General features: G+C 45.3%; 4 protein-coding genes and 1 long non-coding RNA gene across 11 annotated transcripts; 2 read left to right on the top strand and 3 right to left on the bottom strand.

The window, feature by feature from the left end:
- Window positions 1-4,687: 4,687 nt before the first annotated feature.
- LOC108933967 (carbohydrate sulfotransferase 6-like) lies at window positions 4,688-8,628 on the top strand. Its single transcript, XM_018751415.2, has 2 exons — window positions 4,688-5,106; window positions 6,171-8,628. The coding sequence occupies exon 2, from the start codon at window positions 6,210-6,212 to the stop codon at window positions 7,434-7,436; it is 1,227 nt and encodes a 408-aa protein (XP_018606931.1). The 5' UTR covers window positions 4,688-5,106; window positions 6,171-6,209; the 3' UTR covers window positions 7,437-8,628.
- Window positions 8,629-21,772: 13,144 nt separating this feature from the next.
- cdk10 (cyclin dependent kinase 10) lies at window positions 21,773-30,701 on the bottom strand. Of its 4 annotated transcripts, XM_018751468.2 has the most exons (15): window positions 30,633-30,701; window positions 30,235-30,358; window positions 29,682-29,754; window positions 29,481-29,552; window positions 29,026-29,128; window positions 28,830-28,911; window positions 28,670-28,737; window positions 28,504-28,556; window positions 28,334-28,403; window positions 28,201-28,260; window positions 27,894-28,017; window positions 27,594-27,733; window positions 27,441-27,493; window positions 27,261-27,349; window positions 21,776-22,056 (listed from the first exon to the last, which is right to left on the bottom strand). In XM_018751468.2, the coding sequence occupies exons 2-15, from the start codon at window positions 30,322-30,324 to the stop codon at window positions 21,829-21,831; spliced, it is 1,305 nt and encodes a 434-aa protein (XP_018606984.1). In that variant the 5' UTR covers window positions 30,325-30,358; window positions 30,633-30,701; the 3' UTR covers window positions 21,776-21,828. The 4 variants fall into 4 exon arrangements, with proteins under 4 accessions (XP_018606988.1, XP_018606986.1, XP_018606984.1 ...); XM_018751472.1 differs by lacking the exons at window positions 30,235-30,358; window positions 30,633-30,701 and adding an exon at window positions 29,919-29,948 and having other exon boundaries at window positions 21,773-22,056; XM_018751470.1 differs by having other exon boundaries at window positions 21,775-22,056; window positions 30,235-30,693.
- A 2,865-nt stretch (window positions 30,702-33,566) lies between these two features.
- On the bottom strand, window positions 33,567-34,891 carry LOC108933987 (uncharacterized). Its single transcript, XR_001966102.1, has 3 exons — window positions 34,757-34,891; window positions 34,181-34,362; window positions 33,567-33,717 (listed from the first exon to the last, which is right to left on the bottom strand). It is a non-coding gene; the product is annotated as an uncharacterized LOC108933987 (long non-coding RNA).
- Window positions 34,892-35,022: 131 nt separating this feature from the next.
- Window positions 35,023-37,944, top strand: spata2l (spermatogenesis associated 2-like). Of its 3 annotated transcripts, none has more exons than XM_018751438.1 (3): window positions 35,023-35,060; window positions 35,758-36,100; window positions 36,226-37,944. In XM_018751438.1, the coding sequence occupies exons 2-3, from the start codon at window positions 35,789-35,791 to the stop codon at window positions 37,600-37,602; spliced, it is 1,689 nt and encodes a 562-aa protein (XP_018606954.1). In that variant the 5' UTR covers window positions 35,023-35,060; window positions 35,758-35,788; the 3' UTR covers window positions 37,603-37,944. The 3 variants fall into 3 exon arrangements, with proteins under 3 accessions (XP_018606954.1, XP_018606953.1, XP_018606952.1); XM_018751437.1 differs by having other exon boundaries at window positions 35,023-35,232; window positions 35,761-36,100; XM_018751436.1 differs by having other exon boundaries at window positions 35,023-35,232.
- A 1,910-nt stretch (window positions 37,945-39,854) lies between these two features.
- Window positions 39,855-44,133, bottom strand: nqo1 (NAD(P)H dehydrogenase, quinone 1). Of its 2 annotated transcripts, XM_018751385.2 has the most exons (6): window positions 43,937-44,133; window positions 42,443-42,613; window positions 42,226-42,356; window positions 41,653-41,766; window positions 41,016-41,117; window positions 39,855-40,788 (listed from the first exon to the last, which is right to left on the bottom strand). In XM_018751385.2, exons 1-6 carry the CDS (start codon window positions 43,938-43,940, stop codon window positions 40,474-40,476), a joined length of 837 nt encoding a protein of 278 aa, XP_018606901.1. In that variant the 5' UTR covers window positions 43,941-44,133; the 3' UTR covers window positions 39,855-40,473. The 2 variants fall into 2 exon arrangements, with proteins under 2 accessions (XP_018606901.1, XP_018606902.1); XM_018751386.2 differs by lacking the exon at window positions 41,653-41,766 and having other exon boundaries at window positions 43,937-44,130.
- Window positions 44,134-57,974: the final 13,841 nt, after the last annotated feature.

The raw sequence follows: 57,974 nt of genomic DNA, 5'->3' as shown, positions 1-57,974 counted from the left end.
GGTGAATGAGAGGGTTATCTCCCTGCGCCTTCGGGTCAGGGAACGGTCTCTCACTGTCGTTTGTGCTTATGCGCCTAGCGGCAGTGTAGAGTACCCGGCCTTTTTAGAGTCCCTGGGGGGCGTGCTGGAAAGCACTCCCACTGGGGACTCTGTCGTTCTACTGGGGGACTTTAACGCCCACGTGGGCAGCGACAGTGATACCTGGAGGGACGTGATTGGGAGGAACGACCTCCCTGATCTGAACCCGAGTGGTGAGTTGTTATTGGATTTCTGTGCTAGTCACGGTTTGTCCATAACGAACACCATGTTCATGCATAAGGGTGTCCATCAGTGCACTTGGCACCAGGACACCCTAGGTCGGAGGTCGATAGTCGACTTTGTAGTCGTTTCTTCTGATCTTTGGCCATATGTCTTGGACACTCGGATGAAGAGAGGGGCTGAGCTGTCAACTGATCACCACCTGGTGGCGAGTTGGATTCGATGGCGGGGGAAAAAGCTGGACAGACCTGGCAGGCCCAAACGCATAGTGAGGGTCTGTTGGGAACGTTTGGCGGAGGCCCCTGTCAGAGAGGTCTTCAACTCCCACCTCCGACAGAGCTTCAACCAGGTCCCCAGGGAGACTGGGGACATTGAGTCCGAACGGACTATGTTCCACACCTCCGTTGGTCGGGGCGGCGGTTCGGAGCTGCGGCCATAAAGTCTCCGGTGCCTGTCGCGGCAGCAATCCCCGAACACGGTGGTGGACACCGGAGGTAAGGGATGCCGTTAAGCTGAAGAAGGAGTTCTATCGGGCCTGGCTGGCTCATGGGACTCCTGAAGCAGTTGACGGGTACCAGTGGGCCAGACGGAACGTGGCTCTGGCAGTCGCCGCGGCAAAAACTCAGGCCTGGGAGGAGTTCGGTGAGGCTATGGAGGAAGACTTTCGGTTGGCCTTAAAGAGATTCTGGCAAACCGTCCGGTGACTCAGAAGGGGAAAGCGGTGTTCCGCCAACATTGTTTACAGTGGAAGTGGTGCGCTGCTGACCTCAACTGAGGATGTCCTCGGGCAGTGGAAGAAGTACTTTGAGGATCTCCTCAATCCCTCCGACGCGCCTTCCGTAGAGGAAGCTGAGGCCGGGGACTCGGAGGGGGACTCGTCCATTACCCTGGCTGAAGTTGCTGAGGTAGTCAAAAAACTCCTCGGTGGCAAGGCTCCGGGGCTGGATGAGATCCGCTCCGAGTTTCTCAAGTTGTGGGGTTGTCTTGGCTGACACGCCTCTGCAGTGTTGCGTGGAGCTTGGGAACGGTGCCTCTGGACTGGCAGACCGGGGTGGTGGTCCCTCTTTTTAAGAAGGGGGACCGGAGATTGTGTTCCAACTATAGGGGGATCACACTCCTTAGCCTCCCTGGGAAAGTCTATGCCGGGGTACTGGAGAGGAGAATCCGACCGATAGTCGAACCTCAGATCCAGGAGGAGCAATGCGTTTTTCGCCCTGGCCGTGGAACACTGGACCAGCTCTATACCCTCACTAGGGTGTTGGAGGGTTCATGGGAGTTTGCCCAACCAGTCCATATGTGTTTTGTGGACCTGGAGAAGGCATTCAACCGTGTCCCTCGTGGCATCCTGTGGGGGGTACTTCGGGATTATGGGGTTTAGGGCTCGCTGCTACGGGCTGTTCGTTCCCTGTATGACCGGAGCAGGAGCTTGGTTCGCATTGCCGGCAGTAAGTCAGACCTGTTCCCGGTGCATGTTGGACTCCGCCAGGGCTGCCCTTTGTCACTGATTCTGTTCATTATCTTCATGGACAGAATTTCTAGGCGCAGCCAGGGAACGGAGGGTGTCTGTTTTGGTGGCCGCAGGATCTCGTCTCTGCTTTTTTGCGGACGATGTGGTCCTGTTGGCTTCATCGAATCAAGACTTACAGCGTGCACTGGAGATGTTTGCAGCCGAGTGCGAAACTGCGGGGATGAGAATCAGCACCTCCAAATCCGAGGCCATGGTTCTCAGTCGGAAAAAGGTGGATTGCCCCCTCCGGGTTAGGGGGGAGTTGCTCCCTCAAGTGGAGGAGTTTAAGTATCTCAGGGTCTTGTTCACGAGTGAGGGAAAAATGGAGCGGCAGGTTGACAGATGGATCGGTGCGGCGTCCGCAGTAATGCGGTCATTGTACCGGTCTGTTGTGGTGAAGAAGGAGCTGAGTCGTAAGGCGAAGCTCTCAATTTACCGGTCGATCTATGTTCCTACCCTCACCTATGGTCATGAACTTTGGATCATGACCGAAAGAATGAGATCGCGGATACAAGCGGCAGAAATGAGTTTCCTCCGTGGAGTGGCTGGGCGCACCCTTAGGGATAGGGTGAGGAGCTCAGTCACCCAGGAGGAGCTCGGAGTAGAGCCGCTGCTCTTCCACATTAAGAGGAGCCAGTTGAGGTGGCTCGAGCACCTGTTCTGGACGCCTCCCTGGTGAGGTGTTCTGGGCATGTTCCACTGGGAGGAGGCCTCGGGGCAGACCCAGGACACGTTGGAGAGACTACATTGAGAGGGAAGTCTGGGGGGCTCTGCTTGGACTACTTCCCCCGCGGCCCAGTCCCGGATAAGTGGAGAAAGATGGATGGATGGATGTTTGTTTGTGTACCTTATTATCAAAAGAAAAATTGTAGGAAGGTTATCAAGATTCTGTCCTATTAGGATCTATCCTGCGTTTTATGCACCTGCTTGAGCGATGAACATCGATGCATTAAGTGGAAAGTAACAAACTAGGTTTACTTAATCGCATGTCTGCAGCCATGTCTCTATCTCTTAATGTAATGCACAAGTTGTATTTTTGCTGACATGTACGTTGCTTTAGAGAAAAGTGTCTGCTAAATGAATAAATGTAAATGTAAATTTGCTTGGTCACATCTAAGTGACTTCTGGGTGCCAGGGTGATTTCAGGTTTCTTTACTAATAACATTTTATTTGATGCTATTGACACTGTGTCTGTGACTGTATGAGTCTGTGGCTGTGCTCCCACAGACTGCTGTCTCACGCCCTCAGTCTTCGGACTGTCAACCCCAACTTGGACAAGCGATTATTGAAAATGGAAAATTATACTATACTGACTTAATGTTTGACTCAAGTTACACTTTATTGTATTTCAGTATTAGGTTGATGTTTAATATTTTAGAGTATTGTAGTTTATTGATAATTGTTTATAATTGTATTTAATTTTGCTTTTTATAATTGGATTTTAAAATATGACATGAATTTCAGATACTGAAAGTCATGATTACTTTTGTGTAGACTGATGATTTTCAGTGACCCTGTGCATCCGAGTTTTCAAACGTGTGATCTGTGAAGTTTTTGACTATCAGACTGTGACTGTGTTAAAGTAAAGTGGTTACAATTTGTATCTGTTGTTTTAACTGGTGTAGGCTATAATGTTTGTTATTGATTATTTATTAAACTTTGTTGATTTGGTTTTGTTGTTTGAGTATATTTAGTTATATGTTGGTATTCTGGTTGTTTTTTTTTGCAAATGCTGAGTTGTATATTTGTAAAGTTTTTTTTCTTTTTAACTGGAGTTAATAAAGGAAAATGTAAAATTTGTTGACTGATAAAAATATTGATTATTTTATGCCCACGTCCTCACGCCAAGCACCTGCTCCAGATCAGAGCTGCGGGATATAAAGAAGCCATTCTTGCACACCTAGTAGTGGAACCTCATCGGGAAACACTGCTTTCCATGTACTTCGGAAAGAACCTGGTTCCCCGCCTTGTCTCCAGTCTCCAGTCCCGGCCCTTGAACCACGTTTGCTCCTCAAGTGACCCACGCCTGTTTCCAACAACGCCTCTAGCTTGCTCCTTTGTTTTCTCAATAAAAGGAACCCGTAACTGGGTTCACGCCCTCATCATTGACGAGTTAATCCGGCAACTTCACTACTTTTAAACTTGTTTTTTTTTTGCTGAAACAGTTTGTCTGAATTTTCTGACACTAATGTAGCACACAGTGCCGTGGGTTTTGATGGGGTAAAGAAGGATGCAGAAGCAGCGTTCATCTCAAACGTTTATTTGAACACCGGCACACAGGAAAAATAATGCTCTCGGTCCAAGGACTCTGTTTCCTCCAGGACCTGCGCTTCTTCCCAGCCTTCCTATTTCTCCAGATTCCATCTTTTCACAGTTACATGAATATTATGTATTGTAGATGGTGAAAGACCTGAATTCTTTGGATTCCTGCATTGAGAAATGTTCTGTTTGAACTGATTGACAATTCTCTCACGAAGTTTGGTACAAAGTGGTGAGCCACGACCCATCATTGTCTGCAAAGGTTGTGTCTTTGGTGGATGCTCCTTTTAGACCCAATCATGATACCCTCACCAGTTATCAATTCACCTGCTTATTTTGGAATCTTCCAAAATGACGTTACATGAATATTCTATAAACTTTCACTCTTAAGTTATGTTGCCTCTGTCCCAACTTTTTTTGAGTGTGTTGAAGCCATCAAATTCTAAATTTGCTTATATTCACAAAATACAATCAAATTCGTCAGCCAAAACATTAAAAGTCATTTCTTTGTACTTTTGTCAGTTAAATAAAGGTTGAAGAGCATTTACAAATTGCAAATTCTTGTTTTTATTGCATTTTAGAAAATATCCCAACTTTCCTGGAAATGGGGTTTGTAGAAGTTTCATAACTTCTCAAGTATTGAGGGACAAAATATCAGACAGAGTGACGTACAAGTACTGGAAGGGCATGATGAGGCCATGCAAAGAAAAGGAAACGGATGACTTTCCTTGCAGAGGTTTTCGGGGCAGCAGGTAGCCCTAGTGGTTAGCGCGTCCACCGACCTGGGCTGAAACTGCTGCTTAAGCTGTTCGCTCAAGGTAGAAGACTTAGCCTGAATGGATACGGTAAAAATATCCCGCTATATAAATGGGTAAACATTTGTAACGTTGATTACGGTAGATGTGGACGAAGGTGTGAGTTGAGCACGAGCGCTCATGTTCTCTGGGGCGGTCCCCGCGCTGAAACTGGCAACTGCAGCTTACCGAGGAGCTGTTGGTGACTTCGCAGCGTTTTCAGGGGATCTTAAACATTTATTTTTTTTAATGTTGTCCAACCCTCGGTTTTAGCGTTATACAGAAAAGGTAAGAGTCTTTACATTTTATTATAAACCTAAAATATATGAACATCATGGTTACAAACTATGTTCACACTACATTTACATACTACAGTATTTTAAGTTTTAAACTAAAGTTACTCCGTTGTTACACAGGTAAAATGGCACCCTCTGTGTGCTTATGTCGTCTGGTGTTTGTCACTGTTAATAAAAAAAAATAACTTTTTGTAATGTAAAAATGTGCAAAAGACTCTAACTTAGCCTCACTAAGCGCTGTTGTTTGAACTCAAGTGTTTTTGATCCTTCCCTCACGGGTCTTTGCGTACTGTCTTTTTAAAGATGAGGAGCCGTGAAGAACAACCAGAGAAATATCCCTATCACTTTATGAAGCTTAAGACATAACTCTAAGATAATCATCCGGGATAATGTGACCATTTCTCACATTTCATTACATGCTTATTGTACTAAACATAAATTCAAACATGATAAAACCACGTTTTGCACATTTAGTGTGTCAAATTATTTTTTCAGGAGTACTGTATTAGTTTCTCTCAGTAAGGAACATATTTGTTAAGCACTTTATAACAATACATAAAATACATCATACCAAATAGTGGTGTTAATGCTCTGTAGAACACCCATGGCTCTGGGATGCCTTTGACACTCCTTGGTGTCAGGTACAGGTTTTACCGGACTGGTTTAACTATGCATGTCTGGAAACAATAGCTTTCAAGATCAATTCTATTGATATGATACAAAACCTGATTTACTGCAGATTCCTGATCTGTGTCTATGCGAGTGTTTGAAAAGGGCATCATGTCAAATCGACAGCCTCTGCACTTGACTAGACTTGGAAAATATATATATATATATATATGCTTATTGTATATAATGTCTTTAAAAAGCAATTTCTCACTGCATATTTCATTTATATTTCTTGCTAACTATAAAATCACAATTAATTGAAGAGCTGAACATTTTTTTCAGGATTCTGACATTTTTACAGTATTCTGTTCTTTTATTGATGTAATAATTAATCCCCCTCTCAACCCCTCTCTTCCTTGTCACCCTTATTTCCATTGCATGTCTTAGGACACCTCTTATTTGACCCAGTTTATTGGAGTTCCCAATATGCCTCGTTGTGGACTGAAATGGTCAGCGATGGCAACTGTAGTGTCACTACAAGGCGTTATTATGGTCCTGCTCATAGGATGGAAAGGGTGGCTGACTCCGCCCACTGCTGTACCCCGCATTCCACAAAGTCTCTCAACCCCTCAGGGCAAGGTACACGTGCTGCTGCTGTCATCATGGCGATCAGGATCCTCCTTCATGGGACAAGTATTTAGCCAGCACCCAGATGTATTCTACCTGATGGAGCCAGGCTGGCATGTGTGGACTACAATGAGGCAGCCGGGAGCTGTTGCTCTCCAGACCCTAGTGCGTGACCTGCTACGCAATGTGTTCCACTGTGACATGTCCTCACTAGAGGCCTACACCCCCTCAAAGCGCAATGTTTCTCATCTTTTCATGTGGAGCCAGAGCCGTGCCTTGTGCTCCCCCCCAGCCTGCCCCCTCACCCCAAGAAATGCTCTCAGCAATGACCGAGAGTGTGCAAAGCACTGTGACCAACGTGGTCTGCAGGGAGCCCAGGAAGCCTGCCACAACTACAGCCATGTAGCTCTGAAGGAGGTGCGTCTTTTCTCCCTGGAGCCATTATACCCACTGCTGCGTGATCCCACCATCAACCTCCGAATCATCCACCTGGTCCGGGACCCCCGTGCTGTGGCCCAGTCCCGAGACCAGGCTGCAGTGTGGCTTAGGCGGGATGACACACTGCTACTGGAGATGGGTGATCCCCGGTCTCCTGACAACCTCTTTCGCATCATGAAGGAGATATGTAAGAGCCATTTGCGGATTCATGAAACAGCCATGCGCCAGCCACCGAGCTTTTTACGTGGCCGCTACCGGCTGGTGCGCTATGAGGACATGGTTCGAGACCCGGTGGGGGTGGTGGAAGACCTATACAAATTTTCTGGACTAAAGATGACCCCTGAAATGAAGAACTGGATTCACCAAGTAACTCATGGAAAGAGCCGAAAGAACCCTGCCTTCAAGGTTAGCTCGAGGGATGCTGCCACAGTGTCTGAAGCCTGGCGGACCAAGCTGGCCTACAGTAAAGTGCGCCGTGTCCAGAATGTTTGCAGCGCTGCCATGTCCCTGCTGGGTTACCTGCCTGTGGCCAATGAGCGAGAGCAGAAACAGCTTGGACTTGACTTGCTGGTTCCACACAAACCCAGCCACTTCAGCTGGAGCTCCTCAAAAAACAAAAGTGAACATGTCAACTATGGCCAGATGTGACCCTCAACTGGAGGGAGTGTGGTTTCTAACCCATACACATCTCTGGCTTCTTCTGCAAGTTTTTCAGTTTGAAGAGCTAGTGAAGTTGGAGGCAAAGGTTCAAATAATAAATGTATGTTTAATTACAGCACAGCGTTCACGTTGACTTTTTAACTTATTTAAAGTATTGTGATTACTGTAAGATTGTTAATCAAAATCTCCTGAAGGAACTGGCATTAATTGGGTATGTGATATTAGCTTAAGTGCTGATATGTTCATGATGTATTCTCATAACGTTTATTTGTGAAACACAGCAGATTTGCAGTGTTTCATGCTACTTGGTCAAGTTGTATTTTTAACTGTGATGCTTGTAATTGAAAGTTTAGTTTTTTAGCTGGGAATTTTTTTTTTAATATAAAAAAAGGTTTTCACTCATTCTGTAGATATTTCCCAGGCAGCTACATTTGTCCCAGCAGACACAAATTTTATTTCTGCAATTATGAATATACTACATACTGTAATTGTAAATGTAAGAAAGACAAACGTGAAATTCCCTTTGTGCAGGAGTTGGTCATTCAGTGTCCTTTCGCTTGCTTTTTTTTTGTTATTAAGTAAAAGTATGTAGTAAATTTTATCCTTATATATACTCAAGACAGTATCAAGATTTGCCCACACACTGTTCTTCACACAAATGATTAGCTCTCTGTTATTGATTATGTATCATATCTGCTGAAATTCGTTGTAATTTGAAGCTTCCCAATCATGTAATACCTTGCACTTTCATTATGTTTTGTATTTTGTTCTATCAAACTGGACAACCCACTGATTTTGCCTGCCTCCTCAGCTTAGAGTCCAGAAGTAAACTCAAGTCTGTCTTTCTCTCAGCACATCGAAGCCGCAACTTGGACCTGCAAATACATTCTGTGTAACATCTGTTAGATCCACCCCTATCTATTTAGACTCTCTGCAACTACTTGTCCAGGCCTTGGTGATATCCCGCCAGGACTACTGCACTCTCACCTGTATCTCGCTTCCAGCTACTGCCATCAAATCTGTAAAGCTGATACAGAATGCTGCTGCACGAGTTGTTTGAGCTGCCAAAGCATTCCCACGCATCTCCCCTCCTTGTCTTTTTGCATTGGCTTCTTATAGGTGTCCAGATCAAATTCAAGACTGTGGTTACAGTCTACACAAGCATCAGTGGAACTGCTCCCATATATCTACAAGACCTGATCATCCACTACACCCCAACCACACTGCTACGCTCCTCCACCTCTGCCTGCTTGGTGGTTCCATGCACAAAAGGTCCAAAATCAAGGTTTTCGGTTCTGGCTCTGATGTGGTGGAATGAACTCCCCTCCCACTAAGAACTAGTGAACCCCTCCCTACATTTAAGAAGGGTCTTAAAATCGCCTCTCCCATGATCTCTTAAGTACATGTTAATGTGTAAATGTTCACTCTCTATAATTGAGGTCATAACTGTTGAAAAACAGATAAATGTTCATGCAACTACTTGTGATGTAAATGTTTTTTTCTTTTTTTTTTAAAGTGATTAGGAATTGTCAATTATTTCGATAAACCTTTATGCAGCTGCTCATATGATGTACAGAACTGTGCAACTGTCTTTGGCACTTAGAAGTTTCACAAAAATATTTGTTTTAGATGGTTATTTAAAGTCTTCTGCATTAGTGTCAATGGGAAAGAGCATATTTTAGATTTCCAAGGATTTCTTTTGCAAGAAGTTACAGTATTACAGTAAAGGTTTTGAATGTCATTAAAGAAAGAAAGTAGAATAGTAATAAACCACTTTCCAAATAGAGAACTTGAGGTCTTTGTATGGTAAACCAGTTAACTGAAGCAGAAACAGCTGTACAGAGGCAATAAAACTGGGTGAGGGATAACCATACTGAAAATGTGATGTTTTGTCAGATGTGGCAGTTTAACTCTTAGATCTTACACCATGGCAAAAGTGAGTATAGCAATAAGACACAAGGTGGTCATCCTCATGACAAGTGGTTGTGCGGTGGATGAATGGTTACGGAGCTTTGTAGGAAGTTAATTAATAGCATTATTTTTGGAATCATTCTCACTTTACAGTTTTTTCCCCAAGTGCCTAAAACTTTTGCACAGTACTGTATGTAGCCCCCTGCTACTTGTGTTCATGGGTTGTTTTAGTGCTGTGTGGTTGGTTTAATTGTTATTGATGTATAATAGTTTATATTGATATGGAAAGGGTTCTGGGTTTTGTAAGCTGTTGATGCATTTTTGACGTAGAACTATGTTTTTCTCCTCACTACGTGGGGGGGTAACTTGGGAGTTGACCGTCAAATGCAACCTGTCACGTAAAAATGCAACCCCCTCTCGCTGTTACTGCTCGCAAATGAAAAGACACAGAGAGAGGAAGGAACACCGCATCAAACGAGATATGAACGGCTGCTGCCAATTCAACCTGAGCGAGCTGACAACGTTGCGAAAATGTCCCACATTTAGTTTGTTATGGAGTTGCACTAGATGTCACCATATTCGAAGCACATGTCATAGCATTGACCTCAGCACCTCAGTTCATACCTAGAGAGCCGCGTTATCAGACACGTATTGCGCCAGCAGGAAAACCTTCATTTAGACCGAGGTAGGGGGCCCGAAGGTAGATCATCGTATTAAACATTTCAAAGATGCCCAACAAACACAATGCAAAGTACTATCGCGACCGACAAGCTGCACTTAGGGAGTAAGCCAAGGCCTCTGGCATTTGAAAAACACCAGCTAAGACACCGGCTCAGCGAAAGCGTGAGCAGCGTACGGGGGAGGCTGCAAAATCGCCTCAGGCGGCCTCGAAGCCACAACCATCGACTTCTCGCACACTTGACATCGCCGTGCAACACAACCCCATGGACGTGGATGCAGCAGCGACCGACCTGATATCTGGGTCGGGGCTCACCACCCACACGTAGTTCTACGGAAAGATATGCAGCATAGTAAAGCTATACACCTGAAATTTTTTAAAAAACGAATTCTTCTTCATTACTGCAAGAATGTTTCAGAGCTATATTTTATGAAAGCTGTGGTGCACAATAAGGAGTAAACACAAATACATTTTTTGAGCTAGTGATGATGACTGTGATTAATTAGTAGAAATGTCCCAGCACAGCATAATAATTACTTCGTAGTCTGGAGAGATGAGAAAAATAATTAAACTATTTTGTTTGAATAGCTCTTGTTAGTGCCCAAATAATAGGAAAAGAATCTAAGTGTTAATTCAGGATGCTAGTCAGTGCAAACGGAAAATAGGATAAATTTTGTGGGGGGGAATTCCGGGGGAAAGGGGAAAAAAGAAAAAAGGAAGAGGTGGGAGACGGAGAGACGAAGATGAAGCGGTGTGAAAAGTTTGATAATTAGTTAAGTTTTGTGACTTATTGAGTTAATAGACTGCTGTGTTATATTAAAGGGTAACTCCTGGAAAGAAAAGGAATCGAGTTTGGTTTTGTTAACTCTGGTTACCTCGTTGAGAGGGGAAGTTGCGAGTGTGAGGAAGACGCATTCACACTGGGTTGTTTCCTCTGCAACCAAAGCTGAGGCAGCATAAATGTCTGGGAATTGGTACACCGGGAAAGGACCCCAGGGTGAGCTGCATGCGGACAGAGCGCCAGCCCGGGATTTGCAACCGCACTGCCCTCGTTGGAGAGAGAATTGGAGGACTGGTTGTTGACCGTTGGAGAGTTTCGAAGGAGCAGTGAGTGAAAACTCTTTTTTTCCCTTCGTGGGGAACAGCTGAGCTCCAAGAAGCGCACCAACGTCTGAGGTACCATAAACGGGGAAAAACCTGGATACTAAGTTGTGTGTTTTCTTTGTTATCCTTAATATATGTCGTTGTGAGTTATCGGGATCTGTATTAAATATTTCTTCTATTTTTTTTATTACACTCTGATAGTGTAATTTTTCTTATTCGTGTGTTTGTACTGTGGTGTTTTTTTTTTAGAGGGGAAAAGACATAAGGGCTATGGTTGCCAAGTGTGTTGCATGGGAGGCTAAGCTCACACTAACAGGGACAGCTGGTAGTGTAGTGGTTAGAGCTACTGCCTTTGGACCCGAAAGTAACAGGTTTGTGCCTTACTTCTAGCTGTAGTACCATTGAGCAAGGTGCTTACCCTAAATTGCTCCAGTAAAAAATTACCCAGCTGTATAAATGGGTAAATAATTGTACTGTAGCCTCAACCCTGTAAGTTGCCCTGAAGAAAAGTGTCAGCTAAATTTATTTATTTTATTTTTATGGAGCGCTCTTCTCACACAGTGACACAGAGCGCTTTAACACAGGCATGCAGCAAGAAAAATTGATACAAACATCAATGAATAAATGTAACGGTATAACGATACAACGTACTAACTGGGCCTTTCTGCACCCTAGTCAGTGTCATATACCTAGTCTGTAAGCTGCAGGAGATGCATCTCAAAGTTATGTTTTCGTAGACACCACCAGTTCACCTCCCATGTGAAGACCTAAAAACCAGAATTGAGTGGGTGGGCTACATGTGGGGGCACATCTGGGATCTGTTTACTGTTTTTCTGTAATTGTGAGTACATTTTTCTAAGAGGGACATCAAATACCAACAGAGGCATTTATAGCCCTATGGTCACTGAAGTGTGTTTTGGGGTGCATTTTGTAATTTGACATCTGGAAAGTTGTTGCAACATGGAGTCAGAGCAGATATTCCAATGGTGTGATGACAAGGGTATTGGATGTTAGAAAAGCACAATAGTGCTCCACAATAGTGCTTAGTGGGATTTTTCTTGATGATGAGACTATTTACAAGGTACGGGATGGGGGTAAAGGGGGGTGCGGTGGTGCAGTGGGTTGGACTGCAGTCCTGCTCTCCGGTGGGTCTGGGGTTCGAGTCCCGCTTGGGGTGCCTTGCGATGGACTGGCGTCCTGTCCTGGGTGTGTCCCCTCCCCCTCTGGCCCTGCGCCCTGTGTTGCCGGGTAGGCTCTGGTTCCCTGCGACCCTGTATGGGACAAGCGGTTCAGAAAGTGTGTGTCTGTGTGTGTGGATGGGGTAAAATATTTGGTCACTGTAAAGTAAGAGGATGGTGTTTAGGAGATGCTGATAAGAACCAACTTGTTTTAGTTGAAACTACAAATGATATGACTAAGGCTACCATACCTGAACAGTTCTCAGCTAGAGGTAAGTTGGGGCCCTGGGTAGTTAATGTCAGTGATACCCAAGAGTGCCCTATGCTTAGTGAAAAAGGAGGTTTCCAGGCTAAGCTCCTGTCATTCCTGGCCAGTGAAGAGAAGACTTTAGCTGATATGTCAGGTTGGCTTAGTTCTGCTCCAGTGCCATCTATTGCTCTGGACTTGAATACCGAACTCGTGAATGCTGTCTCCTCACTTGTTGAGAAATGCCAAGCCACGCCTGCAGATGGACCAGGCTATCGTAAACTTCACTTGTTCTCCAGTATGAAACCAGCTCCACCTGGAGAGGAAGGGTATGACGCCTGGGCTGAGCAGACCACCTACATGCTGGACGAGTGGCAGTATGTGGATATTGTCAAGAAGCAAAGGATAGCTGAGAGTCTTAAAGGGCCAGCAGCAGACATTGTCCAGTGTTTGAGAGTCAGTAATCCCTCTTTCACTGCTAATGATTACCTCAAAGCCCTGGAAGCAGTTCATCGTAAAGGTGAAGTTGAGGTGGCTGACAATTTAGCATCGAGCAGGTTGCAAGAGGAACTCTGTCTCATGACCTCGTTGCCATTCGCATCAGAACAACGTATAAACTCAAACCTCCTCCAAGTTTTGTTGAGTTTCTTCGTGAGGTGTGAGAAGAGGAGATGATCCTGGCAAGGATAAGTGTGAAGAATGCTGCTATTCCAGCTATGGTTAGGTGTGTGGAGTGTGCTACACCCTCCCCCGTACCAGTGCAGCCAGAAAATGTTGCAGTACCTGTAGTAGTGGGGAATAGTCAGGAAATAGAGAGGCTGAGGGAAGAGTTCAGAGGGCTGAAGACAGAGGTTGCCTGGCTGTTTTCTGCCTCTGTAGCTGTCTCTGATGGTGTATCACAACAGATCACACAGAATCTAAATCCGAAGAGCACAGGAAACTCATATGCCTGCGGAAGGGAGGGCACTTCCAAAGCTCAGTATCGTGTAGACGTCTTTTGCTATAGGTGTGGTGAAGATGGTCACTTCCAAGTGTCCTAATCCAAAGAACCTCCGAAAAGTGACTAAACGTCTGCTGAAACTAAGGTAGCTAAAGGGAAACTTCCCAGGGGCCCAGTGAAAGAACGGTCTGCCGCCCTGAAGAAAACACGTTCCATAAGGTGTGACATTCTACGACCAAGGGAGGTTAAATTGCCAAAGGGTTTAGTTGGACCCAGTGCTATTGTCTCTGTAGAAATTGAGGGCATTTACGCTAAAGCTTTGCTTGATAGCGGGTCCCAGGTTACTCTATTGCTCCCTTTATGCCCAGTATTTGAAGCACTTACCTTTGACCCCTATTGGGTGCCTAGAGATTTGGGGCCTCAGTGTGGATTGATATCCATATGATGGCTATCTGTGCTTGAAACTGGAGTTCATTGGAGACGTAGTTGGAGTAGTGGAGACCATAGAAATGCTTGGGTGTCCAGACCTGGCTGTAAAAGGGGAGGTTTCTGTGGTGGTTGGTACAAACACCTCCATAGTTAGGAGGCTCTTTCAATCCTGCATAATACAAAAGGGGGGAAATTTCTTAGCTACCCTCGCTGTCCACCCAGTAATAAAAGAAGCGTATGAGAAGTTCTCGGAAGCTTCCGACGGCATAGCTGAGGCAAGGTGAGGGACCGTCTGGTTCATGAGGGGCAAGCCTTTCACTCTGACCCCAGGGGACATTGCTACAGTGGTTGGAACTCCAAAGTTCTCTGGGTGCCTGAATAGTTAGGCTGTGGTTATAGATCACCCAGAGGAGGGCTACTTCCCGGAAAGGCTTCTGGTAATGCCTGCTGTAGAGAAACCAGCAACTGTCCATTGCCGTCACCTTGCAGTCACTTTGAGGAATATGTCTTGTCAGCCAATGACATTAAAACGTGGAATGCCTATTGCATACCTTTTCCCAGTGGATATGATGACACCGCACCAATCCGTCTGTCAACCTACTGCTCCATTTTTCCCTCACTCGTGAACAAGACCCCGAGATACTTAAACTCCTCCACTTGAGGAAGGAGCTCCCCCCTAACCCGGAGGGGGCAATCCACCTTTTTCCGACTGAGGACCATGGTCTCGGATTTGGAGGTGCTGATTCTCATCCCCGCAGTTTCGCACTCGGCTGCAAACATCTCCAGTGCACGCTGTAAGTCTTGATTCGATGAAGCCAACAGGACCACATCGTCCGCAAAAAAGCAGAGACGAGATCCTGCGGCCACCAAAACAGACACCCTCCGTTCCCTGGCTGCGCCTAGAAATTCTGTCCATAAAGATAATGAACAGAATCGGTGACAAAGGGCAGCCCTGGCGGAGTCAAACATGCACCGGGAACAGGTCTGACTTACTGCCGGCAATGCGAACCAAGCTCCTGCTCCGGTCATACAGGGAACGAACAGCCCGTAGCAGCGAGCCCTAAACCCCATAATCCCGAAGTACCCCCCACAGGATGCCACGAGGGACACGGTCGAATGCCTTCTCCAGGTCCACAAAACACATATGGACTGGTTGGGCAAACTCCCATGAACCCTCCAACACCCTAGTGAGGGTATAGAGCTGGTCCAGTGTTCCACGGCCAGGGCGAAAAACGCATTGCTCCTCCTGGATCTGAGGTTCGACTATCGGTCGGATTCTCCTCTCCAGTACCCCGGCATAGACTTTCCCGGGGAGGCTAAGGAGTGTGATCCCCCTATAGTTGGAACACAATCTCCGGTCCCCCTTCTTAAAAAGAGGGACCACCACCCCGGTCTGCCAGTCCAGAGGCACCGTTCCCAAGCTCCACGCAACACTGCAGAGGCGTGTCAGCCAAGACAACCCCACAACTTGAGAAACTCGGGGCGGATCTCATCCAGCCCCGGAGCCTTGCCACCGAGGAGTTTTTTGACTACCTCAGCAACTTCAGCCAGGGTAATGGACGAGTCCCCCTCCGAGTCCCCGGCCTCAGCTTCCTCTACGGAAGGCGCGTCAGAGGGATTGAGGAGATCCTCAAAGTACTTCTTCCACTGCCCGAGGACATCCTCAGTTGAGGTCAGCAGCGCACCACTTCCACTGTAAACAGTGTTGGTGGAACACCGCTTTCCCCTTCTGAGTCACCGGACGGTTTGCCAGAATCTCTTTAAGGCCAACCGAAAGTCTTCCTCCATAGCCTCACCGAACTCCTCCCAGGCCTGAGTTTTTGCCGCGGCGACTGCTAGAGCCACGTTCCGTCTGGCCCACTGGTACCCGTCAACTGCTTCAGGAGTCCCATGAGCCAGCCAGGCCTGATAGAACTCCTTCTTTAGCTTAACGGCATCCCTTACCTCCGGTGTCCACCACCGTGTTCGGGGATTGCTGCCGCGACAGGCACCGGAGACTTTATGGCCGCAGCTCCGAACCGCCGCCCCGACCAACGGAGGTGTGGAACATAGTCCGTTCGGACTCAATGTCCCCAGTCTCCCTGGGGACCTGGTTGAAGCTCTGTCGGAGGTGGGAGTTGAAGACCTCTCTGACAGGGGCCTCCGCCAAACGTTCCCAACAGACCCTCACTATGCGTTTGGGCCTGCCAGGTCTGTCCAGCTTTTTCCCCCGCCATCGAATCCAACTCGCCACCAGGTGGTGATCAGTTGACAGCTCAGCCCCTCTCTTCATCCGAGTGTCCAAGACATATGGCCAAAGATCAGAAGAAACGACTACAAAGTCGACTATCGACCTCCGACCTAGGGTGTCCTGGTGCCAAGTGCACTGATGGACACCCTTATGCATGAACATGGTGTTCGTTATGGACAAACCGTGACTAGCACAGAAATCCAGTAACAACTCACCACTCGGGTTCAGATCAGGGAGGCCGTTCCTCCCAATCACGCCCCTCCAGGTGTCACTGTCGCTGCCCACGTGGGCGTTAAAGTCCCCCAGTAGAACGACAGAGTCCCTAGTGGGAGTGCTTTCCAGCACGCCCCCCAGGGACTCTAAAAAGGCCGGGTACTCTACACTGCCGCTAGGCGCATAAGCACAAACGACAGTGAGAGACCGTTCCCTGACCCGAAGGCACAGGGAGACGACCATCTCATTCACCGGAGTAGACTCCAACACATGGCGGCTGAACTGGGGGGCTATTAATAAGCCCACACCCGCCCGTTGCCTCTCACCCTTGGCAACGCCAGAATAGTGGAGAGCCCACCCTTGGTTGAGAAGAGTGGTTCCAGAACCCAAGCTGTGAGTGGAAGTGAGCCCGACTATATCTAGACGGTATCTCTCAACCTCCTGCACTAGCTCAGGCTCCTTCCTCGCCAATGAGGTGACATTCCAAGTCCCAAGAGCCAGAGTTGGCGTCCGAGGTTTGGGTCGGGCGGGCACTCAGCCCCGACCACCGCCCAAATCACAACTCACCGGCCCCTTATGTCCTCTCCGGCAGGTGGTGAGCCCACCGAAGAGCGGCTCCACCTCTTGGCTTCGGGCTAAGCCCGGCCAGGCCCCGTGGGCATAGACCTGGCCACCAGGCACTCACATGCGAGCCCCCCCCCCCAGGCCTGGCTCCAGGGTGGGGCCCCCGTGACCCCATACCGGGCGGGGTGAACGAGAGCCTTGATTTAATAGTCATAAGGGGATTTTGAACCGCGCTTTGTCTCGTCTGTCACCCAGGACCTGTTTGCCTTGGGAGACCCTACCAGGGGCATATAGCCCCAGGCAACATAGCTCCTGAGATCATTCAGGCACTCAAACCCCTCCACCTTGGTAAGGTGGCGGTTCGCGGAGGGGTATTGTTAATACGTCGTTACTAAATGGCTGTGTTCCAAAAGCCCTTAAAATCGCCGTTATTAGACCCCTACTAAAGAAATCAGATCTGGACTGTAATAACCCATGTAATTATAGACCGATCTCCAATCTACTGTTTTTATTGAAAATTCTAGAAAAAATCATAGCTTCCCAAATTGTAAAATATCTTAATCACCATAATATATTTGAAAAATTTCAGTCTGGTTTCCGCACTGGTCACAGCACTGAAACGGCACTTACACGTATTGTTAATGATATTCTCATTTCTTCTGATGCTGGTCAGACCTCTATTCTTATGTTACTAGATTTGAGTGCTGCATTTGATACTGTAGATCATAGTATCCTACTGAGTAGACTTGGAAACCTGGTTGGACTAAGAGGTACTGTTCTGAAGTGGTTTGAATCGTATTTAGCTAACCGTGAACAATTTGTATTGAAATCTGATGACAGCACCCGTTCCATCTCTACTACAGTTCAGTATGGTGTGCCACAGGGCTCTGTGTTGGGTCCATTACTGTTCTCACTTTATAAGTTACCACTGGGTGATATTATTTGCAAGCACAATGCTAATTTCCATTCGTATGCCAATGACACACAGCTTTATGTATTGTTCAAGCCTGATGATCCATCACATGTGGTGTCGTTATTGTTTTACCAGTATAAAATTATGGATGAGTAATAATTTTTTATCTCTAAATGCCAGTAAAACAGAGGTACTTGTGGTGGGTGGTGATGCTAAAACTCTCGACATAATCACACCAATCTTTACAACAAATGGTATTACCTTCAAGCGTCCGGATTGTGTCAAGGATTTGGGTGGCCTGCTGGATGGAAAGCTGTCATTTGTATCGCATGTAAATGCTTTGACTAAGTTGTGCTTCCTTCAATTAAGAAGCATAGCTAAAATGCGGTGATTGCTTTGTAGACGGGATTCTGAGAAACTGGTTCATGCTTTTGTTTCCAGCAGGCTGGATTACTGTAATGCTTTATTGTCGGGTTGTACGTACCAGACTGTATCCAGGCTACAGTTGGTACAAAATGCTGCTGCGAGAATTGTTACTAGAACTAGGAAGTACGACCATATAACACCGGTACTTAAATCCTTGCATTGGCTCCCGGTTTCTTATAGAGTTGATTATAAAATCCTACTTTTGACCTGTAAGGCAATACATGGCATTGCTCCAGCTTACCTTTGTGAGATCATTAATTTTTATATCCCAGGACGATATCTCCGTTCATTAGATTACCTTAAAGTACCTGTGATCAATAAGACCTCAGTAGGAGGTCGCGCCTTTAGTTATAGAGCACCTAAACTGTGGAATAGTCTACCAGTTACTGTTAGAATGCCCCGTCTGTTTCTGTTTTCAAATCGCGACTTAAGACTTATATGTTCACTCAGGCATTCCACCTCATAATGTAATTTAACCTGCCTTGGTTGTTTATTTTATCACCCTTACAAAAATGCATTCTAAATTTACTTAAGTAACAAATTACTAACTCTGTCCTATCTTCTCGTTGAGCACTACCTCGTTACATAAGACCTGAGGAGGCCAGTTAATGGTGACAGACGAATCCCATGCTGACAGAGGATGATGTCCATCTGCCATGACGATCGAGACGTTCCATGCCGAGCTGGGGATCCAAGATGCCATTTACCAACGTTATAATTACTTGTTAAACACTGGCTTACAAATTGTTACTTTCTAGAATGCCCAGGAGGGGTGGGCAACCACTGGCCCGTGGACCCCCAGAGGTTTTTTTTTCTCCCTCAACCTTCAGTTGGGAGTTTTTGTTCCTTTCCCCGGTGGCCAGTAGGTATACTTGTAGCTCTATAATTTCTTCATTATGGTAGCCATTAGTTGACTGTCTTCTTTGTTTGTATCAGTTTTTCTTGCTGTATGCCTGTGTTAAAGTGCTCTATAAAAAATAAAAATAAATAAATAAATAAGTGTTGGGTGTACACAACACCACACTTGAGTGATAAGTGAAACACCTTTCAGAGGACGTTCCAGACGTTTACCACCAAGGGATCTAGAGGATGTGAGGAAACATCTGAATGATCTGAAAGAGGCTCGAATCATCTCAAAATCTCTGAGTCTTTATGCTTCTCCAATCATTGTAGTTCTTAAGAAAAACTGAGCCATATGCATGTGTGTGGACTACAGGACCTTCAATAGGAGAACGGTTCCTGATCAGTACACAGTCCCTCATGTGGAAGATGCTCTGTCCTGCCTGAGTGGTAGCCAATGGTTCAGTGTGCTTGGCCTCAGAAGCGGTTATTATCAGATCCCTCTGAGTGCTGCAGGCAAAAGACTGCATTCATCTGCCCAGCAGGATTTTATCAGTTTGAGCGAATACCACAAGAGACATGTGGGGCCCTAGCAACCTTCCACCAGGTCATGGAGCGGACTATCAGAGATATGAATCTCCTGGAATGCCTGGTGTATCTCGATGACATCATTGTATTTGGTCGAACGTTGGAGAAACATGAGCAGCGCCTTCTTAAGGTGTTGGATAGATTAAAGGAGGATGGACTGAAGTTGTCATGATTCAAGTGCTAGTTTTGCTCCCCCTCAGTGACTTACCTTGGGCACGTTGTGTCTAGAGATAGCATCGCCACAGATCCTTCGAAGATTGAAGCTGTGAAGTCGTGGCCACACCCAGAGGTCATTACTGCTCTTCGCTCCTTCCTCGGTTTTTGTGGGTGCTACAGACAGTTTGTGAAAGATTTCTCCAAAGTCTGTCATCCCCTCAATCAGCTGCTGCAGGGCTGCATCGTAGCTAGAGGGCCAAGAAGAGGGGCGCGGGCTAAGGCTGCCCTCCAAGATGGAAGGAAACCAAAACCAGGTCTGGAAACAAAAGAGTGGCACCACCCTTCAGAGCCATTTGGGCCTAGGTGGGATGAGGAGTGCAAGAAAGCTTTTGAAACACTAAAACGGCGTGTCACAAAGGTGCCTGTTCTGGCCATCGCCAACCCAGGACTGCCTTATGTGCTGCATGTTGATGCTAGTAAAGAAGGTTTGGGGGATGTCCTCTATCAGGATCAGGGAGAGGGCCTGCATCTTGCGGCTTTTGTCAGTAGAAGCCTCTCCCCAGCAGAGAAAAATTACCCCACACATAAACTGGAGTTTTTGGCACTGAAGTGGGCAGTCACCAACAAGCTGCATGATTACCTCTACGGAGTCAAGTTTGAGGTGCACACAGACTCATTATGTCCTAACCACAGCTAAGTTGGACACAGCAGGGCATCGATGGCTGGTGGAACTTGTTACATATGATTTCAACCTGAAGTATCGGAAGCAGAACGTTGAGGCAGATGCCTTGTCACAGTGCTGACATGTCTATCACGAGGCTTCTTAGGGGGGAGGGGGCCATGCTGGCTGACACGGTCCAAGCTGTCTGCTAGATGTCCTCAGTCAGACCACCTCGCTATTGTCACTGCAGAGTTGTTGACCTCATGAGCTCATCAAAAAGGGCGGTACCTAAAGCCTATTGCAACTTGTCTTTCTTGAACATTCAGCAGCTGCCCAAATTGACTTTGACAGACCTATCATATTCACAGCAGAAAGACTAATGCATTGGCGAAGTGCGACATGCAGTTAATCAGAAGAATGCCGGATGTGCCAACAAAGGGAAACATCCTGATATGTCCTTTCTGCTAAAAGAGTGGGATAAGTTACAGGTTGTAGATTATGTATTGTAGAGGATGAATAAGCCACCGAACAAGACGCCTCACCAGCAACTGTTGCTTCCCCAAGAGTTCGGAGAGACAATGGTCCGGTCTTTGCATGACCATTCAGGCTATCTCGGGTTTGCCAAGACTTATGGGCTGCTACGAAAAAGGTTTTATTGGCCTCGTGTGAAAGCACAGGTTGAAAGGTACTGTAAAAGCTGTCTCAAATGTATTCAGAGGAAGACACTGCCCAAGAGGGCTGCTGAGTTGTCACATCTTCACAGTAATGAACCGATGGATCTTGTCTGCATGAATTTCCTGACGATTGAGCCTTATTCCAGGAACCTCTGCAATGTGCTTGTGGTTACAGGTCACTGCATGCTCAAGCTTTTGCAACCAGGGATCAGAAGGCAGCAATGGTTGCTAATGTCCTGTGGGAGAAATACTTTGTCTGCTATGGTTGACCCAAGAGGGTGCACTCCGATCAAGGCAGGGATTTGAGAGTTGGCTCATCCATGACTTGTTGAGCATGCTTGGCATAAAGAAATCTAGAACTACACCCTAGCATCCTCAGGGTGATCCCCAGCCTAAGCAGTTTAACAGAACTCTGCTTGACATGCTTGAGACCCTTGATGCACAAAGACCAAAGGAAATGGAGTAAACACATCAGCCATCTTGTACATGCGTACAATTACACGCTGAATTAGTCAACAGGCTATTCACCATATTTCCTAATGTTTGGAGGAGAAGCCAGGTTGCCAGTAGATGTGGCATTTGGAGTTTCAGGTGACGGTACCTCCGTCAAATCCTTTTCAAGATATGTCAAAAATGTGAAGCGTGAGCTTGAAGCTTCCTGTCAGTTGGCTGAGAGTATAGCAGAGAAGAGAAACAAAGGAAACAAGTGGCACTATGATCAGAGGGTCTGTTACTGCTCTTTAGTCCCTGGTGACTGGGTCTTGATCTGAAATCTTGGACTACAAGGGAGGGCCAAGCTTGCTGACTGCTGGAAAGACACCCCTTATATTGTGGAGAGTCAACTTCCTGGGTTGCCTGTGTTCAAATTGAAGTCAGACAGTGAACTGGGCCCTGAGGAAGTATTGCACCGCAATCATATTCTGCCTACTGGGCAGGAGATACAGTGGTAGTCTGAAAGGAGCACGCACACGCACACACACACACACACACACACACACACACACACACACACACACACACACACACAGCACTGACTGAAGCCTCTTGTCCCAAGTGGGTCACAGCAAGCTGGAGCCTAACCCAGCAACATAGGACACAAGGCTGGAGGGGGAGGAGACACACCCAGGATGGGAAGCCAGTCCGTCATAAGGCACCCCAAGCAGGACTCAAACCCCAAACCCATCAGAGAGCAGGCCCTGGCCAAACCCACTGCACCACCACACCCAGGTACTCAGTTGTGTGTTTTGTTATCCTTAAAATATGTCACTGCGAATTATCGGGTTCTGCATTAAATATTTTTCCTATTTTTTTTATTGCATTCTGATAGCATAATTTTTCTTATTCGTGTGTTTGTACTGTGGTGTTTTTTTATTTAGAGGGGAAAGGACTATGGTTGTGTTGCATGGGAGGGCTAAGCTCACAATAAAGGTATAGCAATACAACACACTAACTAGGCCTTTGTACACCCCCTAGTCAGTTATACAACTAGTCCATAAGATACAAGTTATGTTTTATTTGACACCACCAATTCACCTCCCATGCAAAGACCTAAAAACCAGAATTGAGTGGGTGGGCTACATGTACATTGGTTCATAGGGTGGAAAGTAACACATTAGCAGTGCTTTAAAATCATGCGTCTGTATCCACGTGTCAAAGTCCCATTGGCCAGCCCATCAGGGACACCTGCTGCCCAATAAAGGAACACCGCATAAAAGGCAGCTCCGGAGGCACTTCCATGTGGAACTTCTACAAAGAGCAATTGCTGGGTCCATATGGCTATGTCTGAGGATACATGATTCCTGTCTTTCCCCCCCATGTATGATGTTTGCAGATCGTCTGACCTTCACCTCTCCCTTTTGGAAATTAAACTCGGTCATGAGCACTGCGCTTGAGCCTGGTGGCCATGACACCAGGTCTCTTTTTGTTGATGTAATGCACTTGCTGTATTTTTCTGTGAGATGTACATCACTTTGAGAAAATTGTCTGCTAAATGAATAAATGCAAATATTTCACATAAAATTATATTTGTTTTGAGCAATTTCTCAGCACATCTAGGTATTATCACTTCCGTTTCTGGATGTGGCAGCAGAAATCGTGCCGCTCAGCAACCATGTCTACATGTGAGTTTTGAACAAATTGTCTAAATATTGAGAATTTTGTGCTCAATATTTTTAGTTTTTTTTTTTTTGTTTCAGTAGCATGTTTTCCCTACCATTATCCCAGTTAGAAGGGAAGGACTACTGAGGACATTTAAATGGAATGATGTGTATAGCGCAGGTAGATGGGCGTTTCTAACTCTTTGAACACGATGGTCATTCCTGTGGAAACTGTAGGATATATCTGAACTACTTAACATCTTAACCTGCTTCAGAAATTAAGCAAAAATTTTCAGAACGCATGAAATTGGTCCACTTCAAACAAAATTGTTTTTCTCACCCAGTACCACTGTAGCTCACTGTGTACAGAACTTCCTGGTTTTTGTTTTACATCAGTATACCATCCTTTTGCTGGTGGTCAAATATGTACCTGTTTTCAGGAACTCCAGCTCCCAGTATACACACCATGTGCTCGATGAACAAGTCAATAGCTTTAAACATTTCATAGGTGTCTGATGAGGGGGAGGCAGTGGTGCAGTAGGTTGGACCAGGTCCTGCACTCCAGTAGGTCTGGGGTTCAAGTCCCACTTGGGGTGCCTTGCGACAGACTGGCCCCCTGTCCTGGGTGTGTCCCCTCCCCCTCCAGCCTTGTGCCTTGAGTTGCTGGGTTAGGCTCTGGTTCCCTGCAACCCTGTATGGGACAAGCGGTTCAGAAAGTGTGTGTGTACATGCCTGACCGACCAGGGCACTCCTCACATCCTGCAATCACACACCAAAAAAAAAAAAAAAAAAAAAAAAAAGGAAGGTAGTAGCCAGGTCATTTAAGTCCCCTGCATTCATCCTAAACTCCAAACCCAGCAGCCCTGTGACCAATGCAAGAGGATATGGTGATTAAAATCAGTGTTATTTACCTAGATTTCACTACCATTTTGTTAAAGTTGAGGTACTGCGACGTTTCATCATGAGAAACATTAGCTTACCATTAATCGCATAACTTAGCTAGTGTTAGCTAAAGTCACTGCAAAAAAAGGTTAAGAGGACCGGGATTATATTAAAATGTTATGAGATTTTGGTTTACACCGCAACACAAAACACTGGCCAAAGAGGGCGCAATGAAACAATAGAATCAGACAGAAAAGGGAACTTTTTAATATTGGAGCTGATTGCAAAACATAATCCTAACATTATGAAGAAAATGAATGCAGTTGGCTATGCAAACTATACAAGTGCCAATATCCAGAATGAGATTCTGGTTTGCTTAGCAGAGATGGTGGGCACCTCAATAATAAGAGGTCAAGAAAAGTGAGGTGTTCAGCACAGTAGCAGATGAAACTAAAGACCTTAGCAAAAAAGAGCAGATTTTTTTTGTAGTAAAGTACTATTACAATGGCGTAATAAATGAAAGTTTTTTACAATTTGAACAGACTGAATGCTTAGATGCAGAAGGATTCATACAAAGGAATATTGACACCGGAAAGATATGGTCTGGAATACAGGAGTAATCTGGTAGGTCAGTCTTATGATGGGACTGCAGTCATGAGTGGTAAGCATTGTGGTGTACACATACACACATTTTCAGAACTGCTTGTCCCATACAGGGTCACGGGGAACCAGAGCCTACCCGGTAACACAGGGCGTAAGGCCGGAGGGGGAGGGGACACACCCAGGACGGGACGCCAGTCCGTTGCAAAGTACCCCAAGCAGGACTTGAACCCCAGACCCACCGGGGAGCAGGACTGTGGTCCAACCCACTGCGCCACTGCGCCCCCCCCATCGTGGTGTAGACACGTGTAAAGCAGGTGGCAAAGCAAGCCTTTTATGTGCACGGTAATGCTCACTGCTTCAACCTTGTGCTTGTTGACACAGTAAAAGTAATGCCAGAAGCTAATTGCTTCTTTTTCTTGTTACAAAAGCTCTTCATGTCTGAATGAGTGGTGCACTAAAAATGGCTGCAAATTCAAGGTGAAATGTATTCAGGTGCTCCCAGAGAACTTCAACGGTTGAGTGACACACGGTGGGAATGCAGGTATTTGGCCTGTCACAATTTAGCAGACAGGTTGCCAGCAGTAGTACGAGCCCCAGAAGAAATAGCTGGGAAACAAATTGGGGAAAGGTTAGTAGATACCCAAGACCTTCTATTCGAAATTGGCTTGGAGTTTATTGCGTTTCTAGCAACATTTAAAAAAAACTTTTTGGAGATGCAAAATTCTTTCTGACATGCTCCAGACTTCACCTGGCAAAAGCAGTAGACCTAGTGGAGGCACTCATTTGCACATTTAAAAATTATAGGAATGAGCAGGTATTTGTTTTCTGGACAACCATTTTGGATATAACTGAGCAGTGTAATATCTGTACAGAAACCTTTCTCAAACAAAAGAGGAAACAAAGTTCTAAGCTAGAAGCAACCTGTGTCATGTTCACAGCAGGAAGTCAAGCAGCTCAGAACAGCAAACTGTTTCAGAAGAGGAGTATTTTACCAGCATTTGGACATGATGCTAAATGAGCTGAGGACTAGATTTTCAGAACAAAATTGTGACATTATGAGGGGTATATCCAAGCACTAAATCCATCTAGTCAAACATTCTGTGAAAAGGATGTTCTGTCTCCATTTGGTTGGATGTATGGGTCTGATCTTGAAGACCTTGTACATGAGCTGTACCTAGTAAAGACAATTTTGGATTGAAAGGTAAAACATGATACAGAAATCATCCAGTACATTAGACCTAGCTGTTTTTGTGGAGCCAAATAAGGATGTTTTCCAGAAATTCTTTAGGCTGTGTAAAATTGCAGTTGCAATTCCATTCAGTACTGCTGCCTGAAGCTTATCAAAACTCATCTTAGAAGTAGCATGGCAGAAGAAAGGTTGAGCAATCTGGGGATTTTCAGCATGGAATGTAGAAGAGCAACATTGCTAAATCTGGATGAGTTTCTGGATATCTTTTTTTGTTGATAAATAAAGTGCATTTTTCACCTGTAAGTGTACAGAGATTTAGTACTGTTGAACATTTTGATTTTTCTTTATAGGGGACATAGGATTGAGTTTAATAATTTATCATTTGGATGCAGAAAATGGCTATAGCTTTTTTTCTTTTCTTTTATACACTTCTCTGTTTCAGAAAACTTGTCTAAAGTTCCTAATCTGTAACATTTCCCTTTTTGTAATGTCACTTGACAGCTGTTTTCAGGGCAAAAGCTTGATTGGCCAAACAAACATTAAAAGTTTAAAGAAGGGCTGCTATAATATAGACTGAGTAAGCAGGGTGTAGCATGTCTACACACTTTTGTGTGAAAGACTTGTGTTCATTTTGTTTAATGAGAGCCCCATAAGACTGCTTGCTGACTTTAAGCTTTTTGTCATGTTATTCTGAAATCAGCCTACATTTTTTCCTTTTTTTGTATGACACTGGAAATAAATTTGTAACTTCGAATTTCTCATGTACAGTGGTAATCTATAAATGCTGTAGAATTCACAGAATTTCTCTCTGTAGAAGTTGCTTTTGATACAGCATGTCAGGTTTTTTTTGGGCCACCCCAATGAAATCACTGGGTCTTACCTGGCCACCCCTGAAAAAAAAAAGTTCTGGTTACACCTCTGCTCCCCTCACACCACTAATGGTGACAGACCTTCATGTAATACTTCATTTAGAATATCAAGTCATCCATCCAGACAGGGTGGCGCAGCACCTTTGACCAGGTCCTGCTCTCTGGTGGGTCCGGGGTTTGAATCCCACTGGCGTCCTGTCCTGTCCTGGGTGCCCCCCCCCGCCAGCCTTGCCGGCTTGCTGCGATCCCACTCAGGACAAGCAGCTTCAGCCAATGTGTGTATCGGAGTCTTCCATCCATAAACAGGACAATGAAAATGCACTTGCTGCAGTCACCATGTGGTGCATAAGGAACATGCTGCTTTTTGGATCCACAGAGACAGGTGAGTGTGAATAGGTGAGCTTGATGTGTGGGTCACACCTTAGAACGTTTCAGCTGATTTTCTGCAGCTGGAGCAGCTCTCTTATTACGATGATGGGGAAATGTGGGCATGAGCTCTGGCTCACAGGCTGTTAAGAGATGAGAGGGAGGTCAAAGTTCAGTGGATGGGTAACTAACACACACACACACACACACACACACACACACACACACACTCACGCAATGGTTTCTCCTTGAAGTAGGAGCTCTCCAGGGAGTCCTTTGCCGTGGCCCTGAAAGGAAGCACAAACTATGGTGGGTTAAAGTATTTACATAAGAGTAAATAAAACCGTAAAATGCTAAGCAAACATTAACTAGTGCAGTACGGGATACCTGCGCTGGGGGTTGAACATAAACAGCAGGTTCAGGAGTCGCAGTCCTGCCTCGGACAGCCAAGTGAATTTGTTCTTCAGGTTGTTATATGGTTGTTTCCTCAAACTGTACTGTCCAACCAGTGGCAGACGAGAAAAGCCCTGCAGGCCATGCACATGCACAGAAAAATCCACATGCATACAACAAAAGAAGCATGGTGCAGTTACTTTCTGACCACAGCAAGTGCTGTACTATTAACTTTATCATGCGGGTTTGTTTCTGATCTTGAGCACGGAGTTTTCCCATTTACACACTCCTCACCGGCCAGATGTTCTCGTTTGGTGTCCCTAAGAGCTGCACAATCAGATCAACCTGCTGGATCTCAGAGCTTCCAGGTAGCAGAGGTTTATGAGCCAACAGCTCTGCCAAGATGCAGCCTACTGCCCTAAGACCAGTATGAACACCAACACACAAGAAAGTGTCACCTCCAGACTGCTACTGTGCAAAACAAGAGCTCAAAGCAACTGCATTAATGACCCTACATAGAAAGTGACTTGACTCACTGTCGGCTAGGGGAAATCTGACTAACAATGGTGTCATGTGACAAATGTAGACGGGAGACACTCACCACATGTCCACGGCTGTCGTCTGTGTCTTAGAGCCTAACAATAGCTCTGGTGCTCTGTACCTGTGGAAAGAATACTCATCAGCAAGATACAAGAGGACCAGGAGAAGATGGAGGGTAGTGGCTGAAGGCTCACCACAGTGTCACCACTCTAGGAGTCATGGGCTTCAATGGGATGCCATAGACCCGTGCCAGGCCAAAGTCCGCTGTGATGACAGGAGACATGCTAATTACATTCCAAACTCTATTGCCTACAATGCATTACCATCTGGCTGGACTACAGAGAAGCAAACAATGCCAACTCACCAATCTTTACACAACCTTTATCTGTCATCAACAGATTGGACACCTTCAAGTCCCTACAATAGACCACACAGAGATTAAAATCTGCACTTCAGAACCAATGAGAGAAAACACACCGGCTGGGGTAATGCAGGGTAAGAACCAGAGGGAGGGGGAAAACAGGCCTCACCTGTGCAGAATGAAATTATGATGCAGATATGCAAGGCCCCTCAGCAGCTGCAGGACAATACACTTCACCTGAAGGACAGAGAAAAGTCAGTATGGACCGACAAACACACCCATACACTTCACTGAGAGACTTGCCATCTAACAGCAGCACACAAACACACCTGTGCCTCAGAGAACGGTGCCTGCATGTTCTCCAGAAGGCTTGCCAGGTCCTGTTCACAATAACTCATCACCAGGAAGAGACTGAAAATGGACGTAAATCAAATATCTCTTGCTTCGCATAAGCATGCCAGTGTGAACCACTCCAGGTATGGGTAACCCTGTGAGTGTAACATACCAGGAAAGTGGAATACACACCTTTCCAAGTGATTGCCCACCACCACCTCCTTCAGCTCAACGATGTTGGGATGTCTCAGCCGCAATAGTAGGGTAATCTCCCGCAGACTGCTAATGGGGATCCCTGACAATATCAGAAACCCTTTTAACCAGCTTCAACACACACACACACACACACACACACACACACACACATTTTCAGAACCGCTTGTCCCATACGGGGTCGCGGGAAACCGGAGCCTACCCGGTAACACAGGGCGTAAGGCCGGAGGGGGAGGGGACACACCCAGGAAACCTTAATTTATAATTTTATAGGGGGGTGCAGTGGCGCAGTGGGTTGGGCCGCGGTCCTGCTCTCCTGTGGGTCTGGGATTCGAGTCCAGCTTCAACAAATGGTGAAATAATGCCAACAAATTGTGCTGTGCCAAAGTGCTCCTGCATATCCCCAGATCAATCTGACAGGTACATCTGCTCACCATCCTTCTCCTTATCCATGCGCACCTTCTTCAAAGCCACAATCTCATCACTCCTCATGTCTCTAGCTCTGTCTGCACATAAAACACATTTGGCAGGAGGTTTGTTGCCACAAGAGTGAAAGAATGTGGTAAAACAAAGAGACATGAACAAGTAAGATTCAGGGTTTTTAAAGACAGCAAAGAAGGAGGGGTTGTACTTACACACAATGCCATAAGTTCCCTCTCCAATGCGATTGAGTTTCTCAAAGTCCTTCACACTTCTGCAGTTCCCCAGCTGAGAGAATGACAGTCATCACAACTGTGTCCCACCAAACACAAATCCCATTCCCTCCAGCACATGGTAACAGTGACATTAAGTAATATACTGTGCTCACATGGCCATTCCAAAATCAGAGTGAGAAGGCTAAGGCTTAAAGGAGTGTGTGTAGAAATACTCACGTTACTTTGGGATTTTACGTTTTTTTTTTTTTTTAAAGAAATTCCTCCATAAAGGGGACAGCTTGTAGTGTAGTGGTTAGAGCGGCTGCTGGCTTTGAATCCAAAGGTCACATGCTCAAATCTCACCTCCGGCTGTAGTACCTTCAGCAAGTTACTTATCCTAAATTCAAATTGCTCCAGTAAAAAATTTGCCAGCTATACAAATGGGTAAATAATTGTAGGTATCTTAAGATTAATACTGTATTTACTGCACATCTCCTGTGTGTACTGTGCATGAATCATCATGTTCACGCGTTAAGACACTCGAATCTCTCACCCGGTCCTGCTGCGGTACCGTGAAACTACCATTGTGTCGAAGGGATCTCAGCTTTATCGGACCTGGAACCACGTCCACCGTCGCCTCCATCCCTCTTTAACGCCGCAATATTGGCTACAGCGTTCTGATCCAGAACGAACAAGATGCAGCACAAACTTAACATTTACTGGCTTGTGCTCAGACTGACAATCTAAAACATGATTAACATAAAGGATTTCCGCTTCCGGCCTGCTCGCGGACGACTAGACACACTTTCCCCGGCGCTTACTTTACGTTATGTTTTAATAATATTAATTAAATGTTAATACGTCATCATATATTTGTTAAAACATTTTTCAGTGACAAATTATTATTAAAAAGCTATAAGTGAAAAGCTTAAGTATGAGAAGCACTACAACCTGACAGTCTCTAACAAAGCAGACGGGACTTTTCCCTTGAAACACAACAGTGTCACCCCGAAAGACGGGTAGAGCACCCAAGACAGTGGCGTGTCTAAAGGAGTGGCACCGGCCTCTCTGAAATATGATTGGCCTCGCCAGTGTCCCCACCAACGCCATTGGGTTAGACTACTGTCAATCTGGCAATGCTCAATACCATTGGATTAGCGCGCTGTCAATCGCTGCCTGATTCGCAATGCGGAATCAGAGTACCAGAAGTAGACACAAGACTCGATAGACCGCGTGTCAACAGTATGAACGCGCTCAAGTATACATTTTGAAATATGTGGACTGGGGTGTTGTCGTTCTCTGCTGCAATAATATGCATAGGTGAACTTCAGATAACAGCAGCAGTAGTGAGTGATGTAGTTTGTCGGGGGACTGAAGCCTCGATTACCATAAGAACGACCTTCGGATTCTAAAGCTCCCAAGAGTCCTATTATAATATTACGTAGCTAGATAGTTAACATAGGTAACGTAACTTAGGTAGACCCCCCCCCTCCCGCCACCCCGGGCCAACTCATTTAAAAAAATCTTGGAATCGCCCCTGGCAGAACATTTAGATTTTCAAATGTAATGTAATATACACTATGAGTCAGACTAATCAAATAATATATGAGATATAATTAAACTAATTAAATACACACACACACACACATTTCTGAACCGCTTGTCCCATACAGGGTCGCGGGGAACCAGAGCCTAACCCAGCAACACGGTGCAAGACTGGAGGGGGATGGGACGCCAGGCCATCACAAGGCACCCCAAGCAGGATTCAAACCCCAGACCCACTGGAGAGCAGGACCCGGTCCAACCCACTGCACCACTGCACCCCCCTCCTAATAAAATACAGAACAATTAAAATACATTAATCTCCTTAGTTTTATTATTACAACATTACTTATCATTTTTGAATGTATAACTTTTAGATTATATTGATTTATAGGTTATATATTCTCCAGCTTTACTATAAAATTTGGAAAATATTCACAGTACTGTATTTAAAAGTTAGATTGAACACGATTACAGTAAATGGCAAATACGTTCACAAAATTAGTACTCACTCATCCAAGCTAACATAACAGGTAAACAGTTGTCATAACAGTACTCTGGGTCCAGCCTCTTTAGTATACAGCAGTAGATAATTCAACAAATGAAATAAAGTTAACTTCCAGACAGTATGTATGTACCGCAACTGCTGACCATCACACTCTGTAGTTTAGAAGGCAAGTGACCAAGATAATAATTAATAAATATCTCAGCTCTCAATTCTACTTTTATTTCTAAGCATTTTTTTTATTTAGCTGACACTTTTCTCCAAAGTGACTTACAGCATTAAGCTACCTACCCATTTATATACATACATGCACACACACACACACACTTTCTGAACCGCTTGTCCCATAGAGGGTTGTAGAGAACTGGAACCTAACCTGACCTGACAGTTCAGGGTGTAGAGCTGGAGGGGGAGGGGACACACCCAGGACAGGATGCCAGTCCGTCGCAGGGCACCCCAAGCAGGATTTGAACCCCAGACCTGCCAGAGAACAGGACCTGGTCCAACCCACTGCGCCACCGCACCCCCATTTATACAGCTAGATCAAATAATCAATGGTAAGTACCTTACTCAAGGGTACTACAGCTGGAGATGGTATTCAAAGCTGTTAGCTCTGGGTCCAAAGATTGCAGCTCTAACGACTTAACTACCAGCTGTACCTTATGATTTTTATTTTCATAAGTAATCTCATAGTCTCCTGCCTAAGTATTGTATACTACAGAATCTTCAAACACTAAAAAAAAAACATAGTCCAAGGCTAAAACAATAAATATTATTTATTATTATTATAATTATTATTATTATTATTATTATTTTTTTATAGAGCGCTCTTCTCACGTAGTGACACAGAGCGTTTTAACACAGGCATACAGCATTGATACAAACATCATTGAGATGTTTCCTCACATTCTCTAGATCCCTTGGTGGTAAATGTCTGGAATGTCCTCTGAAAGGTGTCTCACTTATCACTCGAGTGTGGTGTTGTGTACACCCAACATTTATTTATTTATTTATTTTTATTTTTTATAGAGCACTTTAACACAGGCATACAGCAAGAAAAATTGATACAAACAAAGAAGACAGTCAACTAATAGCTACCACAATGAATAACTTATAGTGCTACAAGTATACCTACTGGCCACCGGGGAAAGGAACAAAAACTCCCAACTGAAGGCTGAGGGAGAAAAAAACCTCTGGGGGTCCACGGGCCAGTGGTTGCCCACCCCTCCTGGGCATTCTAGAAAGTAACAATTTGTAAGCCAGTGTTTAACAAGTAATTATAATGTTGGTAAATGGCATCTTGGATCCCCAGCTCGGCATGGAACGTCTCGATTGTCGCGGCAGATGGACATCATCCTCTGTCAGCATGGGATTCGTCTGTCACCACTGGCCGGCCTCCTCAGATCTTATGTAACAAGGTAGTGCTCAACGAGAAGGTAGAACAGAGTTAGTAATTTGTTACTTAAGTAAATTTAAAATGCATTTTTGTAAGGGTGATAAAATAAATAACCAAGGCAGGTCGAATTACATTCGGAGGTGGAATGCCTGAGTGAACATATAAGTCTTAAGTCGGGATTTGAAAACGGAAACAGATGGGGCATTTCTGACAGTAACTGGTAGACTATTCCACAGTTTAGGTGCTCTATAACTAAAGGCGCAACCTCCTACTGAGGTCTTATTGATCACAGGTACTTTAAGGTAACCTGCATCTAATGAACGGCGATATCGTCCTGGGATATAAGAATTAATGATCTCACAAAGGTAAGCTGAAGCAATGCCATGTATTACCTTACAGGTCAAAAGTAGGATTTTATAATCAACTCTATAAGAGACCGGGAGCCAATGCAAGGATTTAAGAATCGGAAAGGAAACTTACCCAGCAACTCCACCACTCAAGAGGGGTGGTCTCCTGGCCTGTTCCCAGGGTGTTGCTGTACACCTTACCTATTGTTTTCTTTGAGTGTTTACCTTTTCACATCACATCTCCACCTATTTACACATTTGATAAAATATATAAACAATACAAATAGAGGTACAATTAACCAAATACACCAAATAAAGGAACAATTAAGAAAATTAATGAAAAACCACCCACATACATAATAAAAACTAAACTACACTAAACCAAACCAAAATTCTTACATTTACATTGATTTATTTACCACATGCTTTTCTCCAAAGCAACTTCCAGTGGATACTATGTAGTGGTATCAAACACAAAAATGAAACAAATTAAAAAAAAAAACAAATAAAATATACAAACACACCATACAGATAGCCATTTTCAAGGACTACTTAAAAGTTCCATGAAGTGCTATATATTATGAAAATGTGCAATTAAATAAAGTGAGTTCAAAGAAATACAAAACCCTATACTTAATTAAAAACATATAACACACCAAAAACAGGGTTTGGGGTGTCTTGTAAGTATTAAATGACTTGTGTTACTTACCCAAGGATGAAGAACCTGCAACAAATCTGTCGGGTGACAGCCAAAACAGGCCTTTCCACCTCTCTTTGGCTTCTAAGCAGCCCCATTGCGTGACATTCTTCTTCATCCTAACGGACTCGGGCCAGGCTTTGTGGTACCCACCCTGGACACTCAAGTATATGCCTGTCTTGACCAGCTCGGTTCTTGCATTTAATGGACACATACATGTCTTTCAATATCAGCATTAACTAAGGCACAACAAATAGTACAAGACAAATTTATGAGCACAGAGTTCCTCCAGGTCACTTTGAACCCCCTCCTCCCGTAAATGGTTAAGGAGTCCCCCTTTGAACCCCCCAGAAGTCCTCAGTGGCAGACTAGATAGCAGCCGATCAGAAAGGAACACAGGACTACGTAATAGACAGTAACACCAACTATTTACATTGTTACACCAAGCCCCCTCAGCATCATTACATAACTAGTCATTCGCCCATTCAGACACTGTAGGTAATAGCATCCCCAATTTAACTGAAGTGTATGTCTGGACCATGAGGAACCTGAAGCACACCCGTACATACTGAACCTACACTCACTCACAGCTTTACGAAGTAGCACCACACACTACTGCCGACTGATAAAAGTAAATACTGATTGTTATTGATGATAGTATTAATTATTAGTTAATGAGACATTTTAACGTGTACAGTTTATTTTAAAAGATGATTTTATGAACAGCACATGTACACGACAGAAAAAAATTGCACTACATTTACGGCTTTTTGCTTTTCTCCAACACTTCTGCTCAGTCAGTGCAAAACTTTTATTTTGACATCTTGACTACCGTTGACGTCACAGAACTGTGACTTTGGTAATATCGTGGGGAAAGTTTTGCTGAGCAGCTGTAAGTTTGTGTTTTTGTTATTATAAGTTTTTTTTAATATCGAAAAGAGTGGGTAAAATCTGAACTCGCTCGCTACGGCGAAAAGGAGCGAATTAAGCGGTGAATTCAGCGGCTGCAGGACAATCAATCCCTTCGCTTCGACAGCGAAGTTCCATGGAGCGAAAATGAAACGGTGGGCTATCTTCTCCGACTAACTAGGCTCCTCGTGTGGCTTCACTGTGTTTTCGTGACTTGTAAAATGTAATAATAATAAATAATAACAATTATTAATTATTATTATTATTGTCGTCATCATCATCATCATGGGAATACCGGCCGTTTCACGTATTTCAGTTCCCTGGTGGTTGTAAGTGACTAAACTTCATGGGAAAGTGATGAAAACTGTTAAAATTAAATAAAATAGTATTTGCATCTAACCGTAGTTAGGTTCTGTTTATCACGTCACTTTCACTTTCAGTGCTGCGCAGTCACACCCGTGGAAAACGAACTAGAAAAGGTTAACTTCTGACACGCTAATGACTTAGATTAAAGGGCCACGTCAACAACAATATTGTCATTGACTTTACTAGTAGCAACAAGGCTAGTCTGTTAATGTTCCAGTTTTGAAGTACACATATGAATATCTGTGAAAGAACTCTGAGTTTGCTTGCAGGATAGGTGCCTGAATAAGAATAATTTGTATTGTGTTGTATTACAGCAGCACCATAAACCAGCAGGTGGCCTCTAGAATGGCCAGTCTGGAGCAGAAGTACCATGCCAGTCTGGAGCGGTGTTTGCAAAAGGGTGAAGATGCACTGATATGCCGAGATGTGGAGCTCTGTGAGCATGTGGAGGTTGTTCTGCGAACAGGTAACACTCAGGTACTGCTTGGCCCCATGACCTTGGATTCTCAGACCTTGGACATGCTTTCTGTCATGGAGACGTCGCTGCAGAACCCTGGTGCCAGCCTTGAAGGAGTTGAAAGGACCTTTGAAGTTCTAGAACTGGCTGCGCTCAACCTGTATCTGTGTCCATGGAGGAAAGAGTACAGAGTGGTCAAGGTGTGCATCCCTGTGATTCTAAAAAACCGGAAAAAAATAAGTTTTTGTTTACCATTGGTGTATAGTACTGTACAAAAAGACTTGTTGACCCCATTTCTTTCTTTCTGTCTGTATGTTTCACCCAGATGTTCTCTGGAACGTTCACACACCAGGTGAGTCCTGTGTTGTCCAAGCAGCAAACCAAGGAGCTTTTTGGATTGCTTGGATACCAGGCAGTGGCAGGGCACAGCCAGTGCGAAGAGCTGGAACTGAAGGGGTCACCCCTTCCTGCTAAGTTCCTGCTCCGCTTTGCATGTCTATTCTTCATTGCACGCTGTGAGTGCCGCCTGCTGTATTCAGTGGCAAAAGTGCTAGGAGGGCGACAAACACTGGAGCTGGCCCTGGTGCAGGAGAGGCAAAGAGGTTGCAGCCTGGAGAGGGCGCAACAGAGCCTACAAAGCAAGATGGAGATGTCACAGCAAGGAGAGAACGCTGAGGATGAGCTGGACCTGTACACTGCTGAAGCATCCAATGGTGAGAGCGGATTAGGGAGTGCGACAAAGACTCAGGCCTCCTTCCTGAGACAGAGTCTGCACCCTTCCTGTGGTGGCAGTGAGCTCTCTGTAGGGAGTAGCAGTTTAGCTTTTGGTAGTAAAGCACTTTCGATTTCCACATTCCAACACCAGGTGACTGGGGATGGGTGGTCAGGATCATCGAAAGCACCCTACTTTACTCACCAGAGGGGTAAAATGAAGTCTACAGCAGCTGATGCACTGCATGGTGTAGCAGAGGTGTTGCCCACTCCTTATTCCACTAAAAATATCAAAGGTGTGTGCCAGAAACAGTGCCTTACCTGCAATTGCAGTGGGAGCAACCTGTACACATTTCTGTGTGAGCAGTGCCATGTGCATCACAACAGTGGATGTCTAAACCTGAGAAGATGTGAAGAGAAGGGGCATGCCACCCAACTTTCCTCCCTTAGTGATACAGCCAAGCTGACGATGACAGGCAGAAAGGTGTCAACACTTCCAAAGGAAAGAGCCAGTGGGGAGGAGGAGCTAGAAGAAAAAGCAAGGGGAGGGCCTGTTGAGTGGCACACCTGCATAGTGAAAGAAGCTCTGTCTCTTTTCTTCTGTCACACCTGCAACCTTGTTCATGATGTTCTCTGTGTGGAAGCCTGCCTGCAGCAGCACCATGAACTTCTGGAATTGTCAGTCCTTGGAGTAAACTTCAGCTCTGTACATGTCATGCTACACCACTGTTTGCTGAAGACCCTTGGGCTCATGTGGATCTGCCAGATTTGTAAGGTCCTCCACACTCCTGCATGTATTGAGATGGAAAGGTGCCAAAGATTTTATCACCATACAAGGATGATTGGTGCCTGTTCTGCGAAGAATGACTGCAGCAGGCCTGCCCATCTACTGTGTAGGTTCTGTTTTTTGGTCTACTGCAAGGAATGCTGGTTCCGGAACCCACTTGTCTGTAGCTGTGGGCAGTCCTTCTGCAACTCTACAGCTGTTTAAATCCACACAGTATGCCAGTGCCACAGCCATATTCACAAATACAACTTTTTTCACAACTAAATCACTCTGTGTACATGAGAGACACACTGATGCTCTAAAACACATAAAACACTACAAACTACATTTTGGAGACCCCCTACCACATGTTTCTCTTCACAACATTTGGCCTTACAAAATCCTTGTACAGATGAAGGGCGTCAAGTATCACCTTCACCTGATCCATTTAACTTTTAAAATGCATTCAGGAATGTGTAAAAGTTTCAGTCAGAGACTAGTTTGCATTGTTTCCACTGCGGCTTACACATAATGTATTTTCATAAGATGTACGTTGCTTTGGAGAAAAGCATCTGCTAAATCAATAAATGTACATGTAAATGATTATTTGTCAAATATTTGTCATCACGGGGGTGTGGTGGCGCAGTGGGTTGGACCGGGTCCTGCTCTCCAGTGGGTCTGGGGTTTGAGTCCCCCTTGGGGTGCCTTGCGACGGACTGGTGTCCCGTCCTGGGTGTGTCCCCTCCCCCTCCGGCCTTACGCCCTGTGTTGCAGGGTAGGCTCTGGTTCCCCGCAACCCCGTATGGGACAAGCGGTTCTGAAAGTGTCTGTGTGTGTGTGTGTGTGTGTGTGTGTGTGTGTGTGTGTGTGTATTTGTCATCACCTTCAAAAATAAAATAAACCTTGATCAAAAGAGTATAACATAAAGAGAAACACTTAAGGTGTTTTGCTGTCATTTAATTATTGCATTTTTCCAAGATGTCTTTTTGGTTAACTAGGTATTGAGAACACTGTGGTGAAATTCTGCAGTTAGTCCAACACTTGTGCTTTTTACAATATAACTGAGGTGTGCTCGGGATCAGTTAATCAACTACACCTCACAAAATTTGAGCAAATTCATTTTTCTTATGAATTTCTTTACTCCTTTGAGACTGAACATTTGTTCTCATGTAGCCCACATTCAGTTTTACATTTACACATTCATTCAGAAGATGCTTCTTTCCATTTAGCAGCATAATCATTATTACTTGTTACACACTGGCTTACAATTGTTACTTTCTAGAATGCCCAGGAGGGGTAGGCAACCAGTGGCCCGTGGACCCCCAGAGGTTTTTTTTCTCCCTCAAACTTCAGTTGGAAGTTTTTGTTCCTTTCCCGGTGGCCAGTAGGCATATGTATAGCTCTATGAAAAGTAATTCATTATGGTAGCCATTAGTTGACTGTCTTCCTTGTTTGTATCTGTTTTTCTTGCCTTATGCCTGTGTTAAAGCGCTCTGTGTCACTGCGTGAGAAGAGCGCTCTATAAAAATGAATTGAATTGAAAGTGGCTTACATCTTTGTGTAGACAAAAAATGTGCATTACACCAACAGAAGGAAAGACAAGTCATATGTCATACCGCAGCATAAACCATTGCATGAGTATGAACTATTACATTGCACAAGTAGCTGCATATAGGTTTAATGTATTTTAATTTTGTTCATACTGAAAATATTCGGTGTATCTGTGCTGCGCATCCTTCCTCCACCAGATTGGCAGCGTGACAAGAGCAGTCTTACATATTATACATCATCTATTACACAGGGGTCTTGCCAAACTAAGGGTTAAAAACATGAAATTTAAACCAAGAACTGTATACTCTTATACCAACGTCTCATGTATATTCATTTTGTAGACGCAGGAACTTTAACTTAACGACTGAAAGTCTCCCAGCATTCAAGGGTCTCAAACCCATCTGTTCCTGATTTCCTGTCAGATAAATCCAGTACCATCTGCTATGATTACGTATTTGCTATTTTAATGTAATCTCTTTTGTCAGGTACTTGAGAGATGTGAACAAGCAACGTGGTATCAGACAAACTGTGCATTACTAGTCCCATGTTGTGTCTGCACTTTTGTTTACTCCGAGTTACACATCTCTGGAGAAAAGTGAGTTGAAAGTATTGCTACCCTCAATTATGTTCTACATGCCAGCTGAGATTAAATACACTCAGCTCATCTCAGCCCTGTTTGCTTGGACAGTAGAACATAATTGAGGGCAGCAATACTTTCAACTGTTTCCAGACCTCACAATATTTTTTCATGTTTATAAAAGTCTTTAATATTCAGGCTTAATATACAGGACAGCAGATTGTTAGAAACAGCTCATCAGCAATATTTGTAATGAGTATAAGACAACTAAATTCTGCCAAAGGGTGTCTAAAACAAGTTTACAGTACAAAAGTTATAAAATTATAATGAAAATGTAACCACTCGTATGTTTCCATACAAAAAAAGTTCTTTATTCAGCTGTTGAATAAAAGGATAGTTCATACTGTTGGTGGACATTTGCATTACTTGTGCTTTGTGAAGAGGGAATAAATGAAGTCACTGCAAACTGGGCTGCATGAGTGATGCTGAATGAGAACGTTATTTGAGCACCTGCTTCAGTCACGGGATTGTACTCAATATGGAGGATATTTTCAATAGTAACAGGTTATTTTAATGACTAATATCAGCTCTAAATGTGAGCAGCTAGTAACGGTGCTGCTGGTGATGGATTCTGGAGCACAATGTTGCTGTGGTCCTTATTCTGGTGCTTCCCTTTATTGTCACCGCATTCCTGTGCTGTGCTGATAAATACATGCAAGTTAGCATTAGTAATGGATGTACTACAATAAAAAAATAGCACTTTGCCTAATCACAATGTTGGTAAATAAGTTTTGATGATTAATAGGGACATGAATGAGTAAAAACATTGTGGACACAAACTGTGATAAAGCAGTCATTTATAACACACAGTTTAAAATGTTTTGCATTCATAGATTAGCTGGTGATGAATTAAACTAACTGAAACAGAGGCAGCAGAGTTTTTAGAAGTGGTGTGCCTCAGTGCTGAGCTAGATTGCTGGGGGTGGTGGCCTCATCTGGTTGTTGGGGGGCAGAGGCTTTCCCAGGTGGTGTCCTGTTGTGATGCCATAGGCGTCAGCCTGGAGCTCCTCCTTCACTTCGGGGCGGAGGCGAAAACCTGTTTGTAAACTCAAATCAAAAAGATCCGTTTTGATGAAGCTGAGAGGGGTCTCCTCCCACAGAGCACCAAGTCGGGTTCGCCACACCTCCAGCATTGCTTCCCTCACACTGGGGGGACTGCGGGCAGGGGCCCAGAAAATCTGAGGGGGCAACACCTGAAAGCCACAGAAGTTCAGCACTCCATACTGCGGGAAGAAGGAGCAGCAAAGAAACAAAAAACAGGTATTTGGATTATTGGCTTGTGATCCACAACTTCCTCTTCAGTCTCAGGTAAAGGTCATGCCCACCTGTGAAACACACTTGATTCTCCACCTTTGAAACATTCCACACTCAACTTGTAACATACTCCCCTTGATACTACCTGTTAGACACTTTCATACTATAGCCACCATGTTGCACCCCGGTCACACACCTGGATGGGCCACAGTGTGACGTTCATATCTCCATTGATTCCATCAGGGAGGAACATTGGCTCTGATGCTCCAGTTGTAAATGACAGAATTGCTTTCTTGTCCTGGAGAAATACAACATGTGAATGAAAGAACAAACAAACCGACAGTCATAGCTGCAGGGTTTACTGTGTGTTTACTCTCTCAAAGCTGCAATCCCAGCACTGTATTTGACTATTTGCTTATCAACACGAGATCTTTTCTCTTATCATAAACAGCTGTCAGTATTCTCCTTAGTGTCAAACCCAAATTATACTCCTGAAAATGTCTGTTCTTTTATTCTTTCCCAGTGTAAATGCTGACAAATTTATTTTCAGCTTATTTAAAATAAGTAAACAAGTAAGCTGAGGTGGACAGTTATTGGACTGGACCCCAAAGTTTCTGTCTGTTAGTGTTATTTTATAGAATTCATCTACTAATTTTTTAAATAATTACATTTATTCTTCTTTGTATGAAATAAACTAAGTGGAAGAAGTTTTGTTACATGTGAAACTTATGGTATATAATCACATTTCACTGATAACACGATTGTGCCCCCCCATGCAGTAATAAAGGACAGACTGAAAGTGGAATCAGAGTCATGAGCTACAGGGTTGAGACCTTGAAGGCCCCATTGTTGTACATCTTCGGCAGAGTGAAGGCGAAGCCCTGGGTGAGGACGCGATCTACCCAGCCTTTGAGAATTGCTGGCATGCTGAACCAGTACATGGGAAACTGTAACCAGTACAACAGAAGGCACACAGACATATCAGTAAATCAGCAGTACATAGGTGGGAAAGAGTAGAAGGAAGCTGGTATCACTAATTGATCAATGCAAGGATCATGAATACATGATACATGAGAACTTTGTTGCATAGAAGTACACAGTGGAGGTGACGATTGGTAAACACAGAGAAGCTCAGCTTCTGAACATGAGAAACATGCACCTAGGAAGAGTGAACTTAGCAATATTTCACATATGGGAAAGGTATTTCTTTTTTCTGCTCCTGCTGAGCAGGAGACCCACTTCTAAGCGTTTTTAATGAAATCTCTCAGATTGTGGGGAACTTCTGTGTCTTTGCAATAAAGTAAAGTAATTCTTGTGACAACATCTTGCAAGGTTGCATGTCTTTCAACAGTCACATGCACTGCTGATGGTGTGAGATGGCGGGCTAGCTGGAGCTGAGCTCTGACCTGGAAGATGATGAGGTTGGCCTCTTCCACTTTGCGCTGCTCTGCAGAAATGTCCTCACTCAGGCGGCCCTCCTGCCATGCGACCATGGCCTCTTCATTGTACCTGAAGTGATCTGGGTTCTGTAGCTCACCTGGGTTGACACACCTGGTTAGCAGGGCACAGTAATGAGGAAAGCTGTGTGTGCGTGCATGTATGCCTGCCTGTAAACCAGAGTACCAATGATGTCCTGAGCCGTGGCAGCGGGTTTGAAGCCCATGGCATATAGGTCTGACACAGTCACTTGGCACCCCTGTCCCTGCAGCACATCAACAGCCACATCTCGGGCTGCTGCATTGAAGGAGTTAGGGCTCTGGTGGGCGTAGACAATGAGTGCACTCCTCTTGGTGGCTATGAACACAAGCATACATGCACACTGAGCTCACAGACCCTCTGAAACTGAACAGTTTATCAAGTAAAAGGGCAACAAACTCACTCCTATATCTGATCAGATGCATTTTGGTGCCAAAAGAACTGTACCTTTTACACTATATACACTCGGAACTTATTTTATATCCATTCATTGTGCACCCCGGTATTATCCCGCTTAACTTGTGTCCTCTGATTTCTGGGACAGGCTCCAGACCGGCGATACCAAGTGAGTACAGGTATCCCCCGCTTTAGAAAGTTTGCTTTACGCCACCTAGTTTTACGAAAGACCTACATTAGTACCTGTTTTCGCTAACCGAACGTAATCCGAAGAGGATATTCCCTTTACGAAAAAAGGCAAAGCGAAAATAGCGTTCAGCCAAGCTCCTTCGGGAACTACACTCAGCATCAAGCCGCCATAGCTTTGAACTGTGTCTGAGCATCGGTGCTGTATCTTTACTTATTTTGTGCATCCCTTAGCAAATGTGTCCTAAGGTATCAGAAAAGCCTAAGACCTCCTAAAGTGTTAAGCTTTGCGTAAAACTGGACGTAATTAAGCGTTTCGATCGTGGTGAAAGAATATAAAATTACCATATTATAACTTTACGGTTAGGTCAAAAAGTCGTAGGTTCGATCCTTGGCTGTAGTACTCTTGAGTAAGCCTTGGTACTTATTCCGAAATTTCTCTGTTGTATGGGTAAGTAACTCTCTAAGGAGCTTTGGAGAAAAGCGTCTGCAAAATATTTAAATAAGATATTGTTTTTTGCCTTGGGGTGCGGTGGCGCAGTGGGTTGGACCACACACAGTCCTGCTCCCCGATGGGTCTGGGGGTCGAGTCCCGCTTGCGGTGCCTTGCGACGGACTGGCATCCCGTCCTGGGTGTGTTCCCCCCCCTCCGGCCTTACGCCCTGTGTTACCGGGTAGGCTCCGGTTCCCCGCGACCCCGTTTGGGACAAGCGGTTCTGAAAATGTGTTTTCTGCCTTGGCTATGTTTTTTAGTGTTTTAAGATACCGTCATGCAATGGTTGGTTTTAATTTTATTTGCTTTTATTGCTGATATTTTAATCTGGATGATGTTTTTTTGGATTTATTTATTTATTTATCGAATAAAGATGTTAAGGGCGGAAACGACTGAATAAATAAATTTTATTTATCGAGTTGGACAGCGTGTGGTACCAAACACTTTTGTTTTGGTAATCCATTCTGATCCGTAGGGAAAAAAAAATCTCAGTACGATTCTGTGCTATGCTTTCCTTGAATATTTCCAGTAAACTGAACTAGAGTAGAAGCTGTTCTGTTGCTTACCCATGGCGGTATCTCTGATCCACGTATCCTCCTGAAACAGCCAGTGTTTCCCGCACCTTTTATAGCGTGCAGGCAGCGGACTCGCGTAACCAAGGCCGTGTTTCGTGGCGACGTCGTTGTCAGGTGATTTTATGTTGCGGGGGGGACATGCCACTATGGAAACGACACGACATGCCACGCAGATAGAATCCCAATAATAATAGCCTACAACAACAACGACGACAACGATAATACAGATCTACAGCTGTATAATGCATTGCAAAAACATTATTGTTTTCACCAACGCACCGTATTATATCTCAGAGAAAAAATACGGAGTGTATTATCAGCAGAGGGAAAGATTTAGATCCAGACACGTGATTCTAGAGTACAGTCAATTTGTCACATTCCATTATATGAACAAGTATACATTGCGAGTTACTGCATAAAGGTTTATCCATTATTAAACAAATTCTTCTTAAAAAAAATTATGTAATGGCACTGAGGCAAACTGATGTAAACTAATGTAAATACACACACACACACACATTTTCAGAACCGCTTGTCCCGTACGGGGTCACGGGGAACCGGAGCCTACCTGGCAACACAGGGCGTAAGGCCTGAGGGGGAAAGGGACACACCCAGGACGGGACGCCAGTCCGTCGCAAGGTACCCCAAGCGGGACTCGAACCCCAGACCCACCGGACAGCAAGACTGCGGTCCAACCCACTGCGCCACCGCACCCCCCTCTAATGTAAATAGTTGGTGTCCCTTCTTGTACTGTTAGGAGTCATTAAGCTGCATGAAGAAACAGTCCATCATTCGGACAATAACACTGGTCGAAGAGAATATCATAAATAAGAGGAATACCATCTCCATTTTACAAAAACAAGAGCAACGTGAAGAGGGACACAGTGGTGCAGCATCGCGGTGGCGCAGCAGGCTTGGTAGGGTCCCACTCTCTGGTGGGTCTGGGGTTCAAGTCCTGCTTGGGGTGCCTTGCAACGGACTGGTGTCCTGTCCTGGGTGTGTCCCCTCCCTCTCCAGCCTTGCGCTTTGTGTTGCCGGGTTAGGCTCCAGTTCGCTGTGACCCTGCTTGGGACAAGTGGTTTCAGACAGTGTGTGTGCAATGTGCACAGTATCCACTGTCAGCAGAGTTCTCAACTCCATTAGAAGTGATTAATAATAGATATTTTCTTTAGGCTGGCCTAGACCAGCTGAGTCTGACCCTAACTTGTCCTAAATCCTGGAATATACCCACTACACAAGACCTTAATAATAAGGTGGTATTATTATTATTACCCCCTCCGCGAACTGCCACCTTAACGTGGTAGAGGGGTTTGAGTGCCTGAATGAACCCAGGAGCTATGTTGCCTGGGGCTATATGCCCCTGGTAGGGTCTCCCATGGCAAACAGGTCCTGGGTGACAGACGAGACAAAGCGCGGTTCAAAACCCCCTTATGACTATTAAATCAAGGATCTCGTTCACCCTGCCCGGTATGGGGTCACCGGGGCCCCACCCTGGAGCCAGGCCTGGGGGGGGGGCTCGCATGTGAGTGCCTGGTGGCCAGGTCTATGCCCACGGGGCCTGGCTGGGCTCAGCCCGAAGCCAAGATGTGGAGCCACTCTTCGGTGGGCTCACCACCTGCCGGAGAGGACATAAGGGGCCGGTGCGTTGTGATTTGGGCAGTGGTCGGGGCCGAGTGCCCGCCCGACCCAAACCTCGGGCGCCAACTCTGGCTTTTGGGACTTGGAATGTCACCTCACTGGTGGGGAAGGAGCCTGAGCTAGTGCAGGAGGTTGAGAGATACTGTCTAGATATAGTCGGGCTCACTTCCACTCACAGCTTGGGTTCTGGAACCACTCTTCTCGACCAGGGGTGGACTCTCCACTATTCTGGCGTTGCCCAGGGTGAGAGGCGGCGGGTGGGTGTGGGCTTATTAATAGCCTCCAGTTCAGCCGCCGTGTGTTGGAGTCTACCCCAGTGAACGAGAGGGTCGTCTCCCTGTGCCTTCGGGTCAGGGAACGGTCTCTCACTGTCGTTTGTGCTTATGCGCCTAGCGGCAGTGTAGAGTACCCGGCCTTTTTAGAGTCCCTGGGGGGCGTGCTGGAAAGCACTCCCACTGGGGACTCTGTCGTTCTACTGGGGGACTTTAACGCCCACGTGGGCAGCGACAGTGACACCTGGAGGGGCGTGATTGGGAGGAACGGCCTCCCTGATCTGAACCCAAGTGGTGAGTTGTTATTGGATTTCTGTGCTAGTCACGGTTTGTCCATAACAAACACCATGTTCATGCATAAGGGTGTCCATCAGTGCACTTGGCACCAGGACACCCTAGGTCGGAGGTTGATAGTCGACTTTGTAGTCGTTTCTTCTGATCTTTGGCCATATGTCTTGGACACTCGGATGAAGAGAGGGGCTGAGCTGTCAACTGATCACCACCTGGTGGCGAGTTGGATTCGATGGCGGGGGAAAAAGCTGGACAGACCTGGCAGGCCCAAACGCATAGTGAGGGTCTGTTGGGAACGTTTGGCGGAGGCCCCTGTCAGAGAGGTCTTCAACTCCCACCTCCGACAGAGCTTCAACCAGGTCCCGAGGGAGACTGGGGACATTGAGTCCGAATGGACTATGTCCCACACCTCCGTTAGTCGGGGCGGTGGTTCGGAGCTGCGGCCATAAAGTCTCCGGTGCCTGTCGCGGCAGCAATCCCCGAACATGGTGGTGGACACCGGGGGTAAGGGATGCCGTTAAGCTGAAGAAGGAGTTCTATCGGGCCTGGCTGGCTCATGGGACTCCTGAAGCAGTTGATGGGTACCGGTGGGCCAGACGGAACGCGGCTCTGGCAGTCGCCACGGCAAAAACTCGGGGCTGGGAGGAGTTCGGTGAGGCCATGGAGGAAGACTTTCCGTCAGCCTCAAAGAGATTCTGGCAAACCGTCCGGCGACTCAGAAGGGGGAAGCGGTGTTCCGCCAACACTGTTTACAGTGGAAGTGGTGCGCTGCTGACCTCAACTGAGGATGTTCTCGGGCGGTGGAAGGAGTACTCTGAGGATCTCCTCAATCCCCCCGACACATCTTCCGTAGAGGAAGCTGAGGCTGGGGACTCGGAGGGGGACTCGTCCATTACCCTGGCTGAAGTTGCTGAGGTAGTCAAAAACTCCTCGGTGGCAAGGCTCCGGGGCTGGATGAGATCCGCCCCGAGTTTCTCAAGTCTCTGGATGTTGTGGGGTTGTCTTGGCTGACACGCCTCTGCAGCATTGCGTGGAGCTTGGGGACGGTGCCTCTGGACTGGCAGACCGGGGTGGTGGTCCCTCTTTTTAAGAAGGTGGACCGGAGATTGTGTTCCAACTATAGGGGGATCACACTCCTTAGCCTCCCTGGGAAAGTCTATGCCGGGGTACTGGAGAGGAGAATCCGACCGATAGTCGAACCTCAGATTCAGGAGGAGCAATGCGATTTTTGCCCTGGCCGTGGAACACTGGACCAGCTCTATACCCTCACTAGGGCGTTGGAGGGTTCATGGGAGTTTGCCCAACCAGTCCATATGTGTTTTGTGGACCTGGAGAAGGCATTCGACCGTGTCCCTCGTGGCATCCTGTGGGGGGTACTTCGGGATTATGGGGTTTAGGGCTCGCTGCTACGGGCTGTTCGTTCCCTGTATGACCGGAGCAGGAGCTTGGTTCGCATTGCCGGCAGTAAGTCAGACCTGTTCCCGGTGCATGTTGGACTCCGCCAGGGCTGCCCTTTGTCACTGATTCTGTTCATTATCTTCATGGACAGAATTTCTAGGCGCAGCCAGGGAACGGAGGGTGTCTGTTTTGGTGGCCGCAGGATCTCGTCTCTGCTTTTTTGCGGACGATGTGGTCCTGTTGGCTTCATCGAATCAAGACTTACAGCGTGCACTGGAGATGTTTGCAGCCGAGTGCGAAGCGGTGGGGATGAGAATCAGCACCTCCAAATCCGAGACCATGGTCCTCAGTCGGAAAAAGGTGGATTGCCCCCTCCGGGTTAGGGGGGAGTTGCTCCCCCAAGTGGAAGAGTTTAAGTATCTCGGGGTCTTGTTCACGAGTGAGGGAAAAATGGAGCGGCAGGTTGACAGACAGATCGGTGCGGCGTCCGCAGTAATGCGGTCACTGTGCTGGTCTGTTGTGGTGAAGAAGGAGCTGAGTCGTAAGGCGAAGCTCTCAATTTACCGGTCGATCTATGTTCCTACCCTCACCTATGGTCATGAACTTTGGATCATGACCGAAAGAATGAGATCATGGATACAAGCGGCAGAAATGAGTTTCCTCCACAGAGTGGCTGGGCGCACCCTTAGGGATAGGGTGAGGAGCTCAGTCACCCGGGAGGAGCTCAGAGTAGAGCCGCTGCTCCTCCAGATCAAAAGGAGCCAGTTGAGGTGGCTCGGGCATCTGTTCCGGATGCCTCCCTGGTGAGGTGTTCTGGGCATGTCCCACTGGGAGGAGGCCTCGGGGCAGACCCAGGACACGTTGGAGAGACTATGTTTCCCAGCTGGCCTGGGAATGCCTTGGGGTTCCCCCAGAGGAGCTGGAGGAGGTGTGCGGGGAGAGGGAAGTCTGGGGGGCTCTGCTTGGACTACTGCCCCCGCGACCCGGTCCTGGATAAGTGGAGGAGGATGGATGGATGGATATTATTATTACTGCAACATCCGATGTTGCCAAAGGATACCTTCACATATAGCTCTCTGCTGAGCCCCACAGTGAGCACTTCCCAGAAAGGGACTCCGGGGCTAGCACTCCTCACTATGTTCAATGATGACCAAACTCTCTGTGGTTCATCATTTGCACTATGTGATGTGCATTATATTCATTTTGGAGGATTGTCGCTGCAGCTCATCGTGTTCCATTTAAGTTTGTTTGCTACTGCTATATCCCAGCACGCATTCTCATTGTTTAATTTTGCATATAAATCAAAGTAGTATGTTCTGCATTTGTGCAGTTGTCGATTATTCTTATCCATTTGTTTGTTTCTTTATGTCATGTACTGTGCACTGTGTGTCACTCAGGCAATCAGATTAATCGTACCGCCCCTTCGTTATGGTTCTAATCACAAAGTAGTTTCAGTTCTGACTCTCTGCTGACACAAATTAGCCAGCTTCAGATTACAACAGGTGACATATAGCAGCAGTAGTAGCAGCAGCCTTGTGATGCAAAGACTTGACATGCAAAGAAAGTGGAAGTGAAAGCCCACAAGTGGAAGCCCTGTGGAAGTCCACAAAGGGAGGCCACTCTTACTGCATGAGTTCTGCCTTCAAAGGGATCATGTGCCAAAAATGTTTGCTGTCAGAGTTGTCTGTAGCAACCAAACTGTGCGATATCACCACCATCGGAAGACTCAGACGCTCCAGCAAGCTGGTTCATCCTCATCTATCAAGCCCTTCATCCTATTTCAACCTCTCCATGGGACTCCGGAATTGCCAGTCTGCTGTGAGGAAGGCTGACTTCACCCCAGCTTATCATTGGACCTCCTGACTCTGAGTATTGTAAGACACTCGGTGGAAGTGAAACAAGAAACACGAGACCAGGAAACACACACGGTGTTGGAACTACGGTGAACAGTGAAACGCTAATCTGTGAGTCTGACCGCAACCCTGAGACGTGATGAAATACCGGACAGGAACGATGGACCAGGACTGAAGAACAAGAGGCAGGAACTGACGGGACGGGCACTCGGGACTGGAACATGCACACCTAGGAAACAGACTGAGGGAACAAGAGACTACCAATCGCCAAGGAAGCACAAGAGAACTGCTGATTAAGAATCCGCGACTAGTTCTGCTCCGCTGGCTCCTTTTATACCTCCATGTCCTACGAGACTGTGAGGTGATAGGTAAGCGTTAACTAGCGGCACTGAGTGGCGCCGCCTCTGACCAGGAGGGGCAGTGACCCCGTGGGATGTGACACAACTAGAGTGGCTTCCCTCTCCTCGGTCATTATTCTCCTTGATCTGTCCGCAATACTCAATGCTGTCAACCACCAGATTCTACTCTCCTTTCTTGGACAGCTGGGCATCAATGGAACTGTACTGAAATTGAGTGAGTTCTATCTATGAAATACAGTTTTGTGGAAAATTCTTAGGCACTTAGATGTTTCACAAAAAATATTTGTTTTAGACGGTAATTTAATGTCTACCGCATTACTGACAATGGGAAAGAGCATATTTTAGATTTCCAAGCATTCCTTTTGCAAAAAGTTGCAGTATTACAGTAAGGGATTTGTATGTCGTTAAAGAAAGAAAATATGCGCACACACACACACAATCTGAAACCGCTTATCCAAGCGGGGTCACGGCGAACCAGAGCCTAACCCAGCAACACAGGGTGCAAGGCTGGAGGGGGAGGGAAGACACCTAGGATGGGACGCCAGTCTGTCGCAAGGCACCCCAAGCAGGATTCAAACCCCAGACCCACCAGAGAGCAGGACCCGACCAAGCCCGCTGATCCTCAGGAATCCCCCAATGAAAAACGTAGCATCAGTAACATGACAACCAATCAGAACGGAACACATGACTAACGTATGTGTCACTGACGACCACGGAGTATTAAAGCAGCTGGTCAGACGCTCTTGGCCGTGGCTCCTCAACCTGAAAAGACGCACTTCTCGCCCATACTCCGAGACCTCTACAATCCTCCGTTCCGTGATTGTAAATAAGACTATAACTATAACATTATGCTTTTATTATTATTATTTTTATTGTGGCAAAATGGGATGTCATTATTATGGTTGCAGCGGGGTGCGGTGGCGCAGTGGGTTGGACCACAGTCCTGCTCTCCAGTGGGTCTGGGGTTCGAATCCCGCTTGGGGTGCCTTGCGGCGGACTGGCGTCCCGTCCTGGGTGTGTCCCCTCCCCCTCCGGCCTTACGCCCTGTGTTGCCGGGTAGGCTCCGGTTCCCCGTGACCCCGTATGGGACACGCGGTTCTGAAAATGTGTGTGTGTGTGTGTGTATTATGGTTGCAGCATTACTGGTACTAAAAAAACAGGCATTGTTTCAAAATATGGTTGGAACTAAAATTTTGTGGTTATTTATTTACTTATTCACCTTACCTTTTTCTCTGTGGTGACTTACAGTGTTAGATTTGTGCTTAGGATGGTTTACTCGTTTATAGAGCTGGATTTTTTTTTTTTTTTACACTGGGGCAATTCAGGGTAAGTATCTCAATCAAGGGTACTACAGCCAAAAATAGGATTTGAATCAGGGTATTTTGAGTCTTTACCACCAATGGTATAAGCTTCAAGTGTACAGATTGCATTCAGGACTTACACCAGTAACACCGGTACTGAAATCACTGTATTGGCTCCCGGTTATGCTTAGAGTTGATTATAAAATCTGACTTCTGACCTATAAGGCAGTAAATGGTATTGGTCTGGTTTATCTTTGTGAGATTATTGATTTTTATGTTCCAAGGTGCTGTCTTTGTTCATTGGATGTGGTACCTTAAAGTACCTGTGATCAGTAAGATCTCAGTAGGACGCCGTGCCTTTAGTTATAGAGCACCTAAACTGTGGAATAGTCTACCAGTTACTGTCAGGAATGCCCTGTCTGTCTCAGTCTTTAAATCCAGACTAAAGATTTACATGTTCACTCAGGCATATCACTAAGCAGTGTAATGGCTGTTTAGCTGTAATCCCCCCCCCCCCCCCCCCCCCCGTATTAACTTCTTTAATCTCTTTAAGTCATTATTTACTATCAGCCTTTCTTGCTGAGCATTGTTTAGCTAAGAAGACACCTGGGGTGGCCGACTGGCTATGATATCAGCACCCCATGCTGACTGAAGCTGATGATCACCTGCTGTGATGGACAAATACGTACCTTTTTGAACTGGGAAATCAAGTTAACACTCAGCTACAATGTTATTATTAGTTGTAAATTTACTTAAAAGTCTTTGTAGAATGCCCGGGAAAGGTGGGAAGCCACTGGCACTTGGACCCCCAGAGGTTTTTTCTCCCCTGACTTTCACTTGGGAGTTTTTTGTTCCTTTCCTCTGTGGCAGATAGGCATAATTATAGCTTTAATAAATACATAAATACTTTGTCTTATGCCTTTGTTCAGTGCTCTGTGTGAGAAGAGCACACTATAAAATTAAATGGAATTAATAAGCATTGCAGTTTGAATGCTTTCACATGAAGGTCTCAGTGTTCATTTACCTTGGTCCAGGCCTCATTATAAGTGTCTGTCACATACTTTAAACTCTTTTTTGACACTTGTGTCCAGCGGAATAAGTATGAAAAAATCCTGAAAATCAAGCTCTCCAGAAAGTTGTTCCAGTTGTGTATTTAACACCTCTGAGTCTGAGATTTTCAGATGGCTTCAATGGCCTGAGAGAGCCTTGCATATTTGCATTTTATGTTGTGGTTTCTGTCATGCATATAATATTAATATTATCTCTAGTTTTAATTAATATATATGAAATTACCATGCTAATGCAATCTATTATCTGACTTTTAGACCCATTCCCTGAGAAATTACCAAAAGCTGCAATTTCTGTCCTTGCCAAACCTATTGTTAACATTAGTGATACTTTGTTACTTAATGGTAATGTATCGAACACTTATAAAGTTGCTGTTATTAGATCATTGCTAAAAAATTGTAACTTGACCATGATGAACCAATTAATTACAGACCTATGTCTAATCTGTCATTTTTGTCCGGCATTTTAGAAAAGATTGGAAATTGTAAACTACCTTAAATATCATAATATATCTGAAGAAAAAAATTCTGGTTTCTGGCCTTATCATAGCATTGAAACAGCTCTAACCTATGTTGTTAATAATATTCATATCTCCTCTGATGCTGGTCATCCATCCATCCATCCATTTTCAATAACCACTTGTGCAGTTCAGTTTCAGTGATCCAGAGCCTATCCTTGAAGCAGCATGTACAGTCAGGCAATTTAACTTGACCAGTTTTTTTTTTTAAATTGGTTTTATACACAGCACAGGGTCAAAATGACATACAGATAGATAGTACACCGAGAAAAAGCAAATATGTCCACACACATAGAGTGAGGGCCCAGGGTCAAAAGTTCACCATTTATTACGGGTATGATCATGTTGCACTTTCTAATAATTTCCAGAAGGGTGTTCAGAAATTCCAGAAATCATTAGAATTGCCATACAAATTGAATTTTTCAAGTAATCACTTCAGTCCTCCATAAGCTTACATAGGTAACTGTACCATAACAACATGAAGAAAGGAGTTTCAGTTGTGATTTAACAGGTGAATATATATATATATATATATATATATATATATATATATATATACACACAGAGTCTGAAACCACTTCTCCCAAGCGGGGTCACAGCAAACCAGAGCCTAACCCAGCAACACAGGGCATACACCCAGTCTGTTGCAGGGCACCCCAAGCAGGACTTGAACCGCCAGAGACCGGGACCCAGCCAAGCCTGTTGCGCCACTGCGCCGCCACACCCCCGGACCACAGCAAACAAGACAATAGTTGGAGAGAAATAATTTTTTTGTTAAAGATTTCTTAAATTGTTGTGTATACCCCAGTCAAGTAAGCTTGTATCTTATCACACACAGTCCTAGAAAAAATGTATCAAAGTGCCTGGAGAGGCTTTGCATTTAAAGCACAGCTGAGATATCCCTGAGAACATCCTGTAAAGGTGCACTAGAATGAACCTGAAGTTTTTTCCTGGATGCAAAGGGAGGTGCAGACAGGGAAGACTTCAGCACATATTAAGGTCCTGTTCCCAGGTCTCCCTCAGTGCATAGTAAGAGCCAGTACCAAAGCTTTATAAAATGGTATATAAGGCAAAAATCAAATTAAATGCAAAGATGACTTTGACACAGGGAGCATCCACAGGAAGGCAGAGCTTCGCCTTATGCCTGTGTTTAAGCACTATGTGTCACTGCGTGAGAAGAACGCTCTATAAAAAGAAATTGAATTTAACTGAAATTGGGGAGGGGGGTGCGGTGGCGCAGTGGGTTGGACCACAGTCCTGCTCTCCAGTGGGTCTAGGGTTTGAGTCCTGCTTGGGGTGCCTTGTGACGGACTGGCATCCCGTCCTGGGTGTGTCCCCTCCCCCTCCGGCCTTACGCCCTGTGTTACCGGGTAGGCTCCGGTTCCCCGCGACCCTGTATGGGACAAGCGGTTCTGAAAATGTGTGTGTGTGTGTGTGTGTGTGTGTGTGTGTGTGTGTGTGTGTGTGTGTGTGAAATTGGGGATGCAGTGGAGCAGCAGGTTTGGCCAGGGCCTGCTCTGTGGTAGGTCTGGATTTCAAGTCCTGCTTGGGGTGCCCTGTGATGGACTGGTGTCCTGTCTGAGGTGTGTCCCCTCCCCTTTCAGCCCTGCACCCTGTGTTGCCAGGTTAGGCTCTGGCTCACTGTGACCCCACTCAGGACAAGCAATTGTAGACATTGTGTGTGTGAATGGAAATCATACCTCGGGAATTATTTCTCAGCTTTTGTTAATTTTGTCCATAGCCTTTTCTCCTTTGTAGCCTCATGTCATTGTTGGAGTTTCTTGCCAAGAAAATAGAGGGTGTTACTAAGAGAACTGCTTCCTTGAAAAGTGTGGCTGCTTCCCTGGAGAAGGAGAATACGGTTTTCCATCAGGTGAGCCTGGAGTTGGAGGAATACAAGTGCAGATGGAAATTTTGAATCGCAGGGATTTCAGAATGAGCTAACAAGAATGTCAGACAAGTAATCCTGTATATTTTTGAAAAAGGCAATCACTATGAAGCATATTGATTCTTCTGACATTCTGCATAGACTTGACCTAGAACTCTTTGCAGAGCAAACTTGGCACATCTTTGTTCAGCTTGCCTCGCAGAATGTTCATGATAAAGTATGGAAAGACACCAGATCATCTGACTACCTGCATCAGAACAAGTTCAGGATTGTGAAGGCCCTATCGCAGAATATGAATGAAATAGACTGCAGACTTTGGTGAAACAGGCCAGAGAGAAAGGGAAAAAGGCTGGTGTTAGAGGAGCCTTTGCTTATATTAATGGAAAAAATATGCTTTGGCTAATCAGTGAAAAATGCTGTAGTTTTTAGTGTTTTTTTAACTTTCTTTAACCCTTAATTTACTTTGTTATGTCTTTAATATTACATGTAATGTTAAAGAATTTAAAGATGTAAACTAGAATGTAAGCTGGGTTATGAATGTTTCATAGTCATTCTTTTTCATTTTTCATTATTATTTAGCTCTTTTTAATATTATTGTCTACTTTTTCTTGGTTCTCCCTCACTGTTTGGATGATATGCAATTTAGTGAAAAGAAAATCTGTGAGTTTGTTTTGTAAATTCAAAATGGATCTTTATGCAGGAAACACATTTTCAGTAAGGAAAAAACTTTATGATGGAATCAGTGGGGTAATATGGTTCTGTTTTGCTGTGGGACTTTCCACTTGGAGGTTCTTGCTGCTTTATTTTGCACAAAATTTTACAAAACCATCACTGACGTTTTGAGGGTGGTTGCTTTCTGTAATTCGGGAGACAGTTCTTATGGTGTATGAATTTAATAGATCAAATATGAATGCAAGTCTTATGTCTGAGATTTTATCTTACATTATGCTATGTTAACAAAAGCACAGTACTGATAATTCCTGTAGGTTTAATATTGTAGCATCTCCCCAAGGAGCTACTAGAAACAGGCTCAGGAGTCAAGGGGAGAGGAACATGCTCTTTATTTACAGAGTACATGTCTTTTTGGCAGCAGTCTCAACAAAGACACTTCAGACAGTGCAAGTCCCCTGAACAGTGGAGAGCCCCCCTAAGTCATCCACAGCCCACATACCGCACCCAATGGTTAAGGTGCCACCCCGGAACTCCCCAGAACTCCCCTTATGACAAACTGTGGATGAATAACAAAACAACAAATCAACACGGAACCCCGAGCTATGTACAGAAATAGACATAAATCACAACTATTTACACTGAGTTGTCAGCTCTCCCCAGTGCCATTACAACATCATAAGAGGCATAAGTTTCTTATTCCTACTGACTGCAGAAATGCTGCCTCTATATATTGTCCAAAGTTCTAATGCTAAAGGCATCAAAATTGGAGAGAACACTTTGATCATAACTCAACTGGTTGATCATACCTGTATCTTGCTTAAGGATCAGTTTAGGTTTGTGTTCTATAATTCAGAGTCTTGTGCTTGAGGAGGGTCTCTGCCTTGACCCCGGCCGTTGTGGTCTTTCTCCACTTCACAGCGTGGCTGTAATGAGCGGGCCGTGTCTTGGGATTTGGCCCAGTGTTGGACCAGGATTTCGCCAACTAGCACATCGAAAGGGCCACTCAAAGATGCACAAAGTAATGGTGGGGATGCTCGATCGGAGCTGCCAGACAGTTACATATCTTGTAGACAATCCATTTTGAGAGGTATGTCAGGCACATTCCTCCCTCACTCCTCCTTTAGAAAGTACATAAGCTTCCTCCTCACATACTCATACCTGCCCTCCCAGACGAGGTGGAAAACATTTTTGTACGGCCTCTCTGTATTGAGCATGGCAAGGGTTACAACTGCGCAAAGTACTGTAATATAGGGAGGATGTCCATCTTCAGCGCCAGTCTTTTTCCTGTCAAGGAGAAGGACCTGGTCTTCCACAATCCCATTTCTATCTGGCGTTAGCTAAGTGTTCTTCCCAACTGACTCTGGTGGTACCTTCCTAAAGGAAATTGACCCTCAGCACCTTGAGAGGACCGCTGCATTGGAAGAAACCTCTGATGCAGTCCTGTTTTCCCAGCTGCCGAAGTACTTAATGAGGGACTTGCCGAGGTTCAGCGCCATGCCAGAGGCACGCCTGAACACCTGAACCAGACTGAGCAACGTGTCTGAGCACAGGAACAACATAATGTCTTCTGCGTTCTGGGCCAACTTCACCGCCTCGCCACCACCCACCTGGCAGGAGCAGGCCATCAAATCCCCGGGTGGGAGAGAATGGGGGCTACCAGTGGCTCAATGTAATGAGCAAGTTTAGCAGTCATATTTTGCTTTTCTCTTCTTTTTTGCTCAGCTGAGAAGGAAACAATTGCTTTTTTTATTTTTGCTCACATTCCAAATATCCCTGGGATCAAATTACTACAACCTTATTTTTCTCTTTTTATCGTTTATTAATATTGCTGTAAGGGGGGCGCGGTGGCGCAGTGGGTTGGACCGGGTCCTGCTCTCCGGTGGGTCTGGGGTTCGAGTCCCGCTTGGGGTGCCTTGCGATGGACTGGCGTCCCGTCCTGGGTGTGTCCCCTCCCCCTCCGGCTTTACGCCTTGTGTTACCGGGTAGGCTCCGGTTCCCCGCAACCCTGTATGGGACAAGCGGTTCAGAAAATGTGTGTGTGTGTGTGTAATATTGCTGTTATCATTGGTTAATTGGGTAAATTTTACATTTGTAATGCAAGATGTATTAATCTATGTCTAACAATAAAATGTTTCTCACTGATTTAGTTTCTCCTGTCTTGTCTCCAAAAATTTCTTATAGCAAGAAAGCCCAAGGAATTATGCAAATTAAGTATTCATGTATTTAATTGGATGGGGGCACAGTGGCACGGTGGTGCAGTGGGTTGGACTGGGTCCTGCTCTCTGGTGGGCCTGGGGTTTGAGTCCTGCTTGGGGTGCCTTGTGACAGATTGGTGTCCTGTCCTGGGTGTGTCCCCTCCCCCTCCAGGCTTGTGACCTGTGTCACTGGGTTAGGCTTCAGTTTGCCATGACCAAGCTTGGGACAAATGACTTCAGACAATGTGCATGTGTGTATTTAATTGTAAACATCCCCTAATTAATTTATTTGACTTTATTTTTGTTTATTTTGCTCTGCTTCTCCCTTGTTGGCTGTTGTTATCATTACTGTTATAAATAGCAGTACTTCCATATAAAAACATTCAATGTATTTTTCATTTTAACAGAAGAGGCCAGCATAAGAGAATATTTCTCTTAAGTATTTTTGCTTTCATTTCAAAAGTTGAATTTGAATGAATACATTGACATGTTCAGTTAAAAAACAGAATCCAACACAACAGCTATGGACGTTAAGGCTTCTATGAAAATTTCAAATTCAAGAAAAAGTTTGTAATCA

The sequence above is a fragment of the Scleropages formosus genome, chromosome 1, assembly GCF_900964775.1.
Source record: "Scleropages formosus chromosome 1, fSclFor1.1, whole genome shotgun sequence".
Classification (NCBI taxonomy): Eukaryota; Metazoa; Chordata; class Actinopteri; order Osteoglossiformes; family Osteoglossidae; genus Scleropages; species Scleropages formosus.
Note: the sequence above shows the minus strand (reverse complement) of the source record. Positions and strands in the feature narration are given on the sequence as shown.

Coding starts and splice junctions, on each gene's coding strand:
- cdk10 (XM_018751468.2), bottom strand. CDS start 30,324: ATGGAGGCGACGGTGGACGTGGTTCCAGGTCCGATAAAGCTGAGATCC. Junction 28,557..28,669: donor CATAATTTCATTCTGCACAG/GTGAGGCCTGTT, acceptor GGTCTATTGTAG/GGACTTGAAGGTGTCCAATC. Junction 22,057..27,260: donor ATCAGCTGAAACGTTCTAAG/GTGTGACCCACA, acceptor ATTTGAACACAG/GCAACCCAGGAAGTTGACTC.
- LOC108933967 (XM_018751415.2), top strand. CDS start 6,210: ATGCCTCGTTGTGGACTGAAATGGTCAGCGATGGCAACTGTAGTGTCA.
- spata2l (XM_018751436.1), top strand. Junction 36,101..36,225: donor AAGAGTACAGAGTGGTCAAG/GTGTGCATCCCT, acceptor TGTTTCACCCAG/ATGTTCTCTGGAACGTTCAC.
- nqo1 (XM_018751385.2), bottom strand. Junction 41,118..41,652: donor ACAACAATGGGGCCTTCAAG/GTCTCAACCCTG, acceptor GTATTTCTCCAG/GACAAGAAAGCAATTCTGTC. Junction 40,789..41,015: donor TCACACTGTGGCCCATCCAG/GTGTGTGACCGG, acceptor TTCTTCCCGCAG/TATGGAGTGCTGAACTTCTG.